Genomic DNA, 72,089 nt, shown 5'->3' with positions numbered 1-72,089 from the left:
AGCCCAATGGTGAGGTTCTACTTGGGAAATTCTTTCCAAAATGGAGATTGTCCATTATGATGATTGTGGAGTTGCTTTCACTCCTAATTCTATATTCCCATGTTGTAGCTTATTTTTTTGATGGCCTCATTTTGTATGAATAGTGCCAATAATAATATTTCCAAACTATGGACATGCAATCTCCATGTCAAATTATTATTTTGAAAAGGCTGAAATGCTTCATGTTGAATTGTCATACCTTTGAAGTAAAATTGTTAAAAATACAATGTTTGTTGAAAATTGTTGAAGTAATTAACGTGGATGCATTGATTGTTGAAAATTATTGAAGTAATTGATGTTGATGCATTATTATTGTCATACTTTGAAGTGGAATTGTAAATAATGTAACGTCTACTCCACGTAAACAGGGTCTACTCGAGGAACTTTAATAAGAGATCACAGTTTGCAAATGATAATTTTGTAACATCCTTCAGTCAACTTGCACAACTAGGAATAAGTACAATTGTTGAAGTAATTATTATTGTCATAATTCAAAGTGAGATAAAAATTCAATGTTAGTTTCACCATATGCACCCTTTGCAAAATCAGTTTCACCATACGTCAATTCAAAATTAAAAAGGTGATTTGCATTGCCTCAAAATAGTAATGTTGGACAACATGTCCCTTAATGGTAGCAACAAGAGTTTACAAGGCCCTAATCTCTTAGTCCCTTGCATTTTGAAATTCGTCTATGCACATCACCCAAGAAATGCAACCTCCTTCTTAAGCAAGAGCAACCTCCTTCTTAAGCAAGAGCCTATGTATGTCTAATGAGAGACATTACATCTCCACCATCTGCCGTCTAGCATCGTAACATTATTCTCAACATTTTCGACAACTTCAACTGCATCTGTAGATTGTGTTGTTATGTCAACGTCAATACTAGTAGGTGGTTGCAAGATTGCAGCCACTCTTTGTGCACCATCGCCTCTGCACTATGGCATTGTCCTATTAAAATCTCCCACAAAGTGCCATAACATCCTCGTGGGCGAGCCTCAAAATTCTTGATGGCAGATATCACATCTCCAACAATTTCCTGCTATCATTTTAACATAATTACGTGCTGCTGTTGAGCCTCCATTCCTCTCTGGAGCCATTGAGTGCTGTCAAATTAAGGAGTGGAGTTAATTCAATTGCGATCATAATCATCAAAAACTTTTGATCCCTTTGAAATGCATTTTTATCCTAACTTCCAACATGTGAGTACTCCATGCAAGCTTGCTAGACCTTGAGAGAGAGAAATCATCCAACTATCTTGCCCCCTCCCGATGTGGTTCAATGATTATAAACATGGTAATCTACCTGTTGAAATAGGCACGGGATGGTAAATCGCCTTTTCCACGTCCTTCTCTCTCCTGAGTAAGCATCTATCTACACTATGATCATCCGCAACATCATGCTCTATTAATGGATGTCAATATTTTACACACACTAGTATAGCAGCTAGTAGTCCACCATGCCACATAAGCATTGCCCAAACTTAGACCTTTCACGTCTAATTTCCAAATGGCAAACCATGCCGGCCTCATTGCATCGACTGCATCAGCTATTCTCGTCCAAAAGCTAGTAGTGTGAGCCATTTGCTTCATCTTTGTGAATTCAATACGAGTGTTTTGTGAGGTTGACTCAACCATCCACTCGCTAGCTTCTACATTGAATAATGTCTCCATTACAACTCCCTGTAGATTGAGCAAATGGTTCAACATTATATAGTTTGTTTTGAAACATGTTTCGCCAGGTTTCAAAAACTCTAGTGGATGTTCTGCAGGTTAGTGGTTTCTGAATATGCCCAACAATCTCTTCTGGTTGAGGAAGTATAACACCAATCTTCGTCCTTCATCTACAGTGGCTTTGAACCATAAAGTCTCATCTGATTCATACCAATCCTCAAGCACAAGGTCAAGGCAATGGCAAGAGCATGGTGATGCCCAAATGGTAGGATATTTTCGATTCAATAATTTTTCTACCTTTCCTATAATTCTTCGCATTATCGATGATTATCTGAACAACGTTATGCTCCCTAACATCAGCCTCAAATTGTTCAGCAATGTATTCACGTGTCTTGGCATTACCACTTATGTCAATGGATTGATGAAAAGCCTCTCCCTTAAATGTCACGACCATGATATTGATAAGAGGCCTCTTGGTGACATTTTTCCATCCATCACTAACAATGGTACATCCTGTTCTCTCAATACCATCGTATACTACTTGCTCCATCTCTAGTTTCATCCTCTCATAGTATGCATCCAAGTAGTTGTTGCAGAGAGCATTGTAACTGGGCAATGTAAAGCCTAGAACCGCCTTTGCTACAGATACCATGTCTCTTTTTCAATGCGGGTTTTGAACCATGCTTAGTGGGTAACCAATGCAACAAATGGCCTCAAAAACATCTTGTTGCACTTTCTCTATATGTTGTTGTCTAAATGACTCTTCCAAAGACCTTTGTTGCCGATGCACATGCGATTGTGAACGAGAAATGTCACTACATTGACCACAATTCATATACTTCATAGTGCAGCTTGCTATCTATGTGAATGAGGCCACACCACTACTTTGAGGTGGCACATCTATAGATTGACTAGTTGGAGGTGTGTTTAAAACACATTTACCAAACCAAGCTATATTATAAAATGACAAAACGGTCAAAAATTACACCATGTAGACACTAACTCAGTTGCACCATTTACATAGTGACAATTTGAGGTGCACCATATAGCCACAAAATGGCAGTGCAAAACTATAGCAACAAAAGACCCATGCAGACATGTCATGACCACAAAGAGTACAGAAAACCACAATGTAGTGAGCAGTGCCTTGGCACAAAATGTCCATAGAAGACTATAGTAGCAGGTACGTATGTCCACATCACGGGATTCTTGAAAGTTCGTTGTAAAGCTCTTGTTTTATCATTGATGCTTGGTGGACCTCTTTGTGATTTTCTGCATCTAGACCCAAGTACTACAATAGTATGTAGTAAATGTGCTTGCAAGGAATGTAACGATCCAATCTTCTAGACCTAAATAGTGTTGGGGTAAGTATGATCAAGGGCTTGCCCCATGGTGCATGTGTGCATCTAGGGGAGTCACATGTGTGTTTGTGTGTGTTGTAAAGGCACATCAAGTGCTATGATGTGTCTAGTGTGTGACCTAAGTGATGATGTAAGACAAAGGCAATCCCACTGATGTAGGGATTGATTCCCACTGATGTAGGGGCTGATTACCACTATGTAGGAAAGGTATTACCTTTTCCCCCTTTCTATAAGAAAGAGTCCTCTCTCTCACAATCATAATAGAGATCTACCATCTTTCTTTCATTGTGCTCTCACACCTCTTGCAAGATGCATCTATTCTATCCTATGGGATCCTACAAATGGTATCAGAGCATTAGGTTCTAGATCTAGCCTAGCCTAGCATTAGATGCTATCTCTAGCATAAACTACAAGCTTCTTCATCTTCTCCATTTTTCCTCCTTCTTCCCAAAATCTTTGAGAGCTCTGTTCTCTGCCTTCAAGCGACCTTTGCCCAAACCCTTTGAGCTGCAAACTCCTCACATATGGGCAAACTTCTAGCTGTAAGCATTCAGAGAAATTTTGACTGTACGTGCAACACCAACACTCACACTCTCTGATGAAATTTCATGCAATGCCACCTCTGTACTTACCTATTTATAAATTTCTCTAAGTCCATGCTAGACGACATTGAGGGCAAGCTGTTGCTAAAATCTGAGCTCATTTAGACAAGAGATGGAGGAGAAAACGACAAAAAACCAGTCTGTCTTCTCAAGCCTGGCTATGGCGACCTGCACAACATTTTGCCCCTCCTTGCTGGTAGCCCTTCTGTGTATAAGGCCTTTCTTCCTACATAAAAATCCCCTTAAATAGAGCTATGAGCTGTGAGAATTGCACCCTCCAATTTATGGTCTCTATTTTGGATAGTTTTGACAATGTTGTGAGTTTGATGCTACATTAGATGCTACTTTAGCATTTCTGATGTTTTGAATTTTTGAATAGCATCAGTGCAACTGTGGCTACAGCTTTACTTTAAGCTGCTATACTTGGATTTGCTTAGAATACTTTCATTTAGCCACCTCTATGAAGCATGCGAATGAAAGCATCATTTTCATTATGATTTGTAGTATGGAATTTGGTTACAAGCCTTTGCTACTCTAAATGCTTTGAAGGATTATTTTTTATTGCTCATATTTTCACTTGTAAGGCACTAGACACTACCCTCTGATAAGACCTTGCCATGGAAGCTAAGACCTTTTCTGATAATTTTAATGGAACTAGTTTCCATACTTGGCAAACAAAAGCCAAGTTTATGCTTATGAAAAAGAAGATATGGAATGTTGTGAATGGAAAGAAGTCTATGTTGGGGTAAAGGGTAGTGTGCCCACTCACTTGTACAGTGCCCATGTATACTCATATATATATGATAGAGGAATAAGCTGGAGTAGCTTTTGCTCCACCACTTTTGGTGTCTCCTATCCCTTTGTGTGTGCTCTCCTCTCCCACAACTGGTATCAGAGCCCAGGCGTTCGATCTATGAGGAGCTCGGTGAGAGGAGAACGGGCACTGCTTCGAGAGATCTACCAGGAGCTTTGGAGAGCTTGATTCTCTCATTCACGGAGAGATTTTGGATAGACATCATCCAAATCTGTTTGCTCTATCTTCCAGCGCTCCAGTGCTCTAGCAACCTAGCGTTGGAAGGAGACCGCTTTCCGTTGGTCTTGACGTTGTCTCGTGGGAGCCTATCGTTGGCTGTTGATGCATCCTTTGTAGCAAGTGGCTGGCCGTTGTGTGCTTGTTGGAGGCATTGCTTCGTAGATACTTGCTGAAGATCGTTGACATTGGTGTTTTGCAACTCACGAGTGGATATCGTTGGAAGCTGTCGTATGAGTCTTAGAGGCCGCTTGTGTCTTGGAGCTCGGTCGTAAAAGCACCGTTTAGGCTTGTTGCTGCTGCTAAGGCTGGAGCTTTGAGCGATACACTCTTGAGGCTGAGCCTTCATTGGAGAGCGTTGCTTGGAGAGAGCTATAGGGAAGCTCTTTGTAGCTGCAGCTGCTGCAGATGGCTCGTGAGCCACTGCGAGCTCCTAGATGGAGTAGATAGGAGTCTCTTTCTCTTCATACCCTTCTCCTTCCCGTGAGCAAAGGAAGAGCAGCCCAGTGATAGCAACAACATCCACTTTGGAGAAAAAGAGTGAGTTCTTTGTTTTTAGTCTAGAAATCTGACAATATTTCAGACAGTAAAAGTGAGCAGAATGCCATTTCCGACAGCAAGTATTTGCAAATCCATAAGGATTTAGGCTCGATGCCCAACAGACTCGGAGTCGGAGAACTTTGGAAGGGCTACATTTTCTCTGTTGATAGCTCGGTCATCCGAGTTTATAGTACAGAGTTATTTACTATCCAAAATAGGGACAGTTCGTGATCAGTGTGCAGACAGCCATTTTGCAGACTGTATATTGGCAAATGCATACATGTTGATACACTTTGGCAAGTTGATGCATTTTGGCAAAATGATGCAGTAAATGTCACTTGGTATATGCCATTGGTGATGCATTTTGGATGCATAAGTGAGTGGCAAATGCATACAATTTGATGTTCACTTGAATGCCAATATAATGAGGCCATATACATGCAGTAAATGCATTTTGGGGACTCTTGAAAGGCATTTTTTATTCTCTGGTATGCAATTTCCAGAAAGCGGTTTATGCATTGGATGCCACAGTATATGCAAGTATTTTGCTCAAAAATTGGATGTTCAATATCTAGTTATGCTTTGAAGCCCGCGAGAAAATGATTGATATTCTTGACTGACAGGTCATTGAATAGTTGCTGCTGTTTTTTTTTTTAATGACAGAACAGTCATCTTCAGGACTGAATATCTCTTTCCTGGTGCGGAATTGCACTTTGTGCTGAACTGGAAAGTTGTACTTCACAGAAAATACTACAACTTTGCTTTTGGAAGCAAGTTGATCCGGTATAAGCTGCAGGAGTTACAGCCTCTGCAAAACCACAAAAAGTTGCAGTCTACTGTCTATTTGTGACCAATGTGCAGGAAGCTGTTTTTCAGGTGAGAATATCTGAGAATTTACAAGGATTTGGCTCTTGAGATCAACTGACAAGTTGTATATCTTTCTACCAGCTACAACTTTGCTGTTTACAGCTTTGGCATCCGGTCTTTCAGTGAAAAGATATCGCTGTTCAAAAACAGGGACAGCGTGTTATTTTGCCCAAAGTGGCTGTGAGGTATTGTTGTAGGGATTTCTCTTGCACAACAGTGAATTGGGAACTCACAGTAAATTACAGAAAGTGATTGGGATCTCACTTCAGTCCAAGGGCATTATTGGCATTTTGGCAAGTCACTTTGGCACATTTGGCAAGTGGTGAATGCTTGATTTTGTTGCACAATTGCGCGCTTGAGGTGATGCATTGGTGTTGGAGTAAATGCCATTTCGATGCATTATGGATTTGCATTGGTGGATGCTGCACTGATGTTTATGGATAGTTGAGCTGGGCTCCTATTGCCATTGGTTGAGCAGGCATTGCTCATTTGGTTCAGTGCATTTCTTACTTCAATTGCCAGGCATTGGCAGGTTACTGGGCTGCATATATTCTTGTTTATTCCTCTTTATGGCTGAGTGCTTTTGAGCATTGGATCAGCCAGTTTATTTGGAGACCTGATTGGTCTAGACAACACTATATATTTGGTCATTTGGGTTGCCTATTGCACTATACTGCTCTTTGGTTGTGAGCTATTGTGCCACAGATATGGCATCTACAGCTGGTAGTGCCCTCTTTGATATTGAGAGGTTGGATGGTTCAAACTTTCAGTATTGGAAAGAGCAGATTTATGATGTGTTAGTGCAGAAGAGGCAGCATAAGCCCATTCAATGCAAAGGTGTCAAGCCATATAGCATTAAACAGAGTGATTGGGATGACATGGATGAGCAAGCATGCTCTATCATTCAGTCATCACTCTCGAAGTCAGTCTACTTGCAGGTACAGGATGGTGTACAGGGTGTAGACTACCATGCATATGAGTTCTCGTATATGCCGGATGTATGACCATGATAGTGTTATGTTACAGCATGATGGGCTGAAATACAGCCTTGATATGCACTCCAAAGGTCGATCAATTGGTAGAAACAGGTCATGTTCAAGGGGGAATTCCAAGAGCAAGTCTAGCTCTCGGACTTGTGTTAGATGTTTCTATTGTGGAAAGTATGGCCACATGAAAAAGTATTGCTGGAAATGGCTGAGAAAATACAAGAAGAAGAGCAAGGTTAAGAATGACAGGAAGAAGGAGAAGAAGCATGTTGAGCTTCAAGGTGTGGATGCTAGGGTTTCCACTGATAGTAGCAGTGATGAAGGCATTCTTTTGTCTATGTCTGACACCTCCTTCTTGGCCACTGATGTACCCATTCTTGGTGATTGGATGTTAGATCCATGTGCTTCATGTCATATGACCCCTCATAGGTCATGGTTCAGTGCATATCAGGAATGCATTGTGGAGAGTGGTTTGATGGGCATTGATCATTCTATGGATGTCTATGGTTATGGGGATATCCACCTTGTTATGCCTAGTGGCTCTATTCTTGTTCTACAGAGGGTTAGACATATACCAAGACTTGCTACGAGCAAGATCAGTACTGGACAGTTGGTTAAGGCAAGTTATCATGTCTCTTTGGGTGATCATGCATGGAAGATTGCTAAAGGCAATCTGGTTATGGCTAGGGGATCACGGGTTGGATTCTCTTATGCATTGCATGTATCAAGTGTCCAAGATAAGATGCTTATGATTAGTAAGCAGCCATCAGCTAGTTTATGGTATGCCAGACTTGGACATATGTCTACTGCAGGTATGGAAGCCCTTACAACATTGAGATACATTCCTGTCATGGATGTCTCTCAAATTTTATGTCATGATTGTGATGATGGTCAGCAGTCAGGATCCTCCTTTGTGAGGAAGACAGTCAGTGAGAGGTATGTTGAGCCATTACAGTTGGTTCATAGTGCAGTTTGTGGGCCTATGCCTACCGTTTCACTAGGTGGCGCCTCTTACTTTGTGACATTTATTGATGCTGCTACAAAGTACATATGGGTATATCCGATTCGGCAGAAGCATGATGTATATGATACATTTCAGCGCTTCTTGGGTAATGCTGAAAATCAGTCAGGAAAGAAGCTATTGAGCTTGATGGCTGATGGTGATGCAGAGTTTACCTCTTCTAGATTTCAGCATCTATGTGATACACTTGGTATCAGGAGGGTGTTGACCACTCCTCTTCTTTCTGCTCATGATGCCTTGGTAGAAGGCATAAATCGGATTCTATTGGATAGGATTGGTAGCATGCTACGATATGCAGGTCTTACCGAATGCTATTGGGCTGAGGCATGTAAGACAGCTGCATACTTGCTTAACAGGTTACCCAGGAGATCTCTGAATGGTAGAGTGCCATTTGACTTCTTGACAGGCAAGGCACCATGTTATGAGCATTTACGTGTGTTTGGCTGTGAGGCTTATGCTCATGGTTCCCGATCGAGGAGGTGTATCTTCCTTGGATACAGTGAGTCCAGTAGGGACTACAGGTTATGGGATTCTTCAACTAGAGAGTTGATACGCAGCCATAATGTCTATTTCAGAGAGGATGCTATGTTTGGACAGCCCAGGGCTGTGGATAGCAGGAGAGTGGTGTTCCAGGAGGGTGTAAGTGCACTGATACCTCCGAATTCTTTGCAGGGGCAGCCTATATCCCTTGGAGTGGAAGGTTTTTCCCACGGTGAGCAGGTTATAAAGTTGGGACAGCCACGATTACTTCCTGATTTTGGTCAGAGACGGTCAGATGTCTCTAGTATTCCACAGGTTTATACTCCTATGGAGATTGTTGATGCATCTTCTATGGACAGTTACAGTTTACTCCCAGGATGCGGAGTGCCTCTTGCAGAGAGGATGAGGCTATGCATGGTGAGGAGGATACCTTGGCTAATGATGCCCGGTATAATCCATTGGCTGGTTATGCCAGGACAGATGTGGTTTCTGCAGTTATTGACTCGGGTCATATTACGCATGGGCAGAAATCATTGATGTGTTTGCTTCGTAAGTGCCTCCATGGCCAAAAGCAATCCCCTCGAGCTTGGCTTCATAGGTTTGATACCGTTATGAGAGCTCAGGATGTGATGCACAGTGAGACAGGTTATGGTCTCAGTATTCAGGAGGTTGCTATCCTTCTGAGGTTACTTGCCATATGGTTCCTTATGGACAGGGATGCTTTGCAGTGGGAGCTGCATGGTCTTAATGATGTTTGTCAGATACTTGGTTGTTTCAGTATGGAGAGGGGGAAGTTACTGAGTACTCCATTGCCTGTATTGGCTTCATACTTGAAACACAGCAAGTTTGACAATCACAGATTAGTTGAGCAGCAAGTTATGGTTGATATGGCAGCCATAGTACTTCATGCATCCATGACTGTGTTGAGACTTGGTTCTCACATGTTTGCCATTGGGGCTACACTTCCGGTTCTTGCTTCCATATTGCAGTGGGAGTTGGTAGCATGATTATGGCAGATTTTGGCAGTAGGGAAGCGGTTGTGGACATCAGGTCCTTATGCTTCCAGGAGCAGCATACAGGTGATGCAGGTCGGGTAGACCAGCAAAGGTCTATTATAGGTTATGTGCTTATGGTCACAGGTGGTACAGAGACATTTTCTCTGCATAGTGACAGTTCGGGTGCTATGGACTTAGCACAGGAGCACATGGTGGTGAGAGTTCACTCTCCCAGTGAGATCTGGCATGAGATCTTGGTTGACAGGCATCTAGAGCTTGTCATTTTCTATCCTGCAAACCTGATGTCTACTAGCAGCTTATCCTCTATGCACTTTGCACATTGTAAAGTGCCGATGGGCATAGGATGATGGTCTGGTCATCTTGTTTTTCAGCCTATGGCTGATTGTATTGTATGTGTACTATACTCCCTTAAAGGCACACTGCCTTTAAGTGGGAGGTTGTTGGGGTAAAGGGTAGTGTGCCCACCCACTTGTACAGTGCCCATGTATACTCATATATATATGATAGAGGAATAAGCTGGAGTAGCTTTTGCTCCACCACTTTTGGTGTCTCCTATCCCTTTGTGTGTGCTCTCCTCTCCCATAGTCTACAAAAGAAAAAGCTAATTGGTTGATCAAATACAAGAAGGACTACTTCAACAACAAAGCAAATATGCTTGAAGGAAGAACTCCATTAGCAAATGAAGAAAATGAAGACTATGATTTTTAGGAACTTTGTCTTTTTTGTTTATCATCACTTGGTCAAATTTTGAGGTTCTCTGCCTGGAGTAGTACTCCAAAAAGAATATGTTATGTAAATCACCTCTGGTCACCATATGATGTAGACCATGTGATATGTGTTTTGTCTATCCCATTTTTGTGAACCTCACACCCTTGGGAACCCTTGCTAGCATGAGATCCTAGCCATAGATTTATCCTTGACCACCATGAGATGGCTTGAGAAACTATGAGACTAGATGTATCCTTGACACTACAAGAGGCAACCCCTTGAAGGGGGGTATGTTGGGGTAAGTATGATCAAGGGCTTGCCCTATGGTGTATGTGTGCATCTAGGGGAGTCACATGTGTGTTTGTGTGTGTTGTAAAGGCACATCAAGTGCTATGATGTGTCTAGTGTGTGACCTAAGTGATGATGTAAGACAAAGGCAATCCCACTGATGTAGGGATTGATTCTCACTGATGTAGGGGCTGATTACCACTATGTAAAAAAGGTATTACCTTCTCCCCCTTTCTATAAGAGAGAGTCCTCTCTCTCACAATCATAATAGAGATCTACCATCTTTCTTTCAATGTGCTCTCACACCTCTTGCAAGATGTATCTATTCTATCCTATGAGATCCTACAAATAGGAAGTCTTCGCAAGTGCAAGATGGAACCTCATGCGAGACCCAGTTGTACCAACAATAAACTCCACGTGCTCCTTAGGCTCCACCTCATTCACATGAAGCACCTCACATTCCATAGCCCTTGCTGAATCCATCCTTGCCTGCATATTTTTAGTTATTTTTTTTCTAAAGACAACTCTCTAGCCCTCTCGAAATTCAGGTCTTGCTTGATTCTCCAAATGTTTTTTATGGCCCTGCCCAAATTTCCTTGACCCTTTTTGAAGTGGTTCTTCTAGAACAAATCCTCCTTCTATAAGAATATGCAACTCTTCCAAGTTGATATTAGTTCCTTCAACAACCTTCCACTTTGTTGGCACTAGTTCTTGCAATGCCTCAATTGCTGTTGTTGGATTCTAAGAGTGGTCCATGCTATCCCCACAGAACCAGATCATTTGTGACCTTACACCTATCAGTGTTCTAATCCTCGCAAAAAATGAAGGTGCAATGACTCCCAAAGCTCCTTTTCTTCCCTTTGAGTCAATTAACTTGTTACACTTCCCCCCCATTCGATTTAGATACCCTTGGCAGCGGACTTGACTCCCTGCCTGTGTACGTCAAATCGCCCACTTTGTCTAATGTTTTTGCACCTCTGCCACACCTTGTTCACAACCATCAAGATTGTTATTGTCAATCACAATTGAACCTGAATGTCTTCTTCTTGGCACTGGTGTGCTAACTGTTTGATACTCAGGTCTGTGGGAATCATCTTTATGGATTGCAGAGGACATGGAGTTTGGTCTTTTCTTTCGTATTATTCTAATATCTCCAAGGTCAATCCCACCTTCATGTGCCACTCCAAGTTCTGTAGCCACATCATTTGTAAGGTCAATGAAATTTCTTTTCGAATATGATTTTTTACTCCACATAGATTCTCTTCTTCTCAGTTTTTGCACTATCGGACCTTCACCAATATGTTTGCCTCTCATGTAGGATCCTTGTTTACTACTTTGCAAGATTGTTACAGTCATGTCAGTGATGCATGCATCATACAACGACACATACTTGATGCCATTGTTTGTGCTCAACCAACTACCATGGATTGATTCAGACAGGTTAGTCTTAGGAACAAGGTAATGTTCTTCAGCCTCCATCTCCTACACAAGAATAAGAAATCAACTTTGGTAAGGAGGAAGCAGTGATGCAAGATTTTAATGGATTAACAATGTTAAAATTTTCAAGTCACTCACTTTCAAAATGTATTCTCTTTAGTGGTAAACTCTTGAGTGCCACCACATGAGCCATGTTTGAATAAAGTGGATGTTGCCCTCGATTGCACGACCATTTTCAAGCCATTCACACAATGATTTGAATGCATGCATGGCAGCCTCCTTGGTTGGAGAATTCTTCCATTGTCTACATCTCATCTTGAACTCCTCTTGGTCATCAGGTGGGATGCATTTTGTAGCATGCTTATGAAGATTATCCTCCCAATGCCACAAACAAGTGTGCTCCTTTCCCAGCATCACATTCTCTGGGCCCCCATTAGAGACAATCCTAACAGCCCTCCAATTTGCTTGAGCTTCAACCCCCATGAAACCATGAAACTGTGCTTTATGAAAACCCTCTTTCCCCATGACTTGGTTCAACAATTCCCAAAAAATCACCTGACTCTCTGTGTCCTCACCTTTGAAATCCCCAATGGCTATTGTTTGGAGTTCTTGAAGATGAGGATTGTAAACATGGCAAGCCATGGTTGACCAACCTCAAATCCTCTTCACATGATCAATGCGAACCCACCACTACCCAAGCTCTCCATTGGGTTGCATCTTGTTGACTAGGTCCACACCAGAACCAGGACACTTTGTAGACATCTTGAAAATATGGCATCTATTGAAGGATGGAAAAGATAACTATCCTAGGAAAAAAATCTTTGGATGTATTCATATCTACTCCTTGACTTCAATTCCAAAATACTATCAAGGATTTGTTCACCTCCACCCTTTTGTTCATCCACATCCTTCTTCCATCTAGACACCCTACACATAGGCACAAAAGTGAACTCATTAAAATCAAAGGTAGGAACTGTGCATTCAAGAAGAAGAGTAATGAAAAAGTACTGAACACCTCACCTCTTATTGTCAAGCAAAGGCTCCATCTTTTTTAGCAACAAATCCAGTTCAGTGTTAGTCAAGGGATTGGATTGATCATTGTTTGGAATGATAGCTTCCAACACCATCTCTTCAGCGACCATCTTTTGCAAAGCCTTAGGCCTAGAAGGATGCTTACTTTCCACCATTTTAGAAACCTTTCCTTTCAACTCATCCAACTCACTCCTAGATGATCCCTTCGCCATCAAATGCATATGAAAACCAACGTGAATCGCACATCTACTCACTGGATGCTCCATGGTGTCTCTTGGAAGATATATGTACAATTTGCGAGGATAGCTGGCAATGCAAAGTGGACTAGTCTTGCAATGATACCATTTGAGAGTACCACCCGTGACTTGGTGGATCTCTGGAACCTTTATTAATCATCCCTTCCAATGACCCTCATTTTTAACACTTGATCTCAGAAAGAAAGGACACATCTTACTATCACATTGCAATTGACCTAAACATTTCCTCAATCTAACTATCCCATTGAAGCTAGCAATATTTGTTGTAACATCCTCACTCCAGACATGACCATCAAACTTGTTTTCCAATCCTACTATCTTTTGCTCCTGGGATGTTGGAGGCAGCTCGAACATAATATTTCCATCATATGACTTGGGTAGCTCCTTGACAAATTTAATTGAAGAGACCATTTGAAATAAAAAGAGAATTAGAAGGTGGCAATTTACGTAACAAGTCAACGACACTGTGAAATGGCTTATCTTTGTCTCTTTCAGTTGAAGGCAATCTATCCCCAGTCACAATGAACTTATTCCCTAATTGAATGTCCAAGGTATATTCCCTCCCATCTCCTCTCATTGCAAATGGCACTTCAAACACAACCTCTTGCTGTGACACATCCATACACTGGTGAATCCTGATGGTAGAAGAAATCAATTTGAAGACCGAAACCATTTCATTCTCCTCAAGCATGCACACACCATTTTGAGCAACCTTTTGTAGCAACAAAACACCATTCTCGTCATGAAGCATAGCACTACTCTCCATCTCCATTAGAAAGATTTCGAAAACAAGGATAAATGCTCTTCCTTTTATAGAAGAAGCTTCAAAATCTGTGAAAGCAATTGCATTAGACTATAGAAGTCAGGAAGTATCTACCATGCAATGCCCCATAAATAATGCTAAAAAAGTAAGGGAAGGAGATCCCTCACATGCCAGGGAAGTTCAATGTTGCCAAAGCAATAGAACAAGAATGGCCGCAACTCACAAAAGTAAGTGGTAGAGGTAGTAACCTCAAATGCTATGTGGAGCTACCTAAGAAAAAATGATGGTTGAAGTTAAACATGGAGGCAGGTGCGAGCAGAGCTATGAAACTTGCAGGCAAGTGCTAGAGTAGTGATTCAGTAATGACAGTTCTTAAATTGCGTGGCACTCATGAAAGGAGGGGGTATAGTTATAAATGCCATGAAAGGTGGTGGAGTAGTGATATAGTAACACGAGCTCGAAAAGTGTGTGCCACTAATGAAAGGATGGGGTATACTTTTAAATGTATGTATTCTTCTAAATTTTAAGGGGGTGATTAAAAACATTTTAAGGGGGGGATTGAAAAACATATTATAATGCATGTCTTGCAAAAGATATATTACAATGTGAAAGATTGATCACATACAACTGCATAACTACTAAGAAATATTTATCTAATGATGTAGAAAATGTTATTTTTTAAATCTATCAACTTTGATTTAAATAAAATTGACTTAAAACTTAGTGTATGCTTTGCCTTGTTTTTGTTTAAATATTATTTTTTGATATCATTTTTATTTCAAATTATGAAAAAAAAATATGAAATTCATTTGCATTGATAATTAATCCAAGACACTTGTAAAATTTGGTATAAATCATTGTTCAGATTGAGAAAGATAACATTCCAATCATGCATGTGACTACAATTCCTACCGTGCTTGAGCACTGGATTTGAAACCATCAACCTCTAGAAATGCCCATTTTTGTACATATGATGGAGTGGACAAGTGGTCTTGCATGCATTTACTCGACCAAAGCTATGACAAGTGGTCTCCAAGCACCGTTCTGCTACAGGTTTAGGTCTAGGTTCACTTCCCTCTCTCTCTAGTTCATTTCCCTGTCTCTATCGACCACCCTCCTCACTCATCTCTTCCCCTTGTTACTTCTCATACTTCCTTCTACATTCACCAGTCTCTTCTCACGGTTTATTTTGGTCCCCTCTTAGTGCTTGGCTCCTCCTTGATGGCTCTACTTGCTCAGCTAACATAGGTAAGTTTCATCGCCCAACGGATAGGTGGCCACAATAGAAAAGGAAAAGGTGCAAACAAAAACTGTACAAAGTCTAGCAACTTTCTCAGAACTTGGAGTTACTGGAGATTGCAACATTTGCAGACATACTTTCACAAGTCTTGCACAAAATAGAACAAGTATTGAAGTGCATGCAGAAATAATGAAGAATGATATCGAACGAAGAAAAGAGAAGGCAAAAGAGCTCTTCACCCTTCTCAAAAGCACCAAAATCCATGTCCATAAAATCCATAGTTGTGCTCTCCACAAACTGCTAGATATCAGAATTCGCAACATGTTCTTAAGTTGCCAAAGAACATTGAAAAGCGGACGTCTCGCTTAATTACAATTAACTAATACGAATCTTCCCTGCATGAGGACGCTCCAGTTGGTCTTCCACAGGTAGCAACCTAGCATCATCATCTAGAAGGTTACTTCGATGTAATTAAGGCCAGTTGGTCTTCCATAAGTACAAACGTTTCAATACAATCACACTGGCATGAAGGAAGAGCATACACCAGAACAGCAGCACATAGGACTCGCCACTCGACTAACATAGTCTAACAGAGGAAGAAGAGAAGGATTTGGAGCTTCTCCTGCTCCTTCGCAAGCTCTGGAGCTTCGTAAATGTAGCCTCGGTTGCCCTTTGCTCGATGAATTCCTCCATGGTGGTATCCCCTGTGGTAGCCTCACCGAGCTCATCACTGAATCTTCCTCTAGCTCCTCCTCTCCTCTTAGCTTTGCCTCCAACTCCTCTCCTCTCAGCTCCCTCTACCTCTACACCGAGAGCTTCTTCCCTTCCCGCCGCTTGCTCCAACTCTCTCGAGCTTTCGTCACCTCAGACCGCTTCCGCTTCCGCTCACACTGCTCCCATTCCCCGCTACTCTCTCATGGTAGACACCGCACTCGGAACGATGGAGATCTTTGTGCTCTGAGAACGGATCCAGCTACTTACATCCAAGGCTTGCTTATTCCTGCCCATTACACAATCGATGCCTACTTTTTGGGCTATTGCCTTAACTGTATTCAATCTCTCCCCTTCTTTTCCCATGGCCTCTATTATCTCATAGGTTCGGTGCTCATATGCTCTTACAAGTTTCATGCAACGTTTCTACCTCATTGCTTGGTCGTATCCACAATTCAGCAAAGCACAGACGTTTGCGTCGTCCACAATTACTCTTTCTTCCTGCTGCCACAGGAACTCTTTTTTCAAAGGCTACTACCTTCCCCTCTGCTCCTTCAACCACCTTGTTTGCAAGTTCTCCAACTGCAACTCCCAGCTCTTTAGCATCAACTACCTCGAGCTTTTCTTTCAAGCTTCTATCTCCCCTATTCCGCTGGCGAAATAGGGGGAGAGAGACATTAAGAGAGTCTGAATGGTGGGACGTCGCTTCAGCAATCGTCAGTATGTATCTGATAATTGATGTCATATTATCTCCGTAGAGACTTTCCCCAAAATGCGATCTCTTACTTGAAACAGTTGCATGGCAAACAAAAACCAATTAGCCCAAACAACATTACCGTAACTTGAGACAAAATCAAATGAAAATTGGGCATATGCACCTTCATGGAAAATATGCATTTTGAAGTCTCTTTAAAAAGGCCTTAGCAATGTGCTTCTTGATATAGAGACATTTGTACCCTAGCTCTATAGCCATATGAGAAGCTTGCATAGCACTCATACTATCAATGGGTGGAGCAGTCCTTAGCATATTTATTTGTGATGTGTTAAGTTGAGGAAAGAATTTACCACCACCGTGACTTGGCATATGGAATGCGCCCTCTAATTCTCTCTTATCACATCTAACCCTCACCCTTAGTTAGTTTGTAGGAGGAAGCTTTTTTGTGTTATATTCTGTTATTGACCATTGATGATTTTGATCACTCCATTCTTCAAGAACTTCCTGGACGAGGTTGAAATCTTTATGGCCCTCCACCACCGGTAATTGCCCATACCGATTACTCTCAATCACAACACACACATCATTGGCCTCTTCAAGATGTAGCAAGTAAGGCATCAACTCTCCTAGTAGAATGTTATCTTCATTGTCTTGCACATCAAACATAAGAGGAAATATGCAATTTGATGGAGGATTGATACAAGCCTTGTATGGAGAGTCATCAATAGGTATTGTCCTCCTAGCATCACATCCAAATGCCTTCGATACTTTTGCTAAGGGTTTGAACATAGCCTCAACACCAACCTTGTCAGGCCTATTTATCCTCCTCTTACTATAAGAGTAGCAAGCTTCCCTGCTGAACCCATATCATGAAGAAAGGTAGGTTTTCCTTTGCATATATTTTGAAGATTTTATACCGTTTCAATGACATTATGCTCCATTTATGTTGACCAAATTCCTACATTAAATTTTTGTAGCAAGATCCTTAGAAATTCAATGCACCTGGATCGAAAAACCATATAACTACTATGGCAATACATAACAGACGTGGCTATTGGTGACTTGAACAAGCAACATGCTAATTGTAAGCCATTCAAGTCCAATATCACAGTCATCCTTGGATTATCCGAGGACGATGGAATTGGATGGATTACATATGGACTGTCTGCAAAGTTGCTACACCTTGACTCCTCCAAGCTCCCTTTTGCTTTGTGTTCAATTATGTTTGGCACATCAACAAGATCCAATTTTACCTCATATTCGCTAGCTCTTGACACCAATTCCAAAAGTGCATTGTTATTGAGGTTGCTTGCAGTTGTCCACAATTCTGATGGCATGTTTTCTTGTCTAGTAGTTGTCTTCGATTTCTTCGAAGCATCACTGATTCCAACATCACCAAGATCTGAGTTGACCTCACACTTGCTAGCTCTTTACACCACTTCCAAAAATATATTGCCAATGGCGTTACTTGTAGTTGTCCCCATTTCCAGTGGCATGTTCTCTTGCATATTAATTATCTCTTTCTCCTTCCTTACATCATTCATTCCAACATCCTTATTGACCTCAAAGTTGCTCTTTCCTGATACCACTTCCAACAATGTACACATTTTTGGTGTTATGTCTTCATTTGCAGTATTTGTCCCTCTCTCCTTCCATGCATCAATAATTCCTGTGGAGTATAATTCCAAGGAATTCATTCATTATATACAATGTAATTTTTGTGGCATTCTCCCTCTAAGAATATGGAGAATGGCACTTCTGACATAGAGAACTGTACAAAGTACTATACCCTATCACCACATCATGAGGGTTCTCAATGAAGCGCTTAAAATACAACAAAAAATGCATTACAAATAACCTTTCTCTTCTTCTCCACAACCTCATATGAAGTGGTAGAGAAAATGCACTAGTATCATTTTAGTTTTAATGGATGACAATAACAGCATCCCTTAATGAGGTTATGGTGAATTTCTTTAAAATATCATCAGAGAATGGCACTAGTGCCACTCTCCAAGTTTTGATAGATCTGTGGAAATAACTTCAATTCAAACACTTTGGAAAAATAAACATTACAATGCATTGGGGGTTCATATGACATGAAACCAATATCAATTAAAACATGGCAGTGTTATACTCAGGGGGGGTCACTATGTATAAACCCTCTATATCACGTACGTTCAAGGCCTATTTGTGAAATCCCTTATCTGTAAAAAATTTCTTAATAAAACATGCCCTGTTCCTATACAAAGCTGTAATATTTTTCCCAAATTGCTTTAAATACTCCCTTATGTAAATAAATTTTTATAAATTTTAGAAATTAAAAATAACCATATGTTGAACTCACAAGATAGGGTTACATATGATGAGTGACCCCCCCGAGGTGTTATATTATTGAAAGGGTCATTGTTTGCTTGGGTATAGCCATTTTTGGTGAGGTTCAGGGACTTTTCTGTATATAGGTATTTTGGATGACCCATAACTTATGCATTGCTCAACGAAATTCGGCAAACTTTGTCTTCAAGTTGTAGTACACATTCGAAGCTTGAACATGAGAGCAACAAATTATGGAATAAGAACTTGGAATGAGACACTTAAAGCATTACAAGTGCTATGTTTGTTGCATGTGAAGCATGAGAGTGGTATCAATTGGTATCATGAGGTGCGCCTGATTATTGCATTGGGTTCAAAATCCTCAAACCACCTACAGGCTTCGAGATCACGTGGATAGCATAGTTCGTTGATCGCTTTTCTTACCTCGCTCGGTTTTTGTCGCTCGCTTTATCGACTACCTCAGAATATACTTGTTATTTCCATATTCTATAGCAAAACATTAATGAATTATAGCATAAATTACTAGTCCTAAAATGTCCCAAATCTCATGAAAAAATAAAATTGCATTTTGCTTATAGGGGGGGAAATAGAGCTTACTTAGTATAGAATATACATTATGGGACTATCATGGTCATTACCCCTTTCAAAAGATTACAAGTGTCCCTTCCTTAGGGTTATTTCCATAACAATTTTAAAAGCTCCCAACAACCTTTAGGAGATGGGAATTTTCAGTTTACATTAAGAAAATACCGACAAGTCTCTAATACTCTCTGTAGGCAATGGTCAAGCAAACGATGGTAGATGCTTGTAGAGGAGTGGGCATAAGTTTAAAAGAAGCAACTCGTCATAGTGCGAGGATCCTTCATCGCACCATCTCCTGTGAAATATTAGTGCATGAGGGGCTCTACTCCTCTGTATCTCGGAGTGGGGGGCAAGGGTTTGTGTATTACCCGCTCGTTCTAGATGTGAGTCTGCACTAGGGCAAGCCCATATCATTTGTGAACTTCACTATGACAAAATCTGGCTACGTATACGGATTTCCATGCTCAATAATCCTTGCTTAATTCAAGGCAGGGCACTTACCTATGGGAGGTCCATCTGTACTCGCGTGTGTAGGATGAACGTTCTCCAAGTTCCTCGATGTGCAACTCCAAGTGTTTCAGCTTGCACACTATTCCACAATGTGTGGAGTCTCTTGTCTTCACTTCTCACATGAGTTATGTTGCTGTGTTTCTAGTACACCGTGTATATTTCCAAGGGGGAGGCTTTAGATGCCGCATTTCTTGGAGGTAGTATGGAAGTCACTTTTTCCAAGGTGTCCTCTCAATACTCCTCACCATTAATTGCTAGTTGCATCTTCGCTGTCTTTTTTTGTGCAAATCTCTAGCCCAAATCTCAAATTAAGCTCTAGTACCATCTACATTAAAATCCAGTAACTCTTCTCAAGTTGACATTGGCCAAGGTATATACGAAGAGGGACTCCTTGTATCCCAATATGTCCGTCTCTATTATCATCCCCATCAGTAACTTTTGGTCCCATGGTATGTATCCTCTGGGTAATTTCCATTAGCTATGGATATCCATAGTTTATTTTGTTGTCCCCCAGGTATAATTGATGGCATATGATAATTCCATAAGGTAACTTTTTATCTAGATATATTAATGGTTGGTAATAATATTTCATGATTAATTTATAATCATGTCATGGTGTCCCAATTCAACCATATCTCTCCATAGTTACAAATCTCGTATTAGCATATAAATATATTTGTTATCACATATAAGTAATCCATATGTTTATCATGACAGATGACTCAATATGCATCTGATCCATAGGTCTGACTTTTAATAAATATAAATATATCTCTCCTTTATCTACATAATTCTATGAATCTATCCTCAATTGGTGGAATCATTCAATTATCTTGTTTAGATATGTTGTCCTTTATACTATGGTTGTATCCCACTTCTAGTCTCCCTATGTTTTGTCAATAATCATTAGAGTCATTGGTTCTTTAGTAGACTCAATATTGGTCAGAGGTATACAATATCTCGGTAGGATATATCATCCTTTGGGTAGTTTATGGGTGGGTAACCATATCTCATAAATAATATATGATCATGTTATGGGTTCCCATGCCCAAGTATATCATACATAATTGTAACATTAGAACCATAATTGTACATTCATGACCCATTATATTCTTCTTAGAGGGTACCTCCTCTCGATCACGACTAAGGTATCTTTCCTTTTTGTTCGAAGGCATCCCCTTCCTAGAACTTACTGTTTTCTTATGGGAAAATCTCCATTTTGTAGAAGACCATGGAGTTTTTAGCTAGTGTACAATGTTATTGTAAGAGTGACTAATGCTTATCCCATCAACGTTTTCTATGGGGATGAGGTACTTTTATAGTATCCCTTTAAATCTCCCCCCAATTATTCCACGTTATCAAATCTATGTTTCTCAAAGAGTAATTATTCAATATTTTCTCTTTTAGTAAATCAAAATTTCATGATCATCACAATCAAGAGTTTTGACTATAATTATTTATATCATTTGCAAAATTATCCTTGGTATGCATGTGTCAAATAATTATAATTATCCTTGGTACACATGTGTCAAATAATTTTGACTAAAATTATCCTCGGTACGCATGTCTCAAGAAACCCACTTTGCACACCATGGTAAATGTTCCATTGTTTTACGCATCCAAAGTTGTGTACAATAATTTTTCCTATGGGGAAAAAACCACCTTTTTTATATAGATTCTTAATGACACTTCCTACAACGAAAGAGCATGTGTGTGTGTGTGTGTGTGTGTGTGTGTGTGTGTGTGTGTGTGTGCACGTGCGTGCACTTCCCATCGACTACATCCTTGCAAGTCCAACACACAATCCAATTGAGGGTAGCAGTCCGACCATCACAATGGATTGGGTTAGACTACTGCCCTAGTTTAAGTTAGAATAATTACAAAAAAACATCACAATCATAATCTCTCCAACCAGTCGGTGGAGGGTGACAAGGTTTTCATATTCATGGAAGAATCCTTCAACCAGTCCATCTAGGAAAGTACTAGAGTAGAATAAGTGGACATCCTACAACCAGTCGGTCGAGGTCATGAATAAAAGTAACAGAAGAAAATCTATCATTTTCCAATTAATATTAAAATTTCGAGCATACAAATAAATTATCTATAATAATTGGAGACTCATACTTACAAATCAAAGAGTGGAGTAAACCTTTACACCATTAGTTGGTGTCGTGAGTATGATAGCTTCACAACAGAAGGGTGAACCAAATCCTCTTGTGACTTATACATACCAAGGGCAATGCTTTCAGCTACTAATTTGATGTCGATCGCAATGTCCAAGTCTAGTAGCCAAGGGAGAGAGTTGTTCTCTAGTCCAAGTGCTAAAATTGGGCCTAAAACCCAATTAAGTATATGCCCATTAGTCGTAAGATTTTTATTATCTTACAATGGATATACTAGTGTGTGTTGGTCCTATCAACACCTATATCAACACCTATACTACTGAATCAATTCTCAATGTACCAATAAATCAAATATAACCATATATCATTGCCCTTAACACCGCATAAGTGAGAATAATCCATTACCACATCGTCCTTTCTGTCAAAGTGTCAAAGTGGGAGTCAATTAACATACTCACATTCATGTCAGTAAATTGCAAAAAGTATAATAGTACTCACATGACTAGTCTCCAATAGAATCAGTAGTTGGAGATAATTCCTCGTAGAGTACTCCTCGAAGTTGCCAACAACGTATCTTCATGCCTTAGATTTTTCAATGCAAACCTGATGGAGAGGTATGCCGACTCACCTGGTACTATCACAATAAAAATGAAGGTTAGAACAATACATTTTTGTTGTGGAAGTTAGGCTTCAATGCCGACACATAGTTGTTATCCATGTCACTCTATCTAGATTAGCAATGAATGATAAAACCCTTAAAGATATATCTCTATATCAAGAATTAATGAAAATGCTCAGTTTTCTTAGCCTAGCTCAAGGGTAAATAATGAAAATGCTCCTTTTCATAAGCCTAGCCAATGTGCCACTTTTGTTGTACGCACATTAGAAAGTGCATCCCTACATAAAAATATAAATATATGGCTACCCAAGAAATAAAGGGACGATCCTAATGGTGTAGAACTCCGTGGCAAATAGCCCAAAAGGTCTCCATTCAAAGAGTATATAACAAGACTCCATCCTTTCCCAATTCAAGTCCTAAACAAAACATAGATTCCTTCCTCACAAGTCTATAATTCTTATTCTGGCAGATCCTTTAGGGTCCCAAGAAACAGTTCATCTAGACAATGGGCCTTCATTTTGTCTATCATTACATACTGATATATTAAAACGAAATTATGGTCAAATTTTCTCAAATCCTAGTTCAAGAGCCAAAGTCGTTATGTATGTGAAATATCTCATTATAACTAGGTTAATAAATAATTCATAACCCTCTTGTCCAGACTCCATGGCATGTCCACTCTAAACCCGAGAGAGCGATATTACCTATATAACAAAATGGCGTCAAATAGTACTCTTGCTGTCAAAAAGTCAAGCCAAAATCAGCAAAAGCCCTCAACGCAAGTGCATTCGAAACTCTACCTAGTCTGGTAGGCTGCCTCATCATAGAACCCAATGTGTCTACGACAAAAAAGATACCCAAAAACAAAACTGCAGAATAATGGACTTCATACGCATTCCAAGTCATGAATCTGGACATGCAAATGTAGACAGCTAGGAGAAACTGTCCACGGCAATATAGGTGCAGCCGAGTCATCACAACTGATAGGTGACTAAACCGAGGAGGCCAGAGCATCTGCTGCACTCGACTCAAACCAGTTCGTAAGCATCTCAGGGCTTGGATGAAGCTTCAACGCAATCTTGTTTCTGAGTATTGTACAGAGTAAACGTATACATATGTCTAAATTGGAAGGTTTTCTGGCATAGTCCTTCCTTGGATATTACCAGCAAATGTAAGCTCTATGCGCCATGAGCTTCCAGCGTTTGCTACATAGAGGAGGAACGTCGAATAGCTTTCAAACAGGAAATGATAAAAGAGACAACCGAGTGGAAGGGATAAGAGTCACAACAAAGGAACGGGCTTGCAAGTTAGTCGGTGAACATGCAATCCAAGAGAAAGGTGAGTGTGGTAGTATGGTCAAAGCAACAATATGATCGTCTCGAACTCTAAACATGGTTCTGCAATATAAAACCGAAGCCTATTGCCTATCCGTTGATAGGCGACTATACAGGGAAGGCCAGAGCATTGGGTTTCTGCACTCGGCTCCAACCAGTTCGTATGCAACTCAGGGATTGGACAAATATTCGCCTGCAGAGAGCATAGGAGACCGCCTCACCATCTAATTAAATCCAAAGTAGACCGCCAACGTTTGTTTCCCAGGGCGAAGTGCAGCGTAGGAGAGTCGCGAGGGAAGTAAGATTCCCATGCAGCTCCAAGTAGTGCCCAGCAGAGCGTTGAGGGATTCGCATAGAGATCTTTAGCGTATGCGAGATCTACACTCGACAAATATCCAGAGAGGATAATCCTAGCGGAGTTCTAGCTAATGCAAATGGTGCTCAGTAGTGAAAAAAGGAGGGTCAGGGAGTAATGAACTCATAACAGCATGAACTCTAAGTCTTCAATCATTTTAAGCTTGAACATTAGTTCGAAAACAAAACACAGCCTGGGGGTATTGCCGAGTGACCTCAATGTGGAAGTATCCAGCTGCCATGCGAGTGTAGATGTTCACTATTGTGATCTCATCTAATGCGTGATCAGCAAGCTGAGTCAAGATAAGGCGGGTAGCAGGGCACCATAAAATAAGCACTTGGAAGTGTCAAGCAGTTGAAGGTTCCAACGCTCCTCCATGCGCCTCCCTTTGATAAGCCTCCACTAAGGAAAACAGCAGATCGTGGAGTTCAATGATAAGCTTCCCTTTGATTTTTGGATCGGCATTTGCACAATCAGCCTCGAGCAGTATAGTGTGTTTGCTTGTGTGAGAGGAGAAGTAGATGACATCCTTTTCGGCATACAGTTGTACAAGGTTCCAGCGCAAATTCTGTCCCTACCTTCCCACACTTAATCATGGTATATTTACACAATCTTAGGGAATCCCATGTTACAACCAAACAATAAATGTCCCTCAGTACCCAGGTGGGATTCTATTCGGAAAGGACATTTTAGGTGGAAAATGCCAATGCCAATCCAAGTTACGGGTGCACAATGGCTGCATCTTCTCCTTGCTATATGACTTACCTCAAAAAAATTGGGACTTGGCACTTTGAGAGTTTTTTTTCTGCGAGCTTTGAGAATTTTCAACCCTACAAATATATAGCTAGTGGCTAGCTATACATTCACCATAAATAAAATCTACCCTTGCTTAGTCTTTAGTTCATAAATGTTTGTTGTGATTCCTACAATAATTATTTCCAAACCACTACACCACATGTCAAACTTCAATACACTTGCAAAGACAAATTTTAAAACCATGCTCTCCTCAGACCAAAAAATTGATTGATGTCCAAACATATTTGAAAGGACACTTAAAATATGAACAACAATTTCATATTTTTAGAAGTCCACAAATGTGATGCCAAAAGGTTGATTGATGTCCAAATATATTTGAAAGGACACTTTAAGTTATATTTTTAGAGCCAAGAGATTCTACAAATGTGATGTCAAACTAGCCAAAATTTCATAATCACATCTTCCTCTATCACATGAACAAAAAGTTCTAAGTAATAGAAAAGTGGATCAAACTATCTCCACCCCAAAAAATTGATTCACCAACTTTCCACCACAATAGCTCAAACAATCTTATGGTTTTAGAACAAGACAAAATCTGGAAGAGTTGGACATTGTAGAGAGTTGTGGTTGATGGACACACATGTTATGGTTTATATCGAGACCCAAGACCACTATGTAAACAAAATATAGATGCTTGCAAGCTATGAACTTCCCTTTCTCAAACATCTGGACGAAGTCTTCACACTTACATTGTGGAGTATCACTTATAGTCACATTATAAGTACAACCAGAAGGAGGTGTTACATAGCTTTCAATTTGAAAGACAACCTTTCTGTTCTGGGAAAAGACTTTCTCCCACAACTACCACTTTCAAGTCGATTGCCTTCTTGATCCTGTCATTTACTGCAGTAGAAATCGTTCTTCTTTGTCTTCTTATCCCCCGTATTGCAACCTCATATGTCAGCGAAAGCACTATCTGACACAGCATTATTGGCCTGCACATCATGGGCTTACAACATGTACCCTCCTTTGTTCAATGCATCGACTTCATCTTGACTCATGTTAGTTCCATTGTCAAATGGCCATTGTTCCAGTGGCACTATGGGTGGATTCACAATGTTCTTCTTTAGATGCCACGTATGAGTCACATCATCAAGGCAAAACCACATGAATTGCATTGTCTCAACCCCACTATAAGCCCGCTTTCGAAAGAATCCTAGGGCCATAATGTTCTCCGTTGCCATACCCAAGGTGACAGCCTTTCCACATTTTTTCTTGCCACTACTTGTGCGCATGCATATGACTTTACTACCACTAGGAATGCACCTAATTGCCCAAAATGTTTTGTGAATCTACTTTTCCACCATAGATTGCACCAGTTGGATTGCACCATAGATTGCATGATGTTCCCTATCCTATCTACAAACTTTTATAACTTGTTCTTTAATGGCAATCCCTTAATTAATGTCTCCAAATATAGAACTAGATCATCCAACTTGCCATGTTGTTTCTCTTCCAATTGTACGACTTTAGGGCATGTAAATTGCTCGAAATCGTTCTTTACCTCATGATTTGGATCATATTTTAAGTCATGAATCTTTTGTTTACCAAGACCCACCTCCTTTTTACCTTGCACTTGTAAGGACAAAGAATGCTCCACAACAAAGCACTTTGAACCCCAAAATGTTCTCTCCTCGCACGGTAGCATAAGAGTAATACTGTAGCTTGGTTAAGTAATGTTGTGAGCCACCTTAACACCACCCATTGTCAAACAAATTGCCAAGCATATTATACTTTCAGGCACTTTGGCATGTGTTTGTTCTCCAACCTCTACAAACAAGTACTTATTGCCACACACAAATTGTATGCGCTCCATAGTGATAATGAAGGGGTGTGGGTAACAAAGAACCAATTAGGAGCAACAAGCTCAAGGAGTGTACGAAAGAAGGAGATCGCGGAAAGATAAGTGCAAAACAAAGAAGCCCTAATCATGACTAAACCCTAACCCCATATCTTGCTATCTATCTCTCTATCTTCTCTCGCTCTAATCCCTTTCCTCATCCCTAAACGTTATGTTTCTCTTCCTTCCCCCATCTATCCCAACGTCTTCCCCTCATCTCTCTATCATGTCACTTGTTCCTCTCTCTTCTCTTTCTTGCTTACTCTCTCTCCTCTCCTTCTTCCACTCGCCTACCTCTACCTCTTATCTCTCTCTTTAGCTTTTTCTTATGCTCTATCTCTGTATCTCCCTATCGCTTTAGCTGTATCTCCCTATCTCTTTAGCTGTATCTCCCTATCTCTTACGCTCTATCTCGTTATCTCTACCTCTTACCTCTATCTCCTTGGGTCTACCTCTTATCTCCCTCTTACGTTCTCTCTCCCTATCTTGATTTCGCTCTTTCTATCTTTTGCTCTTACGCTCTATCTCCCTTTCTCTCCCTATCTCCCTATCTTTTGCTCTTAGCTTCCAATCTCTTACGCTCTCTCTATCTTTCTCTCTTACGCTCTCTCTTACACTCTCTCTTTTGCTCCCTATCTCTCACGCTCTATATTTTAATCTCTCTTTGCATTCACATGCTCTATGTCTCTCTCTTGCTTTCAACGTCTCTCCCTATCCCTTACGTTCAACACCTCTTACACCCTCAAGCTCCCATCTCTCTCACGACCTTCTCTCTAGGCCGACTCTCTCGGAGTTGAGATATTTCACGGCCATCTCCCACCTTCGGATGCCTCTCAAGAACTAGCCATTAGCAGTCTACACAGTCTACGCTTCCATTTGCATGCATGAGGGGAAACCTCTCCTCTTTACGAGAATGCAAACCACATGGGAATCACATATGGACACTTCAGACGGTGAGTTGATTGCCGAGCAGAAGTTAGGGGCTACTACAAGCACACATATGAAGAACCAAGACTTCAACGTATGCAATGGAGATGATGTTACATGGAAGGACCTTTGGCCCGTGGTGGCACAAAGTTTGGTCTAGAAGAGCTCCATACTAGGGCAATCAGAGAGTTTTGTCGATATGATGCAAAGCAAGGCGCACATCTGGGATGCCATAGTGAAGAAGCATAATGGCTTGTTGATTTCTTGGGTGAATGGCAAGTTATGATCTACATAGCCTTCACGTAAGATTCCTACAGGAATAAGCAGGATGAAGAAGAGCATTGAGTTGGATTTCACGGCTGCAAAGATACAACAATCATTGGTCTACTGGTTCGATAGGATAAGGAAACTCCTTCGGAGGCCTAGCTAACTTCAACAACAGACGAACGGATTGTCCCAGCGAACAGACAAACAGACAAATTACCGCATGGGCTACTCTGACGGTGCTCTAGCACCACCCTGCTCTAGCTCCGCTTTGCCTTTATGCCCTCCTCTAACTTTGCTCTAGTACCGCTTTGCTTAACCTTCTCATTGGCGTCCATGTTGTCCTGCCCTGCCGACTGCCTTCCATTGCTCAACGTCTGTGCTCGCCTTCACATCCACATTCACTGTGTTTCACGGAGCTTCGGGGAGGGAATTCGCCGTCTTGCCTTCACGGTATGCTGTAGCACATTCGAGCCATTCTTCAGCACCAAGAGATCTGTGTTGTGTACACAGCTTTATGCTATCGGTCGCCACCCAAGCTCGTATGTCGTCGTGTCTCTCTTCTCTAGCTCGAAGTTATTTGGTCGTTGTTCCATGCTCGCTCTACTCATCACAAACCGATGGTCGACTTTGATAGCTTGGCTTCGCCCGGTTGAAACTCTGTTGTGGTTTGGTAGCCCAAAGAGACCTTCCTAATAGGTAGCATTTGCAATGTTTTAAGGCACCGTCCTGGCAGTCAATGCGTTCATTGTTTTTTTAGAATGAAAAAAATTTTGCCGTCTCTCAGCATAGCTCGCCGGCGAGCTATGGTGGGAGGGGGCCTATATTTTAATGAATTAAAAAACTTTCCCCCCCTCCCAACATAGCTCACTTGCGAACTATGCTGAGAGAGGTAAAAAAATATAGTTAGCCTTATTCCGTACCTAGCAAAAATAGTCATTGTGGAGGATGTCTTTTATGCCAACCTCCCTAGCTATTCACTCTAGGTTGGAGGAAGATGACGACTTCTCCTTTCAAAGGGAGTCCTAGGGAGGTTGAGGTGTAGCCAATTGCATCGGTTAAGAGGAAATATAAACAAACCTCAAGTATGGATAGAGAGGTTGTGGAGGTGGGTGATTTCTAACCTAAGAGGAGAAGGGAGGTTTTGGATTATAGGAAGTATTTGTTGTAAGATGAGTACGGGAAGGTAATCACACAGAGTACAATTGTTGGATCTGTTATAATTTGTGTTGATCTTGTGGGATTGTTTAATGCATTGAGGGAAAAAGAGAAATAAAAGAGATTGATGCTATTAAAGATTTCCTAGTGTTCAATGTCGGTCATTATCAAGGAAGGGCGTTTAAACCTCTTATAGTGCCAATGTGATTCTATTGGACATGCCACTTGACATGGCAGTTGATGGCTTTGATGGCTTGCCTGATTTGAATAAGTGGTCCATTGATATCATTTGAGGCAGTGCTCGAACTCAGTGTGGCCATGTTAAATGACTCGGGATGTGGTTGCTATTGATTTCCTCTACCACTCATAGATGGGAGACGGAGCTACAAATCGGCAGACATGGTTTCAATGTTCATGACTGCATTCATTTGTGGGATGTGGATCCTTTTGGAAGGAGACTTGATGGGAGCCAGGTGAAGCTTCCTTGTTTCGGATTGCTTTTATTTTTTTTATTCTTTAAAAGGGACTATGTTGTCTAATTTACAGTAGGTACCTAGACAATTGAAGGTTTTTGGGTCTTATTGTTATTGATTCATGTTGGTATCTCTTACTTTGATTTTGCAACGGTAATCTAGGAGATTGCTCTAGATGTACATATTTTGTGTCGCAAGATGAGTGCCACAAAATTGTATGAGGAAAGAGGAAGGAACGTTGAAGAAAAGTTATTTAATTTGAAAAGTAATGCATGGACCCACCTACTCCCTAAATCTAAATGGACCATAGATATCGATGGACCATTGAGGGGAAGCATGGAGAAGAGTGAATTGTTCTTGCAATTCCTCTTGTCTGCATTTTGCGAGGGAGGTGTGGTTCTAAATGTGCTTGTTGGGCAGGCTAGTTCCATCGATGTAGGGGTGAAGGTTGGGGTCTGTGTTATGGGAGTGGATTATGATCCAAAGGTTGTGAACTGGATCACAACACATAGAGGTGAGTCATTCTAGTTTACATAGTCCAATGTCATGCTTGAATTTCCAAATTTGAAGTCGTGTTAAGAAATGGCAATGAAGCTTACTTTGTGGGTATGCAATTGGTTTGATTGAATTGCTTGTGTAAAATGTGTATTAGTGCAAGGTCAATGAGAGACTTCTACATCCACACCTCATATGGTTCCAGAGTTTGGAGAACCAATTGAGGACGTTGACTTCTGGTAAGACATAGAGGATTTATTCTTTGGGATGACATTGGTTCAGAGGACCACTAGCCATATCTATGTTTCCTTTCATTTTATGTCTTTGTTGTGGAGACATGCTATTTTTGTAGATTTGTTGCATCTATGTGGATGACATTGCTTTGGAGGAGTAGCCATACCTATGTTATCTTTCATTTTATGTCTTCATTGTAGAGACATGCTATTTTGCATCATGTGGATGCCATTGTAGGAGCCATGTCTGTTTTCTTTCATTTTATGTCTATGTTGTAGAGACATAATATTTTGGAATCAAATTTTGGATTGCATTGCACTCGTTTATGGGATTTCATTAATCAATTTTACACTAGCAAGTCACCGTATATATGGATTAGGATACCTAAATTTGGGCTTTTGTTTTCTCTTGTACAAATTTTAGGTGATCTTATGGCATTATATTTTAGGATACATTGTTGTGTTATGGTCATCGGGATGCCAATGATTGGATTACTTTGGAGAAACATTCTACTCTTAGCTACTCATTTGAAATGGGCTTTTTGCAATTTGGTGAGATGATTGCATTGGAAGTACATATTTGTTTTGGGATTGCATGTTAAACATAGCTAGCCACTACCTATGTTGTTTGTGGTTGTATTTTATTGAAAAACTCGCAAAACTCACAGAAAATAAACTCGCAAAATGTCAAAACCTAAAAAAATTATGCAACAATAATCTGCATATTTCTCAAGGCTTTTTTTTTAAATCCATATGTGACATGCCCATTAATCCTTCTTGCCCAAAGCATGCCTAGGGAAATAGAAGATCTTAGCGAAGTAGGCATCCAACCATCATCCAAAGAACACAATGACCCGCAAGGGGATCTTACGAGGACGTGTGTCTGTGCATGCGTGCACGCGCGTGTGTGTGTGTGTATCTGTGAGGGTTCGAGATCGAATCTTGACGCTCCTTGTGACTATGTAAATACATCGCCAGCTAATCCTCACACTTAGTTGGTTTCATCTATGGTTCTTTTGGACTCTCAGGCTCCTTGTCGTTTCAATGCATCCATCAGTTGCTCCTTTAGACCCGTAGGTCTCTTCATCCCTTCCGCTTGCAGGAGCATCTACAGTCCGGTTGGACGCACAAGCTCCTTTTGTATTGCAGTCGTCTGAAGGCTGGAAAGAACGAGTTTCTAGTTTCTTGAATTCCTTCCAGCCTGGTAAGCAGGTGAAGCTCGGTTTTATGAAATTCTCTTCTTCATCGTGGCAGTGTGATCTACTTAGCCGTCTATGTGAAGAATCAATTTTGGACGCTCAGGACCCGGGTCTATTGCAGTGTTCGGGACCTCAAGATTGCCTTCTTGACAGCATGTGTCAAGCATAGCAGCATGGCGTGTGTCTCTATTTCATGGGGCGGGTCATGAATCCCTCCTCGTTATGTGCGTAGTCGTCTGCTACAGTGGGCGTTCATAAAATTACTTCCTTTGTATTGAATATGGTTGGGCTACATGGTACAGGGTTTCTTGCATATGTGATGCCTTGGTATTCTCTCTTTGACCCCACCAAGAACCTTATGTAGTTTTGTCCAGTCTGGGTTACTTTGAAGGCCTTGCCTGTACCTCTTCTCCCAAATATTTCCTCTATTGTTTCTCTATTGGGAAGAGTGTTGCATCTTCCCAAGCGGGATTTCTTGGTTTCAAGCAAGGACATCCAAATTTGCATACTGTGGGATATGGAACAACCTATACCGTCAGGTTTAGATATTGATTATGGTTTGGCACATCCTCTTTGCATTCTCTTACAGTTTTCTTCTTTCCCGAATGCATGTTACAAGTGTAGACAGATTGGTCACTTCACTTGATGTTGCCCCTCGCCCTCAACTCAATCTCACAATGTGAAAGACACATTGTCTCTCTTTGGAGTTCCTCCTCTCCCGTCCGTTAAACTGGAGCAGCCCAAGCATAAAAAGGAATGGAGATGGGTGTATCCTCATGGGAAAGCTCCTGTCACAACATCTCCTTTGGTCCCCTTGTCAAATTCCTTTCAAGCTCTTTCATTCCGAGATACTCCTGTGCCTGAATCTCAACCGCAAAATATGCTCCGTGGGTCCTATTCATGTTCCTTCTTCCACTGCTTCCACATCTTCTAGAATTGGTGTTTTTGACCTTCGGGCCCTCTTTAGTGCAGCACTCTCATTTTGTTGGAGAGGAGTCTCACCTAGCTTCTCCAATCATTCAATCACGGTCCCTTGAGCTACAAGTGGATAAATCTCCTTCAAATATAGTTAATGATGGCATGAGGATTTGAATATGGAATTGAGGGCACAAGATTAGCAGGTGGATATATCTCCTTCAGATATAATTAATGTTGGTAATAAGGATACAAACGTGGATTTGCGAGAGCCCTATACACAGGTACCTTCTCATGAACCTAATGAAAATTTCTCTCTTCAGAATATGCATCCTATGTACAAGATTTTAACCCTGTCATTCAAAAGTTTCATCTTCTTACTTACGTCAAGAAGAATCGCAAGGGTCAAAAGAAACTGCACTTTATTAATGGTACCACTACTGCGCTCAATGGTTTTCAAGTACAACAAGGCCTTACATTGGAGGAAATTGCCTTTATGTTGCCACCTGATGGCGTGAAATTTAATTTCCTCCAGCTCTCTCTTTTTTCTTGAGCTCCTACTCTTTTAGATAGGTGTATTGCTCCTTTTCATTTTTGCTCATAGTGGGTTTTCACCTTGTTTTGAGGTTTCCCACATAGTAATATATAGTATACCCACAAAAAAAGTGTGCGCACGCGCGAGTTCATGTGCGTGCATGCACGCAAGCTTGCATGCCTGTGCACACACTTGCGTGTGCTCTGGGTCAGGTTTGGTGCATTTCTATATATTTAGCCTACTCATCATGATGTATGGCATTCTTGCCATAGCATGAAGATATATATGTACATGTGTGTGCACATGAACACATGCATATGCATGCATGCATGTCAGAGTACATGTGTGCACGCCCGTCCATGTGCATGTCGCAATTGATGAAATGCTTACTCTGCCTTAAGGTACAAGCACACCGAATTGCTCAACAATGCAGACATTTAAGCCATATGTTTGCTGCATTCTGGAGTTCTTAGTAAATAATATCAAATTTGGAGCTGCCAGCAACACTTCAAACAAAAAAAAGAATGTTGCTAACTTGTGGAAAAAGAATATGTATTAATGCAACAATATCCAGAAATAAATCTTTCTTTAAATCGAATTTTCATCTCAAAAAATAAATGTGAAAACCCTTGGCATTTCTGGGCTTTTGCAATCAGGCCAACTTATAGTTTGAATGTGACCTGTTTTGTACTCTCCAAATAAAAGGGATCAACAACATTTGCTATGTTTCAGGAGTGATCCTCAATTGTGGAGACTAGTGCAGATAGTAGAATATCAGAGATTCAATACATTTGGAACTTTGCTCTTGTGTCTTTAAACACTTGTTCTGCAATAGCCGCAACACTACCATCTGCCCTTTTTATTTCCAAATTGGCCTTTTGATAATGTGAGGTTCCTCTAATGGCATCTGCGATAAAATCATCAAAACCGATCGCAATAGCTGCTTCAGCCTGTGCCCCATACACCAACCGCTACAATATGGCAACCAGCACATCACAAGAGTCAAAACCAAATCCATTCTTAGTAACATGATTTTAATGAAGATCATTTCACCCTTTGAGTAGGGGGCAGAGAATTCCTGGGCAATGTTAGTTTATGAATGGCACTCATTTTCCCTAACATTCTTCTGCAAGCTAACCTTGATTCTCGACAGATGTATGGCCCCAAAACACATTGGGCATGGCTCGCATGATGAGTACATCTCACAATCAGAGAGTTCTATGCGCCCAAGTTTCTTGCAAGCCTGAGAAAAAAACCACCATTTTTTTTTTGGGTAAGGTTAGCAAAGGAAATTCTGTGTCCCAAGACAAGGTTAGAGATATATTGCAGATTATTATTCCATGAATTCAGCAGTTCAATCGAATTCAAAAACCATATGTCACTCAGTGTCAATAGGTTTATGCCCCATATAGATAATGACAAATATAAATTATACAGGAGAGATGGAGAGGGCAATGCCCATGGGGAATGAGGATACTCTCAAGAGACCCTTCCCTGTTCAGAAACCAACCAAGCAAGACAAGAAACTAAGCACACTGAAAAGAATCTATCTATCAGGCAGGCCACTCCAAGAAGAGGAATCTACTTAAAGTGTTCTTATAGCGACACTCAGTTGAATAGCCTGTCTAACACCATTTTATGCTACAAGATCGGTCTTATTAATTCAATCAGGTCCATCTGCATGATGGACCCCAATCTTACAAGGATCGCCAAAAATTATGAAACGTTGATGAGATAATGTTTCACCTGCATTCAAGCAAGGCTTGCTGTTGGGGATACAAATCCACCATAAGATCACTAAAGTAAATTGTCACATAGAATTCACAGACAAGTAACCCCTTTTCTTTGCTAAATGTGTGCCCCTAATGAGCTGTTCTTAGATGCCTTGTGACCCCATAATCCTTTGATATTCAAAGCAAGCATAATAATGAATTGTCTTTGTTGGAGGGTTAAATGGCTCATCTGATTGCTCACCTTTCTAGAAGACCCACCTTCACTGACCTTATGGCTCATTATAAGCCAGCCTGTCGTTGGATTTTAACCCTGTTGTCTTTGAAATTCATAACACGAACAATAACGGTCTGTTGGAGACTTAAATGCTTTATTAATTAACTCTCTAGAAGGTCTAGCCTAAATTTTTTGGGTTCCTTTCATTCATTCTTATGAGGCACACTGTAAGCCATCCTTAAGCCTGGGGGCATCTCTTCTAAGATCACTTTGATGTACATCATAGTTAGACCAGTGATTTTGAAATGAGCATGCTGTTGCAAACATAGGATGTTGAAAAACACACTTGTCACCGTATGCCATCAGTAGATCTTCATTGTCATGGTATCCTTCTCATGCTTATCTCAGGTCAAGATTATAGCATGAAAAAAGTACTCAGGTGCACTGAAAGTGTTCGAATTCTTAAAACAGGCAACAACTAAAATTGAGCACATATACCTCAAGGACTCCAAGAACCATAACACCTGCAAAACATGCTAGCATTTCATAAACTGCCAGTAAACCCCCTCCCCCACTTTCAGGAAAGTGTACATTTTCTGAAAGATCTAGACAACCCTAGATGTGTTCTGTAAAATGTTGAGCACAGTAGTCTGCTTTGTTGGACCTCTGTGTTTTTTTTGGCCTCACGCCATCCCTTTCCCTGGCTCCTGCCCCTCCCAGCTTCTCTCAAAGAAGTGAGGTTGAACCTCAGTGTTCTTTGCCCCTCAATGACATAGTAGTTTCCTTGTCTAAATCAATGCAAGTCTAGTTGTCATGCATGATGATAAAGACTTTCCTTTGTTGCAATGATGGAGACCTGGAGATGATCGCCCATTCCTTATAGAGCCTCCCAAACCCAAAGGATTTGACAGTGCTCTCTTAGGATTGTTGCCAAGTTGAAGAGTATCGGTTGGGTCTTCACCTGAAGTATGGCATCGCAGTTGGCAAAGGGGAGGCATGCTTTCTCCACAGAGATGATCCCCCAATCTATCATATACAAAGAACAGCAGGTCATTAGTCAGGACATTCAGGTCATTGGCATCCAGAGCAGCTTTTGTCAAAGGTAGCATCTGGACGAGTTTATTGAGGTGGAGAGCTCAAAAACATGGAGCTCAGCAGCTGAAATGAGATTGCAAGAATGAGTACAAGCAGATGGCAAAACCCTAAAACCCTAGGGTGAGCCTAGGGTGAGGGTAAGTCAAAAGTGACTGTACCACTAATAGTAGTTAGGGGAGAAACCATAGAAGGAAAAAGTGCCCCTACACTCCTAATTAACTAATACATTGGCCGCTGCCTTAAATATTACAATATTTCCAGCACCCCCGTACAGTGACAATGTCTTGGTATACAAGGAGTGATCTCAATCCACCAAATGGAAGTAAGCCCAAAACCTTGTGGAAAGCTTCAAAACTTTTCTCTAAAGAGGGCCTTAGTAACCTGCAGTGTTCTGATGTGTAGGTCAGTAGATCAAACAGATCTCCCCCAGATATAACCTATCTCTAGCATAATGGTAATGGATCTCAATGTGTTTCGTGTGTACATGAAACACAGGATCCGTGCCACCACAATAGCACTCTGATTGTCAGTAAGGGAGTAGATGGCCACAAACCACCACGAAGATCTACCATCAATCTCTTGAGCCACACATTCAACTGTAGTTGTGAAAGCTTCCCTATACTCAGCTTCACAAGATGAGATTGCCACAAAGGATTGTTTCTTGCTCAGCCATGATATGCATGAAGTGCCACTAAAGAAACAATTTCCATTGGTGGAATGTCTAGTATCAGAATCACCAACCCAATCTTCAGAGTCACCCCCCCGACATAGAACAATCCAAGAGACTGATACCCTGCAAATATCTGAAAACACGCTTTACAGCACGCCAACAATGTGTCTTGGGGCTGTGCATATAATTGGTCAATTGGGACACACTGAACTAAGTATTTGGACAGTATTGCAAAGATAAATAAGGCATCGAACAGCCCGAATGTATACAACAGCATCAAATGGTTCACCTGCATCATGCATGGACAGAATCAACCCTGGCTCCATGGGGGTTGAAATAGGCTTGCAGTCCTGAAAACTGAACCTCTGCGACTAAATGCCCAAATACTAGTGTAACAAACCCATATCAGACATCTCAAATGAAGCTTCAAGATCCCTATTGAATTCAGCAATTTTCTCTTCATTTGTGCCTGTGAGAAGCATATCATCCGACACAAGATCATAATCCACAAATCCATTTTGTCTTTCTTTGACATTAAGGATACTCCCAGTTGGACTATTTTGTAGACCTAATTCGTAAAAAATTTATGAATTTTCACACCCAAGCCTGTGGACTTATTTCAGCCCATAAAAATCCTTGAAAATCCTGGTGGAGTCTGCATAATTTATGTTCCTGAACAGGCTCTGAAAACCAACAGGCTGACTCACATACTCTTCTTCCTGCGAATTCCTCATCGACAAAGGCTGTTTAAATATCCAGCTGATGTACTTTCCACCCAAAATGAACACCTGATGGCATTCATTGTAGAAGTGGGGACAAAGGTCATAACCCTTTGCAACTAGTCTGCCTTGTACCTGTCAATGGTATATACCTAGATGAATCTAGGAACATTCCCAAACTCATCCTCTAAAAAAACAACATAGTGCAGTTTCAATCTCATGATAGTCACAAGGTTGAAAACCATAAACTCCATCATGCATAGCAGGGACTAGCTACTATGACATCCCCACTGACGTCATCAGCGCCCAACAGTGGGTGTAGACCATAGTATAACAATATGCTCTCACACATACAAATCCACACACCCACACATACTTGAGCATCCATTTATACAAAGTCTTCGTACTGAGATTTTGTCAATGGTACCACAGATCTTTTGACCTTCTAGACACACTTTGTCCCAATAGCTTTCTTGCATATGGGCAAATCCACCAGTTCCCATGTATTGTTCTTCCTTGTAGAATCCAATTCTACCTGCATGGCCCCCATCCAATGCTCATTGTCTTAAGCATCCTCAAAACTGCTTACTTCTTCTGTATCATACAGTGAACTCATCCAAGCTGTATCAACAAAATTTCCCCAGTTTTGACTTTGCTCTTTGAAAATGTTTGGCTTGTGAATTAGAATTTCTGAATTCATCTACTTCTTTTCTATGTACAAGAAGAAAGAAATGTGTTGTAGACGAATTGAAAGTTTTAGTGGATTCAGAATTCATCTACTTCTCTTCTATGTATAAGAAGAAAGAAATGTGTTATAGATGAATTGAAAGTTTTAGTGGAAGACTAAATTATATTTCATATGGGAATCTAGGAGTAAGGTCGCATGACATAGAGTGTTCTGATCAACTAGAGCCTCAACTAAACCAAAACCTACTAATGACTCTGCCTAACCTAAGCATCCTCTTACAGATGACTCATGCTAGCTAAATATATGTGCATGTGCTTGTGAATAAAGTTCCTTGGGAAACATAAGGATTAGTTAGAAGTAATTTATGGAATGCCAAAATTATCTTTAGGAGTATGAGGAATTTGGAATGCAATCAAGATTCATTGTGTTGTGGAATATACGTTAGGAAGATCCATGTGTAAAGAGAATTGACAATTCGAAGAGAGAGGTTTTCCGTACTCCATTTACGAGAAAGATCCATCTGTAGAAAGAATTGCCAATTGAAAAAGAAAAGATTTCCCTGCTCTATTTACGAGAATATAAATACCTTAAAGCAGGGGAAGTATGTTACACCCCTGGCTAACAATGGGTGCTAACAACTAGCCCTAGGGTTAGGGGAGGCCATAGAGTGAGGTTGTTAGCCTAGGGTGGAAGCCCTAGGAGAAGGGTCAAGAAAAGCCCTCTGGATTAAAGGTCTAAGGAGTAAAAATCACTCGAGATATGTTTCTCCATGGCCTAATCTATATATTGGCATGAGGGCTTGGGTAATGGGCATTCACTTGGATCTTGGCCATAGGCATTGCAAGCTGGCAATGTTGGGTAAGGATCAATAGGCCATAGACCTTACTCCTGACCTTTATGTGCTTGGAGATGAGGTGGAAGAGATCTATTAATAGTTGGGTGGTGAGTATCACATGGTTATTCATGCAGTTCGGTTCCTAGTCTCTAGTTCAGAGAAGATTATCGTGGTAGATGACTCAAGGAAGGAGTCATCTCAACAAGCCTCCTCAAAGGTGGACTTCTCTAACTCTCAAGACAATCACCTACCCCTTGAAGCTGCATGGAAGCTTGCTTATAGACAGCATGTGTAATGAATTGCTATCAACCTTTTGACCAACCCCTGGCAACTCGCCTTTGAGAATCTTCACCATTTTTAGACGGTCATTGATAGACCCTCCCTCACCCAACATCAGTCTGAATAACTAATTATGGTGTGTAATTATTTGACCACATTGTTGGTCTCGTATAAATCTTTCAATATCTTCAAGGCCACAAGCAATTCTCCCAACTAAACGTGTCGAAACACCAAATCTGTAGCTGATCATGGATAGTGCCTCAGCATATGTCAAGAAGAATTCAGTAACATGCCCAAACTCATCCCCTAAAAATACAACACATAGTGCAATTTCAATCTCATGATAGTCACTCGCAAGGTTGAAAACGATAAACTCCATCACACATAGTAGGGACTAGCTACTATGACATCCCAAACCGACGGCATCAGCACCAAACGATGGGTATAGACCATTGTCATCCTGCTTCAACATGTATCCACTCGCTTGGTTCGTTTTTCAATAGTATGCTTATTAAGAAATGAAATGTTTTCCTACTGTTTAGTTACGGACAATGGGGACTAGGTCTAGCATTTGAGGGTGGACCCCCTTGCTTGGGGTTATGGGCATTAGTGACCCACATGAGTGATGGCCTCTCTTTGAGAGGGACATCTAGAAACCACACCCCACCTGAGTACCCAAACATGGGACCAATCAAATGCACAGATTGCATACCGACCTAGGAACCATTCAAGAGAATGTTCCCTGAGCTTTGGGTGTGGGCCTGGCAGCATGCCAAGAGTAATGGAGATACAAGATAAGACGACAAACAAATGAGCTCAGTATGGCTCAATTATGACCTTAGAGTACGTCAATAGATAGTCTAAGCTGTTAGGAACCCGTGGGTGCGATCAGAATTAAATTCTGACAACTTTGAAATTTTAGGGTTTTTGAGAGTGACGTGGCAGCTGACACGTGGCAGACTGCCGCATGGAATCTAAGCTGGCAGGTCAGTCCACCTGTCCCACACATGTGGCAGCATGCATGGCAAGTGGCAGGGCATGCAGGCCAAGTGTTTGGCCCCAAATCTGGTAGATTTGGGGCAGGTTGTGGGCTGTCCTCTTTGGGACTGCAGCCCACCAAAAATCTGGGACAAGTGTCCACCTTCCACTCTAGGCCTAGGGGAGGGGCTGAGCCTATAAAAGAAGGCCTCTCCCCTTCACTCCACACATGAAAATTTCGTCACTTTTCTTCTCCCTCCTTTTGGATGATGCAGCAGAACCTCTCCAGCTCCTTGGGTGCAGCCAGCTTCTCCCCAGGCCATTCTCTCACCTCAGCAGCACTTTCTCTCTCTACAAGAGCACATTCTCTCTCTACAGTTCCAGCCCCTCCTCTCCAGAAATCTGCCCCCTCTCAGCTCTTCTGGAACAGCAGCAGCATCCTCTCTCCTTCACCTAGCCTGGAGCAGCCACAGCCCCTTTCTCTCTCCTGCTGCAGTCTTTCTCTCTCTACTACAAAATTTCTCTCTCTACTGTTCCAGCCCATTTCCCTTGCAGAAATCTGCCTTTCTGTGCACCTCTGGAACAGCAGCAGCTCCTCTCTTACATCTCCTCCCTTGGGATCAGCATTGGCACTCTCTCTCTACAGCTATCACTCCATAAAAGCTTTCTCTCTCTAGCCTACAGGCTGTTTTTCTAAGCTGTTCTCATTCCAGCCCCTTTTCCACACTCTCCTCACCCAAGGTAGCTTCAGAGGCATCAAGGACTTCATCTACAAAAGGGTCAAGTCACGAAGGGAGCCTGTATTGTCAAGTTTATCTCATTTACAGCACTATTTCATGTTGTTTCTACTATCTTTATAGAAACTAGTGCTTGTCTCTAATGTTGGATATAAGTGGTGATTGTTGCAGGCTTCTTCCTTGTGGATTGGGCAAGCCAAGAGTTGAAACCTGAGCTTGGAGTCCTCCTTTTTGTTGTCTACCTTGTACATATGCTCTTGAGTCTTGTATCTAGGTCCTAGGTTTTCACTCAGTTCATCAGTTTGAAAGGTGCATTGCACCTTGGTCTTGTATCTCCATTTTCAAGAATAAAGTGAGCCTGGGTAAGGGGGGGGCCGTCTTGGCCCCTCAATCATATTGCATTTTTCCAATGATGTCACTTTGTCTTTAAGCTGTATAAGTCTTAATTCCAGCTTAATTGCAAACTCTTAAGTTCAAGTATATGTGTTTGGCAACTCGCAATCATCTCATTCAAATGCCTCTGCAAAATCCGTTGTCTGAATTGATAGAAAGCACCGAGTAGTTTACAACCATAGTATAGACATATGTTCTCACACATACCCACTCACCCACCATACTCGAGCATGCATTATACAAAAATCTTCGTACTAAGTTTATGTTAGCATTACGAAGGTGAAGGGCAGACTCAACTCTGACAAAGGCTAGCATTAAAGGAGAAGGCTCATCAAAGTAGTCCGCATTCTCTTAATTCAAGCTACAATTGCTTGTGGAGACTATATGAATCTGTCCTGCGACGTTTTGGTAAGCACGCATCCGGTTTCTGACCAGCTGCCAAAAGTTCAGTCATATTTCATTTTAGTCTCTCCCAAATGAGCATCTAAGCAAAAAAAAAAAGCTTGGAGGACAATCTAGCTGATAGGGCAAGGCACAACTTAAGATAGAAAGAATTTATCGCAATATCAACAAGCCACAAGGGTGGAGCTTTGGAAGGTATGGGTATGGCAGTGCAAGTTATTATTGCACAAGCTGCTCCTCATTATTGTGTGTAAGTGTACTTTGGCATCCTTTGCTAGTATTTGTGTGGTCTTTGATATTTTCTTCCTTTATGGAGACCACACAATGCTTCGAGTCTCCTTCTTGACGTCATGCTTCTATCCGCCCTTGAATCCAAAAGTCTTTCCCTGTATCAAGGCATATGTTGTGCTAGCATTCTCAATCAATTAAGACATGTTGGAAACTTTCGTCTTCGTACACTAGTCTCTAAGCTCCTTTGGTAAGCCACAGCAATGCTTCTCTACCTACTCACAAAAAGGAACATGCCGATAGGAGCTTACAGGCAACAAAGCCGCCCAAAATTTACTATTGTACTCCTCAAGATCTTGGAAGTTGTTTGAATTCAGTTCGTGCCAAGCAGTCACGATGTCAACCTCAAAATTTGTACTAAGCCACGCAGCTGAAAACACTTGTTTAAAGCCTAACAAAGTAGTAGGTGCGGTGTTCTACATAATCATAGTGGTCCACCACTGGAGAGCATTACCCTTCAAAAAACTTGCAGCCCGACGTATCTTACATGACTACGAAAAAATTCCTCCATTATACGCTGCATCAAACTGCTAGAGAAAGGTCAAAGCCTTAAGCTTATCCTAAATACCACAAAATGTCTCAAATTTGACCACAGCTCCAGCTTCTTATAGTCTTTCACTTTCCCTTTCGGTGCCAAGTTATCATATGCAGGTGTCTAAGCAAAAGGAACAACAGCACTCATACTATCTCCAGCACTAACACCATGAGGCTGTATTATTCAGACCAGCTCCTGAATTTTGCATATTTGGCATAACCGTATTGCCTGCTAGTGCATTAGGCATTCCCATTTGCATCCTTGGGGCTGCCCCAACATTTGCATACATTAAATTATGTCCCATGGGCTGCATAATAGGCTGGAACCCCACCATCTAACTTGCAGGCATACCAGCAAATTGTGCTTGAGGGCTAACCATAGCCTCGAAAATTGATCCTCCACCAAAATAACATTGTTGTGAAGGGGGTGCAATAACTTCTTCCTGTCCAAAAACTATAGACTGAAAATTATTGCCTTGATTCCACCCCGGAATACCATTAGATTGTTGCAAACCATAAAGGTTTTGCGAGGGCTGCTCCTGAAAATTCACATGCGATCTCTTGTTAACGTCAAACTCCTTATCCACATCATCGGACTTCCTTTTCTTTGGCTGCATTTCCTAATTAAGAATCTTCTGAAGACGAGGGTCCTGTATGAATTGAGAAAAGGCACTCATAAAGCTTCTGCAACTATGCCTTGAAGAAATCCACATCCTCCTCATCAATATTGTCAAACTAATGCTCAGCAACATGCTGGGATCCCTGTCTCACACCCTGGTCATCAATAGGGGTCTAAGACATCCTATTTTTGTCTTCCTCTTCCATGAGAGCTGGAGATATTTCCCTATGACACATATTACTGGACTCTAAGCTGTATCCTTTGTCTAGTGTACTGGACTTGCACCAAGCCAACCACAGGCTCACCTCTTGAAAAAGTTAGGTGGGTCCCGGCAACGGAACCATGAAACCAGCCTTCACTAATCAAAGGGTGGTAGAATCCACTTTAACCACAGCATACACAGTAAATAATAAAATTATTAATCACCACAGATTAAATCACGGGGAGCTAGAGCGCTCCTACTCAGAAACAAAGACACCGATTGGCCTCAAATACTAGCGCCCCTTGTGATATTTCTTTAATATTCATACAAAGCCAAGTGGCCAATTACAAGGTCTTTTGAAAGCTGCACCACAGGCAAACATTGCCCACACACTTCCAATATCCTACATACCCTGCAATTCCTTCTCAACTTTTATATGGCGAATATGCATCCAATCACTAGGCAATCACGCACTCCAACACACTCCAGGGAGAATTGCGATGGATTTTCTCTCTCTTCTTGGCCTAAATTTGGCCTCTTGCATGCTAAACAAATGTCCTGTGCTGTTTTTTGAGTCGAGCATTGTGGTGCATTTCAAGCCTTTGATAGGCTGTGACAGTATTTGTCACTGTGGACAGATTCTCTTTGGCAGATTTTGGCTGTGCATTTTGCATCCCAAGAAGGGATTTTACTTGCTCAGTTTGCTGTGTTTTTTAGTTTATCTGGCAAAAATGGCTCAGAACAACCCCAATGAGGTGTTTGAAGTCCTCACACAGGAGGATAAGTTGGATGGCACCAACTACTCCTTGTGGAGTTTTATGGTTCGCAACATCTTGGTTGGCAGACATCTTTGGGATCATGTCAATGGAGATGAAGCAAGACCAGATTCTGTGGCTACACCTGTCACTCCTACAGCTGGAGGCAGGGGTAGAGGTCAAAATGCAGCAACACAAGTAATTAGAGATGCTGCTCCAGTAGCTCCCACAACAGAGCAAAAAAGATGGGATTCTAGGGATGCACAAGCTCTATCAGTGATTTCTCTTTCTGTCAAGAGGTTCATTATTCCTCATATTCAGTCATGCAAGACCTCCAAGGCAGCTTGGGAGATATTAGAGAGTATGTTTGCAGCAAGAAATGATGCCAGAGTTTCCTTCCTGAAGAGAGAGCTTTCTCATACGCATATGGATGAGGGAGATTCCATGAATACTCACCTCACAAAGCTTCAGTATTTGAGGGAGCAGTTGCTGAATATTGATGAAGTTATTCTGGATTCAGAGATGATTACCACCACTTTGAATTCTCTTCTTGAGTCCTATCTTGGTTTCCACACCTCGCTGAATTTGTCATTGAGGGGGGGCAGCAATCCTCTCTCTTTTCACAAGTTGGTAGAACTTCTGTTGCAGGAAGAGCAGACACGAAGAAATATGGCAACAAGGGCTGGCGAGCATGCCATGCTTTCTAAGTTTAAGCCCAAGGGAAAAGGGCAGCAAAAGGAACATGCCAATCAGCCTGCACATCAGCATAAAGCTGATTCAGGACAGCCCTCTTGTAAGGCTAAGGGTGATGCAAATAAGCCTAAAAAGAAGGGCATTTGTCACTACTGCAAGACGCAAGGTCATTATATTGGTGAGTGCAAGAAACACATAGCTAAAGAAAAGAAAAGGGATTCAAGTATGGCTGTGTTAGATGCATCAGCTCCTCATGCACATGATGGGGGAGATGCTACAGCCAACTTTGTGGAAGAGCACTATGGATTTTTGTCTTGCATTTCAGATTCTTCAATGGGTAGTTCAGATGCTACAGCCACTATTGAGGACGATCCTTATGCTTTCTTGACTTGCAATTATGATCTGCAAAGAATGCATGCCGTCTCAGTGTCAATGAGACACTGAATACTTGGTATTTTGATAGTGGTGCTTCTAAGCACATCACTTCTAAGAAGAGCCTTTTTGCATCTCTACATCCTTCACCTACTAAAAAGAATGTGACTTGTGCAAATAATTCTTCTTATTCAATGTGTAGAGTGGGGAACATCATCCTCACATCCACTAATAGCACAAATTTCAAAATTTCAGATGTTCTCTATGTGCCAGGTATAAAGAAAATTTTGCTTTCAGTGTCCTCTCTCAATTCAGGTTAAATTCAATGATGCTAAGTGTGCATTCAAAGACAAAAAGAATGACTATGCTTTGATGTTGTCTGGCACTTTGTATCGGGGTCTTTTTCAGCTTGACATATATGAGAAAAGATCCGATCTTGCACTTTCAGTGAACACTCCCACTGCTGCGATACAGAATGCGGAGTTATGGCAAGCCAGGCATGGGCAATGGAGCTATGGCAGCTTAATGACACTTCAGAAGCATGCTATGGTTGATGCATTGCGTCCTTTAAAGTCACCTCCTCCTCATGCATGTGAAGGTTGCATCCTTGGCAAGATGCATAGATTTCCTTTTAAGAAGGATGGTGCATTGAGAGCTACACGTAAATTACAGCTCATTTACAATGATGTCTGCGGTCCCACGAGGACACCTGCTTTTGGTGGTTCTCTCTATTATGTTACATTCATAAATGATTTCACCAATTACACTTGGGTCTATGGTCTTAAGGAAAAATCAGAAGTATTTATGCATTTCAAACACTTTGTGGCTATGGTTGAGAATGAGACAGGACTCAAGGTGCAGACACTTCGCACAAATAGAGGGAGGGAGTATATGTCTCATGAGTTTGAGGCATTTTTGAAGGAGAAAGGCATCACGCATCAGCTTACAATGAGGCTTACACCTCAGCAAAATGGCAAAGCTGAGCGCAAGTCCTACATCCCGGATGACCACCATAAGGTCAGTTATTGCCATGGCTAAAAAATTTTGTTTGGTCTCACGACTTTCTCTTCCAAGCCACGTTTTCTGATCACGGGAGTAGCACCATCTTAACCACCCAGCCAAACTGCCAAAGCTCAAAAGCAAGAGAGAGAGAGCTATTTTTGAAATCACGTAATTACCCAATTCTCCATTCTCTCACAAGCTTTGACACCCCAATTCCCTAGATAGATCTAGATGCCATATGTCATCCATATAGGGCCTTACTAATGCAACAGTTCACCCCTCTCTTGGGATGCATTTAATTCCTTGCCCCTAGGCACATTCTTTGCACTAGGCCCCTGGTCTCAGATCTATCTAGTCCGGTGCTATCAGCCCTCACCTAGGACCTTGACATTAATCCCTCCCGATCATTTACATAAAGCGCAAACACATATATTACAAAGATAGATCCTATAAGGGAAATGTCGACTGATTCTTCCGAGGTCATGCTACCTCGGCTAGAGCGTAACATTCCTTCCCTCTTCAGACATCAGCGTCCTCGATGATAAAGTCTGGGAACACTCTCCGCAACTGATATACGGACTCCCAAGTAGCTTCGGATAGAGGCTGACCATGCCATGCAACCAACACCGTGGGTATCTTCCGATTTCGTATTTGCATTGTTCCTCGGTCCAGGATTCTTGTTGGTTTGCGCCTTGCAATATCCTCTATCTCCTGAAACAAAACCACACCTTCGATTAGTGAGTCACCAGTATGTAAAAATTTCTTTAAGCGTGAAACATGAAAAACCGGGTGCACCTTACACCCCTGTGGCAATTCTAATTTATAGGCTACACTGCCTATTCTTTTCAGAATTAACCACGGCCCACAGTATCGAGGTGATAACTTAGCACACTCTCCTGAAGTCAACGACTTCGAGTGCGAAGGAATTCTGAGAAAAACTTTTTCTCCTTCTTCAAATACTCTTATAGACCGATTTTCATCCGCATACACCTTGGCTCTATCCATAGCCTGGCGGATATTAGCTCTCGCAAGTGCTAGCATCTCCCGCATCTGAACTACAAAGTTCGCGGCACTAGGCACTTTCTGAGGTACTCCAACTATAGTTGGATTGGCTGGCCTATAACCATAGTTCAGCTCAAACGGACTGAACCCAGTAGATGAATGTTTCCTGTCATTGTAGGCAAACTCCAACAATGGCAACCACTTGTCCCATGTATGTTGCCTCAATGACACATATGCTCTCAGCATATCCTCTAAAGTCTGGTTGACTCTCTCCGTCTGACCATCCGTCTCAGGATGATCCCCACTACTCATTCCCAACTCAGTCCTTAGTGTCTCAAATACCGCAGTCCAAAAGTGACCGGTAAACCTGACATCTCTGTCTGACACTATGGATCTAGGCAATCCATGCAGACGAAAAATATGTCTAATAAACAAATCCGCTACTTGCGGGGCACTAACAGACTCTCTAGTCGGAATGAAGTGAGCCATCTTGGTTAGACGATCAACCACCACAAGGATAGAATTATACCCTCCTTGTGTTGCAGGTAACCCTACAATAAAATCCATGGAAATGCTCTCCCACTTACTTAGTGGTATTTCCAAGGGTTGTAAAAGTCCGGGTGGCTTCACCCGCTCGGCCTTACTTACCTGACACGAGAAACACCGTGTCACATATTCATGAATATGCTTTTTCATCTTTGGCCAAAAGAAGTCTCGCTTCACGAGATCATACGTCTTCTCGACACCTGGATGTCCCGCACACGGGCTATCATGGCATTGTCGAATGACTCTCTGCCTGAGATCATTCTGACCAGGTACTACAACCTTGCCATTTCTAACTAGCATACCATCCCTTATGGTATATCTTGCATAAGTTTGGCCTTTTCTGGATGCCAGGTCATCCTTTTCATTTTCCCCGGGTTTTAACACATGAGCCTTAGGCCATAAGCTCTGGACAAACTCGTCCACCTTCTGAGTTTCTTTTATTTCGGTCATTAGAGCGCTCTCTAATACCGTGAAACTCAGGTTGTGCATAATGCGAGATAACGCATCAGCTACCTTATTGTCTTTTCCTCTTCGGTACCGAATCGTAAGATTAAACTCCTGCATGAGCTCTGCCCACCTAGCTTGGCGGCCCCTCAAGTCAGGCTGTTTACAGAAATGTTTCAGAGTATCATGATCCACATCCACATAAAACTCTGAACCATACAGATAATGCCTCCATGTTTTCAAAGCATGGATAACAGCATACAACTCCAATTCATGAGTTGGCCAATTCCTTTGAGAGGGAGAAAGCTTCTTGCTTTCGAAGGCTACTGGCCTTCCCTCTTGAAGGAGGACTGCTCCTACCGCAATGCCACTTGCATCGGTTTCTAGGAACAACGGTTTCTGGGGATCAACTATTTTTAACACCGGTCCTGAGACCACAGCTTGTTTTATGGTGTTAAAACTTTCTTGTTGATTCTGTCCCCAAATAAAAGGTACTTTACCTGAGGTTAGATCAGTCAATGGCGATACTATTCCGGAATATCCTTTGATATGCCTTCTATAAAACTGGACAAATCCCAAGAATGATCGCAACGCGGTCAGACTCTGAGGGATTGGCCAAGTTAGTATCGCAGCCACTTTCTTCGGATTCATTTCTACCCCTTGTGGAGTAATTATGAACCCTAGATACTCAAGCCTAACCATACACAGTATAGTTTTCTTTTTATTCACATATAGACTGGCTTTCCTCAAAGTACTGAACACTATCCTTAAGTGTTCACGATGCTCAGTAATGCTTTTACTGAATATCAAGATATCGTCAATAAAATGTACTACGAACTTTCCGATATACGGTCGTAGTAAATCGTTCATAAGCATGACGAAAGTCGCTGGAGCATTGGTAAGTCCGAAGGGCATTACCAAAAACTCATAATGACCAAACCTGCTTCTAAAAGCGGTTTTATGCACATCCTCGGCTCTAATCCGGATCTGATGATAGCCGCACTTAAGATCTATCTTGCTGAAAATTACGGCTCCATGTAATGCATCTAGCAAATCATCAATCCGAGCCATCGGATATCTGTGCTTGACAGTGATATTATTTAATGCTCTGTAATCTATACAGAGGCGAAACGTATCATCCTTTTTCCTCTTTAATATCACTGGTGAAGCAAAAGGTGAGAAACTTGGTTGAATCTGCCCCAACTTGAGGTATTCTTCCAGTTGCCTACGCACCTCCGCTTCTTCAGTAAAACTCATTCTATAGGGAGGTCTATTTACAGGTTCTGCCCCCGGGATCAGTTCAATCTTATGCTGAACTTTCCGTTCTGGAGGTAACCCATAAGGTAGTTCATCCCTAAAACATTCAGAGAACTCCTCTGTTATAAGATTAGCCAGCTTGGCCATCTCATCACTTTGCATAACATCAGTGCTAGCCGAAGACTCATCCACCGACTCTACCGATGCTGTGCAAAGGTATAAAGACTCTACTTGAGCCTTTCTGATTTCCATCACGGAAACCAACGGTCCCTGAGGTATATCTCTTCCACCTCGCAAGACATAAAGCACATCATTCATCTTGAATTGATATACGTGCTTTTTCCAATCAATGGCTGGATTCTTCCTAGAATGCCACGCCATTCCCAGGGCTATATCCGCATGAGCAAGCTTGGTTATTTCAAAATCAAGCTTCTCAGTATAGTCCTGAATCTGAAGCTCCAACTGGGTAACCCTTTGGTCCCATACTTCAGTTGAACTTCCATCAGCCATCCTGACTGTATACGCATAGTCAGATGGACTTGTTTTCAATTTCAGCCTCTTCACGAGCTTGGAGTTAATCACATTGTGAGTTGACGCTGAGTCAAACAACACAATGACATCATGATTGGCCACTTGCCCTTTCATTTTGATTAGCTCCGTATCATTGAAGGCTGTATACCCCGTTGCTGCGGGCTTAGATAGGATGTTATCAGGTGCACTCGTCACTAACTTAGTAACAGACACACAAAACAAACAAGGTACTAACCTCTGAGAAGATCCCGCTAGCTGAATCTGCATCTCTTCCGCTCTGGGACTTCCCTGCATCTCCACGTCGCACTCTGAGATCACCATCTCAGCCATCCGACGATCTTTATTACGTGGACAATCTCTCCACTGATGAGGTTGAAGGCAACCAAAGCATAAGCCTTCTCTCCTCGCTTTTTCCCTTTGTTCCGGGTTCAAGGGAGACTTAGACCAAGCCCGGGCTGCCATTGGAGTTACTTTTCTCTTCACTCCAATGGTGGTACTTGGTTTAGGAGCTTCAGCCGGTCTCGCCTGCTTGGCTTGACCACTCGGCTGCGAACCACTCCCTTTACTAGTCCACTTCTTCTTAAACCCAGATTTCTTTGGATACCCATACTGGGTTCCGACCTGTGCAAACCCACTTGGCTTGCTGCCCTTGGCATCCTCATAGTTCAAGGCTATAGCTATTGCATCATCTAGCGTGTTCGCGTACTTAGCCCGAACTTCCATTTTTATTCGGTCATTCAATCCAAATATGAAATCTTTCACTTGGATTGATTGAGGCAGGGGTTCATCAACCTTCATTACACTCTCTCGAAACTTATCAGTGTATTCTGCCACTGATAAATTTCTCTGACGCAGGTTCCTATATTGATCCCAAGCTCGGGATGCCTCGTCAGGAGGTAAGAAGTGTTTCCTGAACTCTCTTTTAAACCCCTCCCAGGTAGTGGATGCTATGCCATCCTTTTGTTGCTTAATCCACCACCGATCCGCTGCCTCACTAAACATGTGGGTGGCCTCGCGGATCTTTTTGATGTCATTTCTGATCTCACAAATGGCGAACGCCTCGTCCCATTTGTGTAACCATGTCTCAATGACATCGGAGCTACGGTCGTTCATCCGACCAGAATACTTTTCCGGTCTGTAATTGGCAATAATTGGCACTTTTGCCTTCCTAGGCTCGACCGTATGGACACTAGACTCCGGTTCCATTGGAGCCTTTCCCTTCTCCTCTCGAGAAGGTCTGGCAGACATACTCTGGAGTGTTCTCCTAAGTTCGGACTGCCCTGCATTAGCTTGTAATTGCTGTGCTAACAACTGTTGTAAGGCATCCTCCAACAATGCAATTCTGCCAGATAAGGTATGAGCTACTGGGCGCGATCCCTGCTGGGTCGGCCGGACTCCTGATTCACCAGGGTCCCTCCTGGAAGCCCCTTCTTCTGCTTCCATTTAGTTCAGTAGGCGTTTTGTTTTGGGGTTTCTTTTTTTTTTTTTTTTTTTAAAAACACCCCTAGAACACTGTAATCAAAAGCTGACACAATTCAGGGTACTGACACTCTGAACACAATTCCCTATACTAGGGAACTCCTGCAACCTGACATGCACACTAATTACGTATCTGACACAGGCATATGCATTTAATCCCGCCTTTCCCTATACTAGGGAAGCTACTGCATTTTACTCTGACTGAAGCCCACCGGCATATTCTCAAGCATAGTCTGTCCTTACTACAGCATTAAATTCTATGCTTACTTGTCGCTTTTCACGCAAACGGAGTATCAGCAACCAACCAGGGAAAAAAACACAGAATCGACAGAAATGACAAAGAACCTTCCTGGTCTATGAATTTTGATCCAAACCCAAAAGGGAAAATAGGTAGGAAGCTCCCTGGAATTCGAGTTCTGCAACCAGCTAAATTCAATCCTTGTTCTCCAGCCTGCGCGTCGCCCTATCAGCGTTGACCGAAGACCAAATATACCACGCTTCCGCTGCGCTCCGTCAGGTCCGCTCAACTGTGCCAATCGTGGGAGGGCTGCACTAGACTCCTCGTCGGATCAACGGCGTATCCCATCCAGGTCTTCCGTTAGATTCCCAAAAGGCATCGCGACACGGTCCATGCTCTACGCCAGGCGATCGCTCGAGTGCCTAGGCACCTTTCTTTTTCAGACGCGTACGTAAAAGAATGGCGAACTGCTATGCTTCGTCGCACGTCAGCACTTTTCGTTCGCTTCCTCTCCTACCCCGCTCCGTGCAGCTTACGCAATCGTAATACCCATTTGACGCGATCGTCAGACGGACCCTTTTCACCCCTCTCTTGGATCGCTCCAACAGCCCGTTCGTCGATTCACCCTTCCTTCCAACCTTCAGCTCTGATACCAAATCTCACGACTTTCTCTTCCAAGCCACGTTTTCTGATCACGGGAGTAGCACCATCTTAACCACCCAGCCAAACTGCCAAAGCTCAAAAGCAAGAGAGAGAGAGCTATTTTTGAAATCACGTAATTACCCAATTCTCCATTCTCTCACAAGCTTTGACACCCCAATTCCCTAGATAGATCTAGATGCCATATGTCATCCATATAGGGCCTTACTAATGCAACAGTTCACCCCTCTCTTGGGATGCATTTAATTCCTTGCCCCTAGGCACATTCTTTGCACTAGGCCCCTGGTCTCAGATCTATCTAGTCCGGTGCTATCAGCCCTCACCTAGGACCTTGACATTAATCCCTCCCGATCATTTACATAAAGCGCAAACACATATATTACAAAGATAGATCCTATAAGGGAAATGTCGACTGATTCTTCCGAGGTCATGCTACCTCGGCTAGAGCGTAACATTTGGAATGTCCATCAGTTGGACATAAAAACAGCTTTCCTTAATGGGGACTTTTAGGAAGAGGTTTATGTCAAACAACCTCCTGGATTTAAACTTCCTGGCAATGCACTTCAGGTTTGCAAGCTAAACAAAGCTTTATATGGGCTGAAACAAGCCCCACGTGCATGGTATGCCAAGATTGATGCATTCCTGGCAAGTAAGGGGTTACATAATAGTCTCACAAAAAGCACCCTCTACATCAAGAAGGATGGGGGGGATATTTTGATCATCATTATTTATGTAGATGACATGCTGCTCACAGGGTCAAATGAGGAAATAATTGCAGATTTCAAAGCTGAGTTGAAGGCTGAATTTGACATGACAGATTTAGGCATGTTAAATTTTCATTTGGGGATCCACTCTATACAAGACAAGCATGGCATCATTATGTCTCAATCCAAGTATGTGCAGAAGCTCTTGGATAGGTTCAACATGCATGATTGCAAGCCTATAGCCACTCCCATGGAGCCGGGGCTGAAGCTTACTATGTATGATGCAGGTGAATCAGTGGATGTCACACTTTACAGCCAGGCTATGGGATGCCTCATTTATTTGTGCAATACTAGGCCCGATATTCAGTATGCAATATCTCAAGTGAGCAAGTATGTGCACAGCCGAAAGACAACACATTGACAAGCTGTAAAGCGCATCTTCCGTTATTTGCAAGGCACAAAGTCTTATGGCTTGATGTTTCCCAGGGGGAGTAACTTGCAGATGCATGCTTACAGTGATTCAGATTGGACTGGAGACTATGATACTAGGCAGTCCACTAGTGGTAATTGTTTCTTTTTGGGCAAAGCTTGCATTTCTTGGTTGAGCAAGAAGCAATCTACAGTGGCTACTTCCTCATGTGAAGCTGAGTACGGGGCAGCTTTCACAGCCACAATTGAATGTGTTTGGCTACAACGTTTGTTCGCTGATCTTCATCTCTTATTGGAGGGTCCTTCTCCAATTCTCACTGATAGTCAGAGTGCTATAGCAGTGGCAAAGAATCTTGTGTTTCATGCTCGCACGAAGCACATTGAGGTTCATTATCATTATGTCAGAGAGAATTTGAATTCACGGGAGATCAGTATGATCTATGTGTCAACACATAACAATGTTGCAGACATCTTCACCAAAGCACTTCCACGTGAGAAGTTAATGTGCTCATGCAAAAATTTCACCAAAAGCATGTAATGAGACCAGGTTCAGAATCACTATGCTGGAAAAATGGCACTTTGTTGTGAAGGACTAGAAGTATGTATAAGGATTATCTATTAAAAGTAAGGCCCCAAAATCAATAGAGGTAAATATAGCCTGCAGTAGACATCTTACCTCACGAATTGCTGTGACCTCAGCATGGGCTGTGGGGTCAGTGTATTCCAAAACCATATTGTGACAGCTGACAACAATCTCATCATTTAGTACCACAACAGCTCCAAAAGGTCCACCATGACCACAATTGACTCCTTCATAGGCCTCCTCCACTGCCTGGGACAAAAAGTTGTAATCTCTGTCCTGAACAGCTGGACAACCAAAAAAATCAAATCAATGCAATTCCCTCACTTCAAGGGTTACAAAGCTACAGAGCTTTGAAACGATAACGGGATACCTTCATGATGCCCTGGAAAGGTCGAAGCAACAGAAATGGTATTGTCACTTTCCAAGACCTTCAATTCCACTGTGAAAGGCATCAATCAATAAAGGTCAGAAGATGTTGAAAACAAAGAATGCGAACCTGAGATGTATGCAGACTTTTCGTTAAGCAGCATCGAGTCGACCAGAGTACCAGTTTCCTCCATTGAGGCGAGAAGCACCACGAAGATAAACACCTGTCCACTTGCTGCAAATGCACGTAGATTTATATTCTCATCCCTAAAGCAAAATAAAAAGATCCGAAATGAGTTCCAACTCCTGATAGTAGCAAACCCATATAAACTATGGAAACGTAATGGCACCTTGGCAGCACAAGCGTATATGAATAAGGTCGAAAATGAATGGGAAAACGTAGAGAACCCAGAAACAGTTCTCTGCTGGAAAAACAAATCCCACCCCGATTTGAAATTTTTGACGATGGCACTCTCAGCTCCCATCCCGCAAACCAGAGGAATTGGCGTTGTAATTTTCCCCAGTGAACATAACATCCAAATCACAAATGGAAGCGTGCAAACTAAACGTGCAAAAACGAGCACGGCAAGATCAGGCGGAGCGACACCAGGAAGATTTGACGGAAGAAATTTGGCCATACGGATCTCGTAATGGATTGACGTAGTGTCTGTTCACAGGCTCCAACCCCCCAATGGATAGTATTGCGCCCCTACCGAGACCAGCAACAACAAGAACAACAACAACATGCGACAAATAGCCGTCCTATTCCCAGCTCCGCGAGACAAAAGAGCAACGAACAAGGACAAGCCAAAAAAAATGCATGTGCGCTATCGGAAAGCTTCAATGGCGACAAACGAAACACGAGCGAGAGAGAACAGGAAACGGAAGGTGGGAAGGGGAGTTACCAAAGAGCAAGAAGCTGAATGGGTAACGATAAGGAGGAGAAGGGTTGTCTGTTGGTGGTGCTGTGAAGTTGCTGGGCTATGGCGGACAAGCTACAGTGCTCTTCTTCTTCTTCGTCTTCCTCGAGACACACAAACAAAAACGCTACCAACTATCTTGGAGGCTTCTCTTTAGTATTCTATGTTTGGGCCTCATTCCCTCCCTCTTTTGCATTTTCTCAAATTGCTTTCATCAGCCACCTTTTCCCAACGTTTCACTTGCCTTTCCTTTGTTATGGGCCATGCCCTTCCCAACTACCTTTTCATAAAGAAGAACTCAATGAAATGGAATGGAATGCCTTGCATTTGGGTGGAATTCACAACCCGTCGTCCATGGCTCAAGTTCGCGGCACAGTCGCAATTACGATGGCTGTTGGATCTTCCAACTTCCTCCTCTGCACCCTTGGCAACCGCTCAATCGCAAATCGTTGGATCGAATCCCAATCGAATGGCCATAATTCATCACGATTATAAGCCGTTAGATCTTGAGCTCGATCATAAGGTGAGGCACTTTTTGTGGATCTTACGGTGACTATGCAACACTTCTCGTGTGCCCTTCAATTAACTTTTTCATCCTACAGTGGAAATGTGGCGTTGCTCGTGTGCCCTCAACTCATATCTCCCCTCAAATCTAACGTCCCATATATCTGCCACATGTCAACTGCCTCCCCAAGCCGTTGACGGTCGGGAATCATCACCGGCCATCTTTTACCAGTCGAAAACTAGCTCCATCAGCTTCCGACCTAAAGGCTAATCGCCACAACTGCGCCGGTTTTCTCCTAGTAAAGGAAGGCCGACGATGATTCACTATTCCTCCACTCGTCGCAACTCAATCAAATAATCCAGCCGTAGGTTATACCCTTTCACAACAAGCATCCGCCCATCGTGCTCAACAGCATGAGCTGACAACTAAGTCATGCTTGGGTAGGAAATGAAAGTCAAGCGGCCTCAAGATGTCCCCAAGAGAATGTATGCTTAGAAGTAGACCAATCACGAGGATTCAAACTTGGGTTGCCAGGCTAGAATCTAACACTTGATCAACTGGATCAGTTTCTCTTGGGGTCCACCTCTGTGTCATTTATGATGTTTATTTCTTACTTTGCAAAGCAAGTGTCTGCCTATTGTGAAGCAAGCTGTAGACACACACCTCATTTGATTTCTTGCAAGGGCAGATATACAATTTGGGGGGGATGCCTGTCCACAGCGGTGGACGATTGTGAGCCTACCCTTAGTCATTCCTTTCATCATGGTATCAAGGTGTTTTCTTAGAGGGCTCCCCCCCAGTGTCATTACTGCAATAGAGTTTCACCACCTAGTTCGGCATGGTGGATTAGTGCGGTTCCTCCATGCCCACGACACATAAATATCAACCTTTGAAGAAGACCTAGGGGACCAAAAGAGTAGAGACTTATCTCTCAAGGAGAATTCAACAAATTCAAATAAATAGTACATGTATTAAGAAGAATGAGATCCATATTAGGCATGAACATGGGAGAAGGCCTATGGCTCAAAATTTTTAAAAAGTTTTATATGATAAAAATAACAACTTCCACTTCACCCATGGCCATTGATTAAATATGACCAATTGGAATTCTTAAGACTACATATTTTACCACATTCAAATATGTGTCACAATCGTGGCATGATTGGAAAGTGTCTTTAAGAGCTGTTTTGGAGCATTAGTCAAGGACTAAGCATCGTTTTCCATTTGTAAGGTGACTCTCCACATTGGGACAACTTATATTGCTTTTAAATTCTCCTCTACACAACATTCAATGATTGAGACATGCATTGTAGCTCTGTATTCCACTCCTAATGAAACTAATAATGAGCTTGCCTCTGCCCTTGATATAGGTAGAGTATTGTTATGTGGCAACATTTTTTTATACAATACCCTTAAAAATGAGAGAATATAAAATTGAAGATACCAAATCATAATATCCTTTGTTTCAAATTGATATATACACCAAATGGCCTTCACTTAATTGGAGAGTGCTAATATAGCGCCACTCGTGTACAGTCATATTCATTGACTATTTTCTGGAATTGGTTCCTACACTGATAAACATCAGCCTTGTACAGCCTCTTGGCTACTCTTGACACATAGTTATCATCATTTCATTATAGGCTTAATGCTTGGCACACAGTTGTTCTTCCATCACATGACTTGGTTCAAATTTATAGTTTAGCATAAGCCCCCTAGGGGCAGCTCTCACACATTGTTCTCATGGGTAGACACTCTTGTCGCCGGTACATGGGTAAGCCTCTTGCACAGAGCACCAGACCACCTCCAACATGGAGTTATTCACATCACACAGTTGATGATACACCAGTGATGATTCTAGACGAGATCCGTGGGTGGAAAGAGAACCTTCTTCAACCATTCATTGCCACAGGATATGTACCAGTCTACGATACAGACTTGAGCCTCATTGGTCTTGAGTGATCAGACACAGATGCTTCAGATGTAAGCATGGAGCCCTCAATTTTTTATCATGCACATTCCTCAGTAAGCCCTCAGCATGAGGCACACTTCTCAATAAGCCCTCTACATGAGGAACATTTGGCAATAAGCCCTCAGCACGAGGCAAATTTGATGGTAAGTCCTCAGCATGAGGCAGTCCCACTCTTATTAGCATAGTTTGATTCACATGATGCACAACCATCATCTTCATACATGGATCTGACTCCATCCTTTGCCACAGTTGTAGATACTCTACAAGAGTTTGGCGATCACGTAGCTTTTCAGTAGGTAAGTCCTCACAATATGAGGCACTCACATCTCTAGCCGCATGTAGAGATATATGCCCCAATGCATCCAACTCTTCAGGTGATTCCATTCCAGCATCCATCACTGATGCTTTCATGTCTGACCCGGAGTATATCTTGGACACAGTTTCCACGAGTAGTACAAATCAGCGCATCAGTTTTTAGGGCATTCCAACATCGACTCAGCCATGCCACATTGCACCACCCTTAGTTCTAGTTATAACCACCACCTTCGATCAACAACAGCATGAGGAAATTTACGCGTCGATGTGGTCCTGCGCTACTACAGTGGACATCATCAGGTTTAGCCATAGCACAACCTAGGGGAACTCAATGTTTTAGCATGCATTTATGGGCTCTAGTATACAGTCCCTACCTGATGCATCTCAATGGTTGAATTTGTTGAGATATCGACCTCCACTCGTGATATGCCAAGGTGACCGTTGTGCATCTATGTCACCGACTTGTTAGCTGCAGATGCGGTTGGTACACCACCCATGAATAATAGCTAGATGACATCTATCCTTACGTACTCTAGTTCGTGGCTCAGTTAGTATGCCACCTTAGTTAGCTGAGTTTGGTTGAGACCCACATATAGGGTTCTTCTATTTCTTTGTAGTAGAGTTCTTTTGGCTTACACAACTAAGAGAAGGAAAATTGTTTTCAGCCTCCACCTTTGTGTGTATTCCCCCATTGTGTATGTGAGAAAGCCGCAAGTGAGACTCCTTCCTTCTCTCCCACTATATTCACATGGTATCAAAGCCTGGTTCGTGGTAAGGAGCTCAAGAAAGCAAACCAAGTTCGTGGTGTCCTGGTAAGAGGACTAGTGTTGCTTTCCTTTTTCTAGTTTGGGAGCAAATCTCTGTAGATAGCACAGCCGGAAAGTGCAAGAGTGCATTGTCTCGAATTGAGACGCCCTTCGCGGTGTGGCGAGAGGGCAGTATATGCTGCGGGGGCAGGCGAAGCCCTTGGTGACTTTATTTTTCTGATTTGAGGCCATTTCGGGGCCCGTTTGGAGGCGGAGGTTCTCCGCAGGCACTGAAAAAAAGGCCCTATTCTTGCTGTGCGACCACTGCTCAGCAGAGATACTGGGAGTTACAGAATCATCCTTATTGCCTGTTGATGCAAAATCGTCACTATGAAGTGACTGTGTGGTCAAATACCACTTTTGTTAGTTTTGCAGATTTGCCTGTGTGAGGCAGAAGCTGTGTTTTTTTTGCATTGACAGAATCTTTTGCAGTCTTCTGTAATGGCATCTGATTCTCTTTCACAAATTGTCACTGAAAAGCTTGACAAGAACAACTTCCAAGCATGGAAGTTTAGAATGACGAATTTCCTTATGGGAAAAGGCTATCGGGAGTTCATTACAGGAAATGAAGAAGAACCAGTTCTTTCTAATGTTCCCAATCAACAAGAAATGCAAGCATTTAACGGATGGCATGAGAGAGCCGGAAAAGTTATGTATTGGCTGTCTATCAGTATTTCAGATTCTATGATTGTGCATATTCAGGATGCAAGTACGCCAAAGGAGGCATGGGATACTTTGGCAAAAATGTACAGCACAAATACGCAAGCCAGGAAAATGCAGCTCAAGCAGGAGTTGCACAATGTGCAGAGAGAAAATATGAGCATCAATGACTACCACATGAAGGTAAAGAAAATTGCAGATGCACTTGCTTCCATTGGGTTGCCAGTGGAAGATGATGATCTAGTTTCTGTGACCTTGAATGGTCTAGGAAAGAATTATGCACAGTTCCGGACATCCATTACCGTTCGTGAAAAATTTCCTGATTTTGAGGAGTTGTTTGCTCTTCTAATTTCTGAAGAGCAGAGAAATGGTGGTGCATCTTCTTCAGGAGGAACTTCAAAAGAAACTGTCTTCTACTCAAATGCTGGAAGAGGTAGAGGCAGAGGTAGAGGAGGCCGATCTGGAGGCCGTGGTAGAAATCAGAATATGTAGCAAACTCAAGAAAACCTGTCCTATGGAGGAGGACGTGGTAACTTTAGAGGCAGGGGGAGCCAAAGAGGCCGTGGTGGATGGCAGAGAGGTCAAAATGCAAACAACAATGTTGAATGCTACTATTGTGGTAAAATCGGTCATATGGCTAAAGATTGCTACAAAAAGCAGAATGACATTATGAATGGAAAATTACAGCAAGGCAATTATGCATCCTCTAGTAGATAGGGTGATGACAGAAATGAGCATTTGTTTATGGTGCAACACATGACCAATTCTGTGACAAGTGCAGAAGAAAGTAAGGATGTGTGGTATGTTGACTCAGGTGCATCAAACCACATGACAGGTCATGCATAATGGATGCAAGATGCAAGGAAAATGGAAAGACCAAGATTTGTGGAGAGTAGTGATGATACTGCACATCCTATTGTGCAGATTGGTAAAATTCCTTTGTCTATGCAGGATGGGAAAAAGAAATACCTATCTGATGTATTTCCTGTCCCGAATATCACCAAGAACCTGGTTTCTGTTGGTCAAATGGTTGAGCAAGGCTTGCAGGTCAGATTTAATCCTCATGGATGTTTTGTTGAGGATATGAAAAATAACGATCGCTTGATAGCAAAAGGAAAGAAGAAGGGCAGGATGTTTACGTTGGATGCGGACATGCCTGAATTGAGTGTAGCAATGTTTGCACATGGGACCGGTGTAGTTGCAGATATTGATATCTGGCATAAACGCATTGGTCATGTTAATGTACAGCGACTTAAATCAATGCAGGCCCAAAATATTGTTGCAGGATTGCCTAAATTCAAGGTTGCAGAAATGCATAAGGTATGTGAAGCCTGTCAATTTGGAAAACAGGCAAGGAAACCATTTCCTAGAAATGTTCAAAAGAGTAAGAAGCCATTGGAATTAATCCACTCCGATGTGTGGACTACTAAAGTTGCATCTATTGGAGGGTGTCATTATTTTGTCACTTTTATTGATGACTATAGTAGAAAAGTTTGGGTGTATTTTATGAAAAAGAAAAGTGAAGTGTTTGGGCATTTCAAAGCTTTTAAAGCTATGGTTGAAAAAGAAATAGGCCTGTAAATAAAATGCCTAAGGTCAGATGGAGGGGGAGAGTACCTCTCAAATGAGTTTGCAAGGTTTCCACAGGAGCATGGCATAAAGCAGCAATATTCATGCAGTCATACTCCACATCAAAATGGACTTGCAGAAAGGAAAAACAGGCATATTGGAGAGGTATCTCGGGCCATGCTAAATGAAAAAGACCTACCAAATTATAATTTGGCTGAAGCAGTTGCTACAGCAGTTTACATAATGAACAGGACTCCCACTGCAGTAATACATGGCATGACGCCAGAGGAGATGTATACTGGTAGGAAACCAGATATTTCTCATTTGAAAATTTTTGGTTGCATTGCCTATGTTTATGTGCCAGATGAGTTGAGGTGCAAGTTGGATCCAAAAGCTGAGAAGTGCATCTTTATTGGTTATTCTCTGCAGCAGAAAGGGTATAGATGTTATAACCCTTCTACTCGTAAGTTTACAGTGAGCAGAGATGTTGTTTTTGATGAGATGAGCAGCTGGTATAAACAAGTAAATGTGATTGATGATGTAGATGCACAAAATGGTAATGCTACACAGAATTCACAGCAGCAATCACAAAATATTAGTGGACCTGCAATGTCCTCTAGCAGTGGTTCACATACTTTGCCATAGATAGGCAGATTGAGATCAGGAGAATCTCCTCAAAGCAATGCAGATAGTGGTATGCAGGTATCACGAAAAGGAAAAGAGAAGGTAGATCAGCCCATGTTTGATGTGAATGTAGGTCACTCTTATGTGGATGGTGAATCCAGTGGCTCACATACTTTGCCATGGATAGGCAGATTGAGATCAGGAGAATCTCCTCAAAGCAATGCAGATAGTGGTATGCAGGTATCACGAAAAGGAAAAGAGAAGGTAGATCAGCCCATGTTTGATGTGAATGTAGGTCACTCTTATGTGGATGGTGAATCCAGTGGCTCAGAACAGAGCATTGATGATGAGTTGGGTATTCCTTCTGTTGTTACACCTAGAGTAAGGAAGACCAGGGATGTTTTGAGAGCACCTAGAAGTGAGCCTATTTTGCGCAGGTCTACCAGAGCTAGGTATCCTCTAGATAGGCTAAAATATGATGGATTTACAGCCATTCACTATGCCTATATGGTCAAAGTGATATGGGAACCAGAACCCAAAGGCAACTCATCAAAGTTGGCCAAGGCTGACGGTAGCTATGATTGAGTATTTTAGCAAGGATGAAGAGTTGGAGACTGTGAATTTGTAGGTGGCAAATTAAAGTAGTTGGAAGGTGAGACGGTGTGTCGATATGTGGATTAAATGGTCAAAATCCTTGATCACTTAGAATGACTCAATGACGAATTCCACCTCAAGCTAAAGTGGAAAACTCTAGAGACCATGGCACGTGCCCAAGAGATTGCTCAAAAGTTTGACAAGGTTCAGTCATACCCCACCTCAAAGAGGGCCATTGTACCACTGCAAACCTCTCGAATTCAATAGCATTGGCCAAGGCTGCCTTTCCCAAGAATATACCCTCATCCGCCACTAGGGATGTATCCACAATCTCCACCCAGAATGTATGTCTATCCTCTGCCAGGATAGTATTCTCAACCTCCACCTGGAGGGCTTCCACCACCTCTTACCCACAAGCCGCTCTTCTTTCTACTCCTCCTGCTCCACCGCTTAGTGTCAATGACCTCACCAAGGCCCTTAATGACCTTCCGCTCGAGATTGTAGGAATCAAGAAACAAGCCAACCACATTCCAAGGGACTGTGCCAATGTTGTGTGCTTTGACTACCACTAGAAAGGTCAGTACCGCATAGAATGCCCAAATGTTTTGCGGGTGAATCTCCTTGGTGAATCAGAGGATGAGGACTCTAAAGTGGATATTATTAACCTCAAAAAGAGAACTCATGAAGTTGCGGATCTATCCTCAAGCCATCGACTTGGCCAACCAAAGAAGAAGGTATCATTTTCAGAACCCCTAGATGTAGAGATGACCAGCCCTCCTATAGAGAAATCTAAAGTCCCCATAACTCGTAGAAGTAAGTGGTCACCATCAGATTTCCCCATTGGGTTTGGTCAAGAAGACTATTTTGTACTTCAAGACATTACAAACCACCTTGGAATATCATGCTTCCTCAGCTCTAATAGCATTAAGTCCCAAAGCAAGGCATGAGCTATAGCAAGGGATTTCTACACGAAGGTCCAAAAAGAAGGAAAAGGTATGAGAGATTTCATCAATTTTGAAGATATCGATTGCCACCTGCACAAGGTAGATGTCATCATTGATAACTACCACATCAAAAGTGTGTGTGTTGATGGTGGTGCTACATGCAACATCATGTTCCCTCATATAATGAAAAAGGTGAATCTAAAATGTATAAGATGTTCCTCTACTTGAATCAAGGTAGCAGATGGGAGGCGACTTGCCACCCTGGGGGTTATTGAGGATTTTCCCATCATCATCAATGTGTTGACCACCACAGTCAATTTCTGTGTAGTTGACATAGAAGAGATAGGAAGAAGCTACCTCGCCATACTGGGATGACCTTGGTTGAGAAAGAGTGATACATTCCATTTATTGGAAGACTGGACACGTCTTTTGGTGCATCAAAGGAGAAGATTCCTGTCCAACCTAGTGCTACCGACCCAGAAGAAGAGGAAGACTTAGGAAGTGACACTGCTTCATCCTCAGTATATGGGTCAATAGAAGATTAAGACAAGGGGATGAGAGAGCTCTCAACGGAAGTGGAATGGAAGAGGGTGAGAGAGAGGGAGAGCCAAAAGAGAGAGCCACACAAGTTTGGTTGGGTGCAAAACACCCTAATCTTCTATGTCATCTATATATGTATGTGTTTGAGTATTGTAAATAACCGAGGTTAAGGTATAGTGGCCTTTAACCCCCACAATCTCCCACTTAAAGGCCAATGTGCCTTTAAGGGAGAATGACCAGTGGACATACTATCCAATGCCCATCAATACACGACAATACTCAAATCGTTGGTGGCAGTTAGACCCTTCGTCAGCATATCTGTAGGGTTATCATCTGTATGAACCTTGACAAGCTCTATGTGCTTATCCTCAAGTACCTCCTTGATAAAATGGTACTTGACCGCAATGTGTTTGGTCTTTACATGAAAGACTAGATTCTGTGCTTAGCTGAATAGCACTCATGGAATCATTATGCAATGTCGCTACACTTGTATGAATCCCCAAATCTCCCACTAATTGATCAAGCTATATAGCCTCCTTGTAACCCTTTGTGGCTGCAACAACATACTCGGCCTCTGTGGTAGACAAAGCAACACACTTTTGTGCATGAGACATCCACGACACTGCACCACTTGCAAAGGTGAACACATAATGAGAAGTAGATCACCAGCTATCCACATGCCCTGCATAGTCTGAATGTATGTACCCAAGTACACGCATCTCTCTTGTGCCAAAGCATATGCACATCTCCTTGGTATCCTTCATGTATCTCATGATGCACTTGACTGCCTCCCAATGCCTCTTTCCTAGATTAGCCATATACTGGCTAACAACTCCCACTGCAAATGCAATGTTCAGTCTAGTAGCTATCATAGCATATGTAAGACTCCCAACCGCTAATGCATAAGGAACCTTGGCCATCATGGCCCTCTCCTCATCTGATTTGGGACTATCTTCTTGACTCAATTTCACATATGGAGGCAATGGAGTACTTACTGCCTTCCCCCCCCTCCATATTGAAATGCTGCAACACTTTTGTGACATACTCCTTTTGTGAAAGCCAAAGGAGTTTCCTACTCCGGTCACACGTGATGCACATACCAAGAATATGACCTACAGATCCCAAATCCTTTATGTCAAAGGCCTCATGCAACCTAGCCTTCAATGCATCTAGCTCATAAATGTTTTTGCTAGCCAATAGCATATCATCCACATAAAGTGCTAGGAGTATCAGGCTATTATCCTTAGCCCTTTTAGTGTAGAGGCAGTGATCAATCTCCCTTCTTCTAAAACCCTGGGACTGAATGGAAGCATCAAAATTTTGATACCATTCTCTAGGCGGTTGCTTAAGGCTATAGACACTTTTTTTTAGCTTGCAAACCAGATGCTCTCTGCCCTTTTCTTCAAAGCCTTCCAACTATACCATGTAAATTTCCTCATGCAAATCCCCATGCAAGAAAGTTGTCTTGACATCCATCTACATAAGCTCCATATCATTTGTTGCTACAAGTCCAAGTATACATCTAAGTGTGGTCATCTTCACAACCAAAGAGTTCACACCCTTCTCTTACTTGAACCCTTTAGCAACCAAACAGACCTTGTACTTAGGCATATCATCACCTATGACCTTCATCTTGTAGACTTATTTACATGGCAATGCTTTCGTTACATGTGGCAAAGAAACCAAGTCCCAAGTCTTATTTTTCATGAGTGAACTTATCTTTGATAGCATAACATTATCCTAGTTGCACTGATCCTCGCGCATCATAGGCTCTGTATAGTAAGAAGGCTCCCCACAATCAATTAGCATCACATAGTCTACCCTTGGAACAAATCTCTCAAGTGGTCTAGTCTAGCTGATCTTCTCAACGACATTTCAGCTTATGTATCCTACTTGTTGCCATCCATAGACTTCCGTCTAATCTCCTCGGCCAACAAGCTACCCACAACATCATCAAACTTCAGTACTCCATTAGGTGCAGAGTTACTGACAGTTTTACGAAAGGTATCCCATGAGGATGGCAATGAACATAAGAGAAATATTGCCTTAGTCTCCACATCAAAATTTATCTTCTGAGCCTGAATCTGGCTGAAAATAATATTGAATTCATTCAAGTGAGAAGCAATGGAGAACCCTTCATCTCTAGCTCAAACAACCTCTTCATGAGGTAAACTTTATTGGAGGCAGTTTCCTTCTCATAAGTGGCACACAATTTCTTCCACAAATCTTCCGTAGTCTGCTCATTTACTACTGTGAAATAAACTGACTCTGCAAGATGAAGTCTAATAGTAGACTTTGCTAATGCATCCAACTCATTCCAATCATCCTCATACATATCTACAAGCTTAGCTTCAATCCCTGCCAAGGGTTTAATCTGCTTCTTTTGAATAAGCACATCCCTTATCTGTTCTTTCCACAAAGAAAAGTTTGTCCCATTAAACTTTTTAATACTGAAAAACTCCTTTTCAGACGTGGAAGAGGATGCCATGATGCAAATGAAACAAAATCCCAAATGCTAGTACCTGCAAAAGAGAAATCACACCGAATACTAGGTGCACCCAATATGTCTACTTTAATGAAGGATACACCAAAACTCAAGGCTCAGACCATCAAAATGCATCTGACTCATGTGCATATACTATGCATCCATATGAGCAAATCTAGCCCAAAAGAAAATGTCAACCTACAATGACAATACAATGGTAAATATAATGCCAATAAGAGCCAGATGCCCCAAGCATAAACACTATTCATGGGCATAAGCATCAATAGTGTCTCATCCGAAAGGTCATAGCACAACCTATGCATCCATTGCAATATGTCAAAGCTATCCCTCAACATAAAATAGCATCTATGTGCTAAGCGTCCATCAATAAAGCATCCCACAAGGCAATCTAGGCCTATCAGCACATCCAACAAGGATCGCAATGCATTTAAATGGCCTTAAAGCATCCACTGCAACCCAATGCAAACCACAAAAGAGCGCACATGGCCCAGACTACAACCAGAGTGATCTGCATAAGGTATATCCAAGAAATCATAGCCTTACAGCAATGACCGCTAGTGAAAGTAGAACTTGGGATGTCTCAAAACATGGGTGTCACTACATAATCGAACTCAACAAGACAATCTACAAATATCTCTCCTCTGCCACAACTCCAAAATCTCATCTAAGGATGGAGTAAGAGCCAGTCAACCCTTGCATTTACTTGCAAAAATGAACCTTAGGAAACTTAACCTTAGCCAAAATGCCACATGGCAATCAATGAGAAGGTCTTGGAAACTTTGAGAAATTTCCTTCAAAGAGACGATGGAAAAACACAGAGAATCACAACTCCCTCAATTCTTGATGGAATGGCAAGCAGCTTTGTAGACATATGTTTCAGGTAGTCCTAGATCCAACAGGACAAACAGCTCTGCAAATGGAGGCCCAGATGTTGAGATCCCACTCACATAGAAAATGGCAAAATGAAGACGGAGTAGACAGAGATTCACCACAGCTTCAAAAGTTCATAGAATTGGAAGCAACTTCTTAAGTAGAAGTTTTGGACCACTCTAGATCCACTGGGATTGTCAAAACTGCAAATGGTGGCGTGGATATGGAGATCCAACACACAAAATCCTCATAAGAAATGAATTTCGTCACTTTTTGCAGGAGCTGTAACTTTTCACTAAAAACTCGGATGATAGAAATGTTGAAAGTGAAAATGTAGCTCTCAATCTGATCTACAACTTTGCTAAGAACTTCAAGTTGAAATTTTGTCTCTAACTCTAGATATTTGTGCCACTACATATGTGTGTTTGAGAAGATTCGCTTATATCCTGTGCCTTCAACTTTGCAACCCAGTAAAAGAAATGCCCAAGAGGATTTTGCCCCTTTCTCTCCAACTGCTATAGCAGCTCCAAAATCTATAGCTCCTCCTACTAAACAAGGATCTTTGGGATGCACCACTCTCTCTCTATGTTAGAGGCTGCACCGAGCTGCTCACACTACCGCCAGGCTCTACTGCCAAGCTTTGATACCAGTTGTGAGAACACAACGGAAGCTAAGAGGGTGAGAGGAAGCTTGAGAGACACAAGTTTTGGTGGGTGTAGAACACCCTAATCTTCTATTTTATCCATATATATATGTGTTTGAGTATTGTACATAACTGGGGTTAAGGTACAATGGCCTTTAACCCCCACAATCATCAATCAGTTGTGCCCAATATCTTGCTCAAAATGGTGAACTTCTAGGAGATGAACTGGGCTGACTACTACTGTAGCCTGATGACATATGATCTTAGTGCCCATGGGGATGTCATCAACAATCCCATGTTGTACATGCCAGTCCTCTATTGCTTGAAAAGTTAGCATCCGTCGATCAGGTTCGGACTCGGGTTCGGACTCACTGAGAAATCCACCACTGGTCCCGTAGAGACCGAGCAAGAAGAGATAGAAACAAGGCCCAAAAGAGCAAGGACAATGCCAAGTGCCACTCCAGTCACTCAGGTGCAACTGGAACCAAGTCAGTCTCTCAAGCAATATGAGAAGAGCCAGTTGCATGATTTCGTGCAATGACAACTACGCATGTAGTGGTGGTTAGGTCCTCAGGATAAGGGCAAATAGGTGCAAGGAGGGCCTATTCTCATTGAAGACCTCCAAAGCGATGACATCATCGAAATTAGCCTCCATACAGGAGCCAAAACTATGCCAACCCCCACTGCACCCTTCGTCTCAGTCTCCACCTCCCCTTAGGAGATAGCATCCTTCGCCACAAGCACCTCTTCCACACCATGGGCAAGCCTAGCAGAGGCCATACAATTTTGTAGCACACCCCAGTATAGGGCAATGAGAGGCTATAGCCACATGACGACAGAATAGTTGTCACGCGCCAATGTCATGGAGATGAATCTCTTTGAAGCCATGGCACAACTGCCGAAAGTCGCCCGCACGATCTTATAGAGGAGGCAAGAGCAAGCCTCGCAACTCTCCTCGAATCTCATCCAAGCCCAGCTCTTAGCACATGAAAGCCAAGCGACAATGGTCACGCAACTCAGGCAATGGGCCATGCTGCACTAAATCAAGCCAATGAATATCAAGCTAAGGTGGAAGAGCTCGAGCTCACTCTGACGAAAGTCAAAGATGACCTCGCCACCAGTGAATCCCTGGTCCAGATGCTTGTGGAACAAGTGGAAAAGGCAGAATCAGCCCTGCACACAACTTTGGAGCAACAAAAGCACAAGCAGAGCAGTGATACGCCTGCACACAGGAGACCCACGACCAATAGATACACTCCCTACAGGATCTCTTGGCACAAGAGATGAGCCTCACGGTCTCCTTCCAAGAAGAAATCGAATGATAGCATGCCACTGGCCACTCGAAGGAGTCAGGGTTGGAAGACCACGAGCAGTAGGATTCAGGATGTATCGGGAGGTGTCTGCACAATTAGCCACGTATACACTTACACCATGCACCATCACCCAAACCCTGCAAATGCACTTCGATGCAATCTGTGCACAAAACCTTACCTTCCACCTAGACCTCACTACTCCACTACTACCTAACGCCCTTCAAACTATTCTCTGTCATAACCTCGACCACTGTCGCCCCATCTTAGCCATGTCTTATTTTTCTCTTGACCTTCAGCCCACCTCCCTATCTCTTCTCTGCCCCTTCAATCTCCAAACCCTATCCACCCATCCCATTCTTCTTAATTTTCAAGGTTGGTGCCACGTCATCAACTAAGTCCCTTAATTATCCTACGGATGATGAAGTGATGCAACTCGCAAAGCCAGAGGAACTCATGCCATGGGTTTGCACTCCCAAAAGTTAGCATCATGTAGACATAACTTGGATGCAGACCTACAGCCGAGCCTCAGCAATTCAAGCTCAAGGACACCTTGCAGCCTACCAAACCACTACTACAAACCCCTCGGAATAATAATACTCTTTAATCGGGTGCTACAAGCTCCCCAAGACTCACTTAGTCCTTGGTGAGCAATTTTGAAACAATTCACGTAGCAAACCTTGAGGAAATAACCAAGGATGAAGAACAAAATGCAATCACCCTCTTTCAAACCACTACCCCCCCTCCAGATCCATTACCACCTCCACTAGTAGATCCCGCCCAACCCACCCAACAAGCTACCCAACCTCCTCTTCCTTGGACAACACTGCTCGAGTACTCATCCACATAGAGAGATGGAGAAATATAAAAATATATATAAATATATAAAATTTAAATAAATATACAAATACAGAAATAAATTAAAATCTACATGAGAGAGAGGAGAGAGAGTGACAAATAGTGATAGATAAATAGATAGATAGATGGAGAGAGAGGGGGAGAGAGAGAGAGAGAGAGAGAGAGAGAGAGAGAGAGACAGAGACACAGAGAGAGAGAGACAGAGAGAGAGAGAGAACGTGGAGGAAAAATATATATACATTAAGTATATAGAAACTAATAGATTATATGAATATTATAAATACAATATAAATATAAATACATAAAATAACAAATAAATATTATATACACACACAAATATATATATATAATGTAAATATACCACCATGTCTAGTGGGCCCCTTGTTTTTTTTTTGGCGATTGCCTCTAGATAGACAAGGAAACATTCATTTTTTACCATCATGCAAATGGGACCCAATGGCCATGAGCCTTTACAACAGCCTTAAACTCACCTAGTTTAAGACTTGTTCAAAGTATCATGGCCATCATGTCTCATTTGCATGTGTAGAAGACATTCGAGGCCATTTTTTCTACCATTATAGAGGATGCATGGGCATAAACATGAAAAATGTTCATTCTTGGCCATGCAAATGGGCCTCGGTGAACATGATACATTCCACAGGCCTTAAAATCACCTGGTTGCATGGGCAAAAACATGGAAATGTTCATTCTTGATGGGTCGTGATGGCCATGATCCTTTGCATGGGCTTTATACTCACCTATTTTGAGGCCTGTGCAAAGTATCATGGCCATCACATCTCATTTTCATGCCTAGAAGACCTTTGAGGCCATTTTTTATACCATTGTAGAGAATGCATGGGCAAAAACATGGAATGCTTGTACTTGAACATGCAAATGGGACCATATGGCCATGATACTTTTCTCAAGCCTTAAACTTGCCTAATTTGAGGCTAGTCCAAAGGCTCATGTCCATTGGATCCCATTTGCATGGTCAAGAATGAACACTTCCTTGTTTTTGTATCGTTGTAGAGGATGCATGGGCAAAATATATGGAAATGTTCATTCTTGACCATGCAAATGGGACCTGATGGCGATGATACTTTGCAAGGGCCTTAAAATCACCTATTTTAAGGCCTGTACAAAGGGTCATGGCCATCAAGTCCCATTTGCATGGTCAAGAATTAACATTTCCATGTTTTTGTACCACTATAGAGGATGGATGGGCAAAAACATCGAAATATTTATTCTTGACCATGCAAATGGGACCCTATGGCCATAAGCCTCTACAGGGGCCCTAAACTCACCTAGTGTGAGGCCCGTGAAAAGTATCACAGCCATCGCATTTTATTTGCATGCCTAGAAGGCCTTCGATGCCATTTTTTGTACCATTATAGAGGATGCATGGGGGCAAAAACATGGAAATGTTCATTCTTGACCATGCAAATGGGGCTTGATGGCCATGATACTTTGCACGGTCCCTAAAATAATTTATTTTGAGGCCCATGAAAAGTATAATGGCCATCGCATCTCATTT

General features: G+C 42.1%; 2 protein-coding genes across 2 annotated transcripts in view; both read right to left on the bottom strand.

The window, feature by feature from the left end:
• Positions 1-34,058: 34,058 nt before the first annotated feature.
• Positions 34,059-56,009, bottom strand: LOC147900362 (Cytidine/deoxycytidylate deaminase family protein). Its single transcript, XM_087377174.1, has 6 exons — positions 55,825-56,009; positions 55,101-55,186; positions 54,924-54,992; positions 54,647-54,837; positions 34,611-34,715; positions 34,059-34,443 (listed from the first exon to the last, which is right to left on the bottom strand). Exons 2-6 carry the CDS (start codon positions 55,111-55,113, stop codon positions 34,255-34,257), a joined length of 567 nt encoding a protein of 188 aa, XP_087233300.1. The 5' UTR covers positions 55,114-55,186; positions 55,825-56,009; the 3' UTR covers positions 34,059-34,254.
• Positions 56,010-69,486: 13,477 nt separating this feature from the next.
• Positions 69,487-72,089, bottom strand: part of LOC147900361 (uncharacterized) — a 5,402-nt gene continuing 2,799 nt past the window's right edge. Inside the window, exon 4 of the mRNA XM_087376630.1 lies at positions 69,487-69,609. Within this exon, the coding sequence (XP_087232756.1) occupies positions 69,487-69,609 (123 nt within the window). The remainder of the gene's footprint in view (positions 69,610-72,089) is intronic.

This window comes from Dipteris shenzhenensis, chromosome 7 (assembly GCF_047967505.1).
Source record: "Dipteris shenzhenensis isolate YYH24624 ecotype China chromosome 7, Dip_SZ_1.0, whole genome shotgun sequence".
Lineage (NCBI taxonomy): Eukaryota > Viridiplantae > Streptophyta > Polypodiopsida > Gleicheniales > Dipteridaceae > Dipteris > Dipteris shenzhenensis.
This window is presented reverse-complemented; position numbering and strand designations above follow the sequence as displayed.

What these genes read in the sequence shown, in the direction of transcription:
- LOC147900362 (XM_087377174.1), bottom strand. An exon ending in AGGTCACAGCAATTCGTGAG is followed by an intron (nt 34,716 to 54,646) that starts GTAAGATGTCTA and finishes TTTTTTTCTCAG; the next exon opens with GCTTGCAAGAAACTTGGGCG. An exon ending in TACATCTGTCGAGAATCAAG is followed by an intron (nt 34,444 to 34,610) that starts GTTAGCTTGCAG and finishes GCCATATTGTAG; the next exon opens with CGGTTGGTGTATGGGGCACA.